This window comes from Haliotis rubra, unplaced genomic scaffold (assembly GCF_003918875.1).
Source record: "Haliotis rubra isolate DU_JTF1 unplaced genomic scaffold, ASM391887v1 Scf1276, whole genome shotgun sequence".
NCBI lineage: Eukaryota > Metazoa > Mollusca > Gastropoda > Lepetellida > Haliotidae > Haliotis > Haliotis rubra.
In genome coordinates this window covers 54,206-126,294 of record NW_025765199.1, presented here as the reverse complement: position 1 = coordinate 126,294, position 72,089 = coordinate 54,206, and the positions used below count along the sequence as shown (strand labels likewise).

Below are 72,089 nucleotides of genomic sequence, written 5' to 3'. Positions count from 1 at the left end.
GTCAATGTCATGTCCCATGTTCTGTCCATCTAATAGCATTTTACTAAACGTTTAATACTGATTCTGTTCTTTATTTGTGTGTCACAATACCATTTGCCTTTAAGTATAATTATAAAATAATTGTGTCAGAACCTTTCATCGCATCGTCTTCACTTTCCAACGCAATGGCTTCGTACACGTCGACCTCACATAAGACAAATTCGGTCTTCTGAACGAGTCGCAATATTCGTCCCGTTACAGGTAACCAACAGATTAGGGTCCGCGTCTCCGCCGGTCTCAATGTTCCCATGAAGTGTAAACAGAGTTGGGGATTTGACTGTGATGGCGTCCCAGCAAATAGTTGTAAGCAAAAATTTGATGGGCGCGCTGGAAATGTAAAATGACATTACTTCTTAACAACATTGTCAATGATTTAATGTGACAAATATGTTTGTTCTTTTGTACCTATATTCCGTCTACATGTAAATGATTGACACCAGTCATAGAAGCCTGGTTTGGGAAGTGACATAATTGATCGGAAGGTTCAACGACTTGCTTGATTGTGTCATCTTAATACGAGGAAGAGGGATTTTATCTCACCACACTATTGTTAGTTTCTCTGGTCCGGACCCGATTATATACTGAGCACCATGTATAGCATGAATATCGCTGGGTGGGAGTGAGTAAGTTGGCTCTACGTCGCCTTTTTCACTATTCCAACTACGTCTTGGCGGGGGGGGAATGGTTTCACACATTTTTCCAATGTGGGGAAAATAACCAAGGGTTTCTGCGACGAACGGCCGCTTAACCACTAATCTCACATATAAGGAAGAAAAGAAATATACTGAGTCAAAAAAAGAAACTTCACAAAATGTAATTTGAAAAATAATGAATATTTTTTCTCTGATGATACATCTATGTATCCGAAATGGGATCCCTATCTTTCGACTCTAGAAAAACGTTAGCAAAACCAACTCAAACCCATCCATTCGTCGTGCAAATGACGTTAGTGCCAAATCAAGTTTGCACGTGCAGTCGATCACGTGATCTTCACATCGAAGTTTTCTTCATATGCACGTGTTTGCATTGGCCTCAAGAATTGAAAACACACTCTTAAACCACAGTTCTAACGGTACTTGAAATGCCACGATTGTCAAATGTGCAACGTGAACGTGCCGTTGGCATGTTGCAAGCGGGAAGATGAGTTATTGACGTCGCAAGAGCAATGGGATGCAGCCGTCGTACTGTGTATGACTTGCGAGGTCGTCTACAACAAACTGGCACCACTTCGGGTTGTCCACGTGTGACGTCACGAGCAGAAGACGGTCAATCGTCCTACGTCACCTACGTGACAGATTTCTGCCGGCTACACGAACCAGGGCTGAAATGTTTAGAGGTCGACTGTCCTCACAGACCATTCGAAATCGGTTGGGGGCTGCCAATCTCCATTCTCGACGTCCATATCGTGGGCCAATATTGACGCCGTTTCATCAACGTCAACGTCTGCTGTGGGCCCAACGTCACCTCCGATGGACCCAGAGAAACTGGAATCGAGTTGTCTTTAGCGATGAATCCAGGTTTACCCTCAGATTCGCGGACGGCAGGCATAGAGTCTTGAGACGACGTCGTGAACGGTATGCCCAATGTTGTGTACCGGAAGTCGACAGATTCGGGGGCGGAAGTTACATGGTGTGGGGTGCTTTCTGTGGGAACAACCGTTCCCGACTTCTGGTCATCCGTGGAAACCTCACAGCTGCTGTTTACCGTGACCAGGTGCTCACCCCTGAACTCCTTACTTTCATGGTGGCTTATGGTCCAGGTCTACAGTTCCAGCATGATAATGCTCGGCCGTATACCGCGATGTTGACACGAAATTTCCTTCAAAACGCTGGAATCAACGTCATTGACTGGCCATCGAGGTCCCCTGACCTTAATCCAATAGAGCACGTTTGGGATGCACTTGGGGAAGGCTTCGTGGTCTTAGGAACCAACCTCAGAGTTTGCAGGAACTTGGCGCTGCCTTGCAAGAGCAATGGCGCAGAATCCCCAACCACGTGTTCACAAGCATCAGATAGTCGATGAGGAGACGGTGTTTGGCAGTGGTGAATGAGCGGGGCGGCCATACACGATATTGAACTGAGAAATTTCGCATTTTTATTCTTGTGACTTGACATTCTGTATACCCATGTTTTGGAACGGCGGTGTAGCCTAATGGAACTGATTATGATGCTGTCAGTGTATCGAGTACATCATACAGATCTCAGCAATGAAATAATAACAATTTAAATTTTCTTACCATCTCTTGTTATTTTATAGTGCCCTGAAGAAAGAATGTGAAGTTTCTTTTTTGACTCAGTATACATTAAAATGACGGCAATGGACTATTTCTTCATACCGCCGTTAGAGTTGAAGGTTGTTATTTTGACGCTTCCAACTGTAACTGTGGCTTGTAGATCCACTTGCCACCATCCAGATTCACCTTTATTGACGGGCACGTAACTACAATACAGGTTTTGGGTTATATAATTTTCTGTGTTATTGAAACCATTTACTGCATTCATTGGACCACGGTCTGAGATTCGTTGACTTTGATAGGCCGGTTTCCGCAGGGCAAGGTTGACGGAACCTGCAATATGCCGAATATGCGTTACACATCCGGTGCGCATTGTAGTCTGACTAAAATAGTTGGAGTGAGTGAGTTTAGTTTTACGCCACGGTCAGCAATATTCCACCTACATGGCGGCGGTCTGTAAATAATCCAGTGATCAACAAAATGAGCATCAATTTACGCAGTTGGAATACGATGACATGTGTCAACCAAGTCACCAAGTCAGCGAGTCTGACCACCCGATCCCATTAGTCTCCTCTTACGACAAGCATGGGTTACTGAAGACCAATTCTGACCCGGATCTTCACGGGTGTTGAATGATATAGCGTTGATATACGTGTAGTGGTGATAATAATTATGGAAAAGAGAAAAGTCTGGCACTTCTTAGCCTCAGGTAAAAGGAACCTTCATTGTCAGAAAGGATAAGACTATAAACAATGGCATATTCTATAGTCAGCATAAGGACACGGTAACCGTTCTAACGGTTTGATCATGAGCACGTTGTTTTAGAGAATATCAGAAAACGAAACGTAAAACAGGTAAAAATGAGCTGCGCAGTGTGTTGTAATGCAATTAATTATTCTTTTTTAGAGAAATCAAATGTATGACAACATATTCTCTCTAAGTGCCAAGGTACCATCCAGAATGCTCGGTTTTCTGTTTTGATAAATCTTACCTGTTGCGTTGTTTATTTCCTGTGGTATTTCAGTATCGTACACTTCCACTTCACACAGAACGAAACAGCTGACCTGGCTGAAGCGAAGGAAGCGCCCTGTAACTGGTTCCACACAGTTGATTGTTAGTGTTCCAGCTCTTATGAAAACGCCAAAGTAGTGGAAGCAAAGGTGCGGTTCTTTAGGGGAGTCGAAAAGTACACAAGCAATCGGAAATTTTGTGGCAGACACGCTGAAATATGAGGTAAAGTAATCAGCAAACTAATTGTTAAAGCATCTGATTGTCAAGCGCCAGTAAATATACATGACAAAATCCTGTCCTTGTCCATGGGAAATCTCTGCTAGAAGCCCAGCTGACAAAAATAAACAAATACGGGAACACATGACGGGTCGAGAAAGGAAATAGGATCGAACTAAAATTTTGTCACTGATGCATCAAATTTGGAAATTGCTTCCACGTTCCTAACAAAACCGAGAATGTTAAATGTCGTACATGTGATGAAACAACTTTCGCACCAGGGTCGTGTAACGATATTTGAGTGAGTGAGTTTAGTTTTACGCCGCACTCAGCAATAGTCCAGCTATATGACGACGGTCTGTAAATATTCGAATCTGGATCAGACAATCCAGTGATGAACAGCATGGGCATCGATCTACGGAATTGGGAGACGATGACATGCCAGGGAGCCTGACTACCCGATCCCGTTAGTTGCCCCTCACAAGCATGGATTTCTGAAGACAAGCATGCCTTAGGTCAAGACAGGGAATTGCACTGGACATATACGTTTTACGCCGTAAATAATCGAGTCTGGACCAGACAATCCAGTGATCAACAGCATGAGCATCGATCTGCGCAATTGGAAACCGATGACATGTGTCAACCAAGTCAGCGAAACTGACCACCCGATCCTGTTAGTCGCCTCTTACGACAAGCATAGTCGCCTTTTATGGCAAACACATGGGCTGCTGAAGACCTATTCTACCCCGGATCTTCACGGGTCCATGGACCGGAGGAAGGTGCTGAGGGAAGACTTAAGGTTATCGTTAGGTTGTTCATAAATCATGCAGCTCATATGTCTTTAATAACGCCAGTGCTAAAGAATTCCCAACTTTCTACGCGGATGTAACATAATGTGAACAAGTTGACTGATGTCTTGTTGTTTAACGGCGCACTCAAAGTAAGTATCTCAGCAATGTGAAGGCATCTGTAAATAAAGGTATAGACCAGTCAATGACCATTGATCTATGCAATTGGGGAACGATACTCGAACGAAGTCACTTTGCCTAACTGACCGATGCCGCTGGTCGCCTCTCTCGACCAGTAAGGGCTTCCTAGGAACCATTCTGACCCTGGTCCTTCCGGATCTTTCTGCAAACATAACTAGTGGTTGTGAAATGTCATTCCCATCGCATTCAAAATTTTTGCTCAGCGACCTGCCACGGAGGTGGGCTTGTCAACTCAGAGAAGACATTGCACCATTTTATTAATGAATGTACTTACATTTTGAGCTAAAAGATGTTATTTTGACACTTTTCACAGTGATCATGGCTTGAAGATCCACCTGCCACCAGATTAACTTTGGCCTCTCCTCGGGAACATAACTACAAAACAATTGTTTCGATTCATCATTGTCTGTGTTGTTGACACCATTCACTGCATTCTCTGGACCACGGTCATGGATTTGTGAACTCTGCGAGGCGGGTTTCCGTAGGGCATGGTTGACCAGACCTGGAAGAAATATGCATAAATAAGAAGAAATATGATTTCTTTGACCCATTATGGCATGGCCCAGCCTGTTTAGGAATAACTAATTCATTTAGCGAGTTTATGCGATTATTTCCTAGTTTCAGTGAGTGAGTTAAAATTTATAGTCACATCGGCAGTATTTCAGCGATATCGTGACTATAAAAGCTATATATTAATAAAGTCAACCTTAAATGATATACATACCTGTTAACAAAGGACAATTAAATAACAAGACTATCACATATTTACACATAAAACCAGCCTATTACCATAAAGCGATATTATAGATTATGAAAAGGTGTTTTAGATTGGGACTGTCATGAACCTTACTTTTGCTACCTCCGTGGATCCTAGCTTGATCTACATCGCCTATTCAGATGTTAGCGATTTTGTCAAACTCAGCCATGAATTAAAATGCACATATTCTACGATTAAAATACTCACAGATATAAAAATACTTTGAATGGTGTGGCTTACGTACCCTCTCACGGGGTACAATATTTTAGATTACTTCAACGGTAAGACACGAACAATCTGACCTATCGAATTTAAAATAACATTATCCTCGAAAACATATAACTCAAAACTTGTCAATCAACTCTGCTTCTTTTAGAAAATCAATAAGTAAATGAGAATTAACGTTATTAGAAATATTCTTCAGGCTGAGTGAGTTCACTTAAGTATGTGAGCTATGTCGTGACGAGACCAAGTTATATATTAATCGTTGACATTGTTATCCATTGTGATGGCAACGTCAAAACAATCAAGCAGGATACGCATAACTCTGCATATGGAACATTATAAATTAATTAAATATGACCCTTTTAAGTCACGATATGGCTGAAATATTGCCAAGGTTACTATAAATTCTACTCACTCGCTCACCTATGCATATGGTATTTGATGTAACATCTAATAATGTATAATAATCGGTGTATGTTAACACAGATTAGTTGACTGCCGCGTTAGCAGCAATATAATCAGCAATCGTGTTACTGGAGTCCGTGAGTTAAGATTTAACTGGTTTCTGGTTTCTTGAATGTGATCAGTGTTAGGTCTACTGGTGGACTCACCAACTGCCAAGAAGATATGTTTTCGAGTTCAGTATTAGCGGGATAAATGATATTGTTATTCCGAGAGGAAGAATAAGCGAATTCCCTTGTATTAATGATTAACAGGATTAAAAACACAGCTGTATTGCAAGGTTGGAATTATTAGAATACATCTGTGGGATGTATTGTAAAGATAATTTGATACGTCGCTGTTTTAGTGATGGCTCATCGGCCTCGACATAATGACTGTCAATGGGAGAGGCCCGAAAAGTTTGAGACCTAATGGTTGATAGAATATGAAGGATCTAGGTTACATACAGGCTGTACCATAGACGATGGGACCATAATCACGTTTAGAATGGATTAGAGCTCTATACAAATGAAGAAGGTAGACTGGTCCCTCCCTACTTCGAGTTTAAAGCATCTTTTTCTACTGGCATTCATTTTGGCCTATTTTACAGTTTTAAAGTGACGTCTAAAATCATTCACGGGTCCTTGTGAAGCTTTTCGACAAAAGAGGATGCAGTTAATTTGTGACTTCGAATATTAGAAATCCGGGTTGGATTGGTCTGTAGCAACCAATGCTTGTCGTAGGAGGCAACGAACAGGAACAGGTGATCAGGCTCGCTGACTTGTTGACTCTTATCATCGGATGTCAATTGCATAGATCGATGCTCATGCTGTTCACCAATAGATAGTCTGGTGCAAGCTCGATTATTTACATACCGCAGCCATAAAGTTGGAATATTGTTGAGTGCGGCGTCAAACTACAAACATCACTTAATGGTAGATTGACTGTCGTAGGACACCATTCGTTCGAGATCTTGTGTTCTAACTAAAATGTAGGCACGTAACGTCATGTTGCAGAAAGGTAATGCCCGCCACATGTTTCACGTGAAATAGATTTTTCGATGCAGCAGAACATTGCTGTACGGCCATGGCCGGCTTTATCTCTTTCGGATAAATCGGTCTATCGTTGCAATTTGTTGTCAAACCCAAAACTGAATTTGTTAAATGAGTTCTTACACCACCCTCCTTTTAGGACGGGTCGTCTTGTCTCCTCGTACCAAGGTAACAGTTTTGTTAATAAATTTGATAAAACATTGATCATGCTAAAAACAAAACATAACATTCACACCAAATAGACAGCCTCCGTGGTGTAGTGGTTAGAGCGTCTGCCCGGAGAGCGAAAGGTTGCGGGCTCGATCCCCGACCGCCTCATACCAAAAGACGTTAAAATATGGTACTTGTTGCTCCCTGCCTGGCGCTCGGCATTAATGGGTACAACAAGGACTGGTCGGATCGGAGTCAGTATAATGTGTCTGAGTGGGGTATTCATGCTTCACTGCAGCATGGTATCTCAGTGGGCTAGCACTATAAAACCAGCTTCAGTCTGGGCTAGTACAAGCAGCCGCACATACACACACGCATGCATGTCGTCATATAAGCGAAATATTCTCAAGCACGACGTTAAACCCAATTTCACCTCACCTCACACCAAATTACATGTACCACAACTTGAAACGCAATACTGCAATATTAACGGTATAGATTCGTCTATTTAAATTTCTTTGCTAATTTAAGCAACGTGCTAGCCTTCGAATCGTTACCTCCTACCCGCTAACCCTAATGCTACCATTCCCTGTAACAGTACTAGTGTTGGGAATTGGTTGAAATCTCACAATTGATGATTGGTTCAATACCAACCACCAATCATCGACAAAAAAATGGTTAGCGTCATTTTTTAGATTTTCCTTTTCAGGTTGTAGTTGCAGATAAGTACAAAGAAAAAACATCATTTTTAGAAACTGCACAAATTACATTTACAGATTTCTTATCCAGTGTAAAATGATTCAGTTCCAGTGTAACATTAACTTCCCAGATTCTTCAAGAAATATTCAGTCATGACTTTTCAGAAAGTGAAGTGAGTTTTCTTAGAAATAAACACGTTTTCAGACCCTGACAACGTCCTAGATATGTTCCATCATCAAGTATTTCAAACTCTATTACAGCTGTTCCAAAGCTGCTGGGTTTCCCTAACCCCTAACCCTAAGGATCGTAAGGGGTGCCTAACCCTAAGGATCGTAAAAAGGTGCCTAACCCTAAGGATAGTAAAGAGTGCCAAACCCTAACCCTAAGGATCGTAGAGGGAGCAGCGAGGGCTGCGCCCGGTAAAGTGCATCCTAGCCATCGTTTGTGTTCGATTATGAGAAAATGTGATCGATTGCTTGGTCGTTTAGCCACTGCGACCAATCTTCGAATATTTCAATTAATCGGACCACCACTAAACAGTACAGTGTCGGAATTAAGATATATAATGTTGCACGTAGCGGCTTTGCTCGTTTCCAGTTGCCGACGGCCTTCTTAGCCCAGCGGACACAACGGAAGGTCATGCACAGCGAAGTACAGATGCAAGAATCTGCGACGTGAAATCTCTCATTCAGCTAAATCCAGTATTAAGTTTTCGGACCAGCAGGGTTTCAAAACAGTCAATGAAGGAATCATGGCTCATGAATCATGGCTCAATCAATTGATACTACTAGAAACTCAGTAATTTTAACACTGATTTAAAACAATTCATCAGTTACATTTTGGGAGGAATGATGGGAAAACAATACATCAGTTACATTTTGGGAGGAATGATGGGAAAACAATACATCAGTTACATTTTGGGAGGAATGATGGGAAAACAATACATCAGTTACATTTTGGGAGGAATGATGGGAAAACAATACAATTACATCAGGAATTGGAAAAAACATTTTACATTTTGGGAGGAATGATGGGAAACAATACATCAGTTACATTTTGGGAGGAATGATGGGAAAACAATACATCAGTTACATTTTGGGAGGAACAATGATTTTACATTTTGGGAGGAATGGGAAAACAATACATCAGTTACATTTTGGGAGGAATGATGGGAAAACAATACATCAGTTACATTTTGGGAGGAATGATGGGAAAACAATACATCAGTTACATTTTGGGAGGAATGATGGGAAAACAATACATCAGTTACATTTTGGGAGGAATGATGGGAAAACAATACATCAGTTACATTTTGGGAGGAATGATGGGAAAACAATACATCAGTTACATTTTGGGAGCAATGATGGGAAAAAATACATGGTTTCGGTGAAACGCATGAACGCAGACAGAGGTCTGACAAACCAATACCTATTCGAAGCAAATTTCGGATTCGAACCAACAGTATCATTGCACTCTCAAAGGATTGCAACACTGTGAATTGTCCCACGTACAACACATTCTTACCTAGTACGAAGCGATCTGTCAGAACTTGTAATATTACAAGAGCTAAAAATGATAAAGTACGCATGCTTCGCGTGATTGAGACCAACTGATGGTTTGTATAATTCTTGGTATTTTGCCGTTTACAACATTAATCAATGACCTATGCATATTTAAACGAAACACCCGTATTTAATTACTCGGTGCTCGGATACATAAGTGTTAAGCATTACATTCAGAAGTCTCCGTACATATTGCAAACAAAACAAACACATATGTTTACAATACATTGTAGAACCTGAACGTTTTCTGTAAAATGGTTTGGGGATATGGGGTGAAGAATATTACGCTGGCATTATAAAAGGACATGATACATATTTCAAACGTGTTTATATCTACAGAATTTATCGGATTATTTAAGCAGGTGCTAAAATATATATTTGCTTGTTATTTAAGTAATTATAGTAATTAAAGGTCAAATCTTGAATCTAAAACATCGACCCGTGAGGTCCGGGTTAGAATGAGCCTTCAGTAACCCATGCTTGTCGTAAGAGGCGACTAACGGGATCGGTGGTCAGGCTCGCTGGCTTGGTTGACACATGTCATCGGTTCCCAATTGCGTAGATCGATGGTCATGCTTTTGATCACTGGATTGTCTGGTCCAGACTCGATTATTTACAGACCGCCGCCTTATAGCTGGAATATTGCTGAGTGCGGAGTAAAACCAAACTCACTCACTCACTCAACCTAAAACATCAGTAGTAATAATTATTGTTTTGTTAATTTAGATGGGATGAAAATGACCTTTTTTAAAGGAATATGTTTCTTCTCGAACTACCTTGTATTACGAAATTTTGTTTGTGGATGACAATTTCTTTTTATTCAAGTGTCTGAAGCATACCCGTAAGTTTAAGCCTAAATATATTTTCCTAAAGAACAACCTTGCATAACGTAAGTTGTTTTTATGGGGGACAATGTCTATATCTTCCTCAGATGCCATGAATGTATACAACCATCATGATTTTAAGTTTCCGACTACATGTCATACCATCTACTTTCATTTTAGATATCATCTTTTCTTGTCATGATACTGTTTCATAAATCTATGTATATTGGAGCGGTCTTCATATAAGTTCTTTCGAGCTTGTTGACCAATCCAGTTCATAAAAATTCTGTCTTTGCTTTTCATGAAATAAATATGTTTAGACCATCTTCCTCAGTCTGAAGTATAGCTGTACATTTAAGCGCTTTATAGGGACTTTTTTAACGATAAAATCCCAGGTCATCCATGAACCAAGAATATAAAACCTGTTGAACATGTGATTGGACGTTTATTATCAATACTGACTGACTGACTGAGTTTTGCTTTACGCCGCTTTTAGCAATATTCCAGCAACATCACAGCGGGGGACACCAGAAATGGGCTTCACACGTTGTACCCATGTGGGGATTCGAACCCGGGTTTTTCGGTGTGACGAGCCAACGCTTTAACCACTAGATTACCCCACCGCCCAATCAATACTACATTTCTATGAATGTCCATCATCGAGTATGCAGTGTCTCAACTCAAAACAACCAAATCAATGAAATATGTCTCACGAGTGAGCATATTTCTTTGTTAATTTAGAGACACTATGCTTAATTTTCCAATCTGAACGCTGTGTTTTTATGCATACACTAAAATAATAAATATATCGCTTGCTCGACCAAAATGCTCATTAGGGCGCAATGGCTCTCACACTTGCGTTTGATGGAATGCAGATGGGGTGTCACTGCCACAAGCAAACGATTAAAATGTAATCCTTAGTAATGATGATTATGATTTATTTTGGTAAATATCATATGTAAAAATATTTTTTAAACAATAAAAAAGCACGAAGTGCCAGAAAAGATATAACGGAAAAGCCTCTACACAAGCGGTCCTGACTATCTGCAGAAGCAGATTACATGTGGTGTTAATAGCAGAACAGGAGTGAAAATTATTTGAGTAGATCCCTAAAAAATCAGTGATGGTAATATGTGTTCTCTGACAGGATATGCACGTCCTGCTTACTGGAAGCGCACCGCATTATATCACTGTTAATATCGTCCGTGGCCACATGCTTAAACATGTTAAAACTGATAAATTCCCAATACAGAAAACAGTCTGAAAAAAGAAGTACAAACTTTGAATTCAGAGGATATGTTTAGAGATAGTGAAAACATGCTGAACAAACAAATAATTCATAGCCACGTGGTATTGAAACTAAAACTGTGGGTTAATTGAGGTGATGGCTTAAGCTTTATGTAAATGTTTTGTACCGTTTGCTCCATAAATACAAATGAAAAGAATACCAGAGGGCCTGTAAGCAATTAAATGAAGACACAAAGTTATTGATACCTAATTACTATGCAATTACAAAAGTGGGAATATTTAATAAAAAAGATGTTATAAGTATTGGTGTATCACTAATGAGACAAATAATTTACCAGTCCGACTGTGAATCTGACTTGGATTTGCATTAGTTGTCGAATATCAGACAACTATCGATTTGGCTCGATCCTGAACTACTCAGCGATAACATAAGACAACATCTGTTTGACATGTGTTTACCGGTCATCATCGTACAATTGCGCAGCTTCCGCTACCAGACTTCCGGGATTAACATACGGATAAAGCCAACTTAACGGCGTGAAAATACCATTGCACATTAGAGACCAATATCCTGCACCACCCCCTCTAGGTTTTTAATTATTTCCTCTGTGAGGAACAAAAGAAAAAAACACTCAAACTTGTGCTCTTAAGACTCATAAGTTCTCTGTCAAGCCTCCTCCAATAATTTAATGTCCATGACATCAAAAGGAAATGTGCATCCTGCACTTGAGAAATTAAAGTTCAATCTGTAGCATTTGGGCTGTTCAATGGCACAATATCTTGAACATTACAATGAATGAACACATTCACACTTTTTAAAGTTCGATACACGTTTCCGTTAAAAGTCATTGAATCGAGCTGGTCTTCTCCGATCTATAGGAGGGTTGCGACGGGGTTCGACTGCAGTCGTTGGTGTCGCAGCTGGTTTCGTTTTTACCGTTAAACTGTTGGGGATTATTTTTCTTATCTGCCGTCGTTATTGTTAGAATTTTCGTAACATATATTCTACAAAAAAACACTAATGGCGTAACGGGCAGATTTAAATTTATGTCCCCTGTTCCTTCACTCCGTTGAACCGGAAGCTGACAGGGGTAATGGAGGCGAAGAACGATTTGACATGTCACGAGTGGCGCTTAAAATGTTAAATTAAATATATGGTACGTGAGTAATTATTAAATATGAGGGTGGAACTCTGAGAGCACAACTCTGTGAGGAATTACCTAGTCTACCTTTGATGATGGCGATATTTTATTTTGATACTAAACATATGTTTCGAACCGAAGCGAGGTAAGCACGTTTCCAACCTTTGCTCGCTTCGCTCGCATATAGAAAGACTGGCCATTTTTCTCTTTGTTGCGCAACCCTATTTGCGTTACAATTTGCCTGTGAACTGTTGGAGGTGGAGCTATGTTGCTCTCTGCCTGCTTTGGCTGGTTGCCAGATAACATGCTCTCTGACCTTCCTCATTGGGAAATATCTTGGTCCAGAATGTGCAGAATGAATGGATCAAGAGGCAGTTTACTTCCTGTAGTTATGTCTCTTGACCTGATTTGATCTACATGTCTTTTCCAAACTTGACATCCTACAGAAACCTGATAGTTTCTGTCCCATAGTCGTTCGAATATATTGCCAATTAGCCGTCTAGCACCGTAAACACCATAGTTACGGACAAATACAGCTTGTCCTACTTCAAAGTATCTGGGTGCATTGTCGTGAGGGTCTTCCTTCACTGACATATCATTCTCTAGTGCTGGCCTGAGTGCGGAGAGTCGAGTTCTCAGGGTACGTTTCATGAGTAACTCTGCAGGTGTTGTTCCTGTTGAGGAGTGATGCGATAAGAGAATAAAAACCTCAGTAATTTATCGTCAACGTCAACGTCACCATCCTGTTTCATCATTTTCTTCATGGATTGTTTGAAAGATGCTACTGCTCTTTCTGCCTGTCCTTTAGTAGCCGGATGGACAGGTGCTGTTGTGGTGTGTCGTATTTTGTTGCGACGCAAGAATGTTTGGAACTCCTGACATGTGAATTGGCTTCCGTTGTCAGAAGCAATATGGAGCGGCAGTCAAAATGTAGCAAACAATACGACCGAATGTGAATCTGATAGTCCGGGAAGAGACATAAAATTCTCCCGTAATGGTAGCTGGTTACATAGCCATTACTAAACGAGTGTCTGTCAGATACCATTTATCTTACAACGAGTTGTTTCAAAACTCATCTATCGAGCGAAAGCGATTTAAATACGTTTTGAAACAACGAGTTGTGAGTCAAATGTCATCTGACAGACATGAGTACAGTAATCTGTTTCTGACACATTTTGTGGTCGAACAGATTTAATGTTCTTATTTTCTCGTCGTAGTTGCGCATTAATACAACCTGTATGAATATGTGACGTCACTTGGCTTCCTAATCACTACTCATCCCCAAGGTGACCCTCACAAAAATGGTTTCTGCCACATCTTCGCGTCATTAAGGCAATAATGATAATGCAAACTAGATAACATCACAGAAAACTAATTAAACACTCTAAAACGATGATAATACCATGTAAATGTGGATGATTTTAATTCTTGCAAAGCATAAAATATTTGAGCGTGTGACGTCGTCGTTATCGTTTGGTGGTTGTCGTCATCGTAAGATTGTTTGGGTATCTCTGCACATTGGGAATCTGTACTTATGTACCAGTTAACGTTCAATGTTCTCCCATCTTGTGGAGCAAAACTATTTAGTGTGTGGAATAACGTGTAACCCGTGTGCTTGAATGTGACATTGCTGAGTTTACGTTCACTATCAGTGGGGGACTACTCTTCTTCGCCACAGCCTTCCCGTTTTCCCGAGCCAGAAACTGTCACTTGGAACGTTACTGATGTTACGGTGTTACGGGTATATAATGTGAGTTGATTACATCCTGCATGTTAAGAGGGCATGAACCTTTTTGCATTATTCTGCGTCGGAGGAATATCTTAAGCAATGACTTATGCTGTAGATCAACCGTTCACTGTACATGTTCGATTGAATCGAAAAGACGTGTGTCGCCACTTGCACTCATGAACCCTTGCAAACGTTATATGTTATACATTGTTTCAACGACTTTGATTGTCATGAATTAATTTGATAACATTGGAATCACATAGTAGCTCGGAGCAGGAAGTGGATTTTTATCGAAAGAAGCTTGATGTTTATCAGTGAAAAATGTCATCTTCGTCAATTCATCAAAGAAACTCACAATGGACAGGCACTAAAGCTATCGTGTCAGATATTGTAAGAAGACATGACACTTGTCGCATCTCTCCAGTAGAATTACCAATGTTGTACATTTTGAATATTCGAAGGGTATTCCGGCCTTTATCTCTAACGGCGATTTTCACATAATTGTTTATACGGGTATCACTGATTGTTCACAAATAGACATTAGTACATGAATTTTTGCATAAGTTTAGAAGAATGAAATATTTATACAACCAAGTGGATAATTTTAGATAACGGAGACGTTGAGCGCCAAGGTGAAGACGTAGCACGGGCCCGACGTCGAATCTCCTGGCTGTCAGTCCAATCTCTCTCAACCTGTTCCGTACAGTTTGACCGGATATCCTCCGAAGTCCAGGCACCCTGGCTGTTGTGCTCTCACCCGTGGCAGTACGATCACGCAAATGTAGTACCCGGATGTACTGATTTGGGCTACAGTGGTAACTTTAGGTCTGCCTGTACGGGGACGGTCATTTGTTATGCCTGTTTGGTTGTAACGAGCTGTAAGCCGTGATATCGTGCTCAGACTAACATTCAGACGCCTGGCAACTGAAAATTGGTAATCTCCAGCGTGCATTCTTTCAATGGCGATGTTCAGTGTCGCAGCGTCAAGACGTGGCGTAGTGATTTGACATTGAAACTCCTTCAAAACGAATGCCGATTTCCGAAAGTAATCTGGATTTTTATAGCCAGACAGTGCAGGTACTTTGCTACACAATTTCTACTGGAAGGTGATTTTTGTTGCGTTGTGATGATGCCTTTTTAATCCTTGTAAGAAATCTCATCAAAATCAGCATTTTCCGGTAAAGTCGATTTTTTACTTGTGCAATTGTGTAAAAGCATGTTATCAACACTTTTGTTACATATTTTGACGATTGTTTGAACACAATAGGTAATTGATGGATTTGTTAAAAATACAAAATGCCTATGCGTTTCTTTTTTGGGATAGTATATACATAATAATATAATTTTGAAATACAACATTCAATATCAACATTAAATAAATGTACATTAATATAAATTTGAATGTTTCCATGCGCAGGGCACGGCGTGACCAGCCGATTGATAGAATCGGGCCAAGTCTACCACCCGTATAGGTGAAGTAAGGGCCAAAGTGGTGTGTTGGGCAAAAAGAACACGGTTCCAGGATCCTATTGCCCTCAACCACCAGAATCCCGTCCTCCACCGACACAGGGGCGCATCCCACGGCAAACAGGTTGCCCAATTCGGTCGAAAGACCAGCAATGGGGTGCTGTGGTCCACTATGCCCCCGGGTCCACACGGGGGTTGCAGAGCGCTTAGCGTTACCCAGCTCCCACCATAAGTAGGTAGCTCTTCACGGTGCCGAGTGAGTGAGTGAGTGTTTTGTTTACTCCAGAGTTGAATCCGAAGATCATACAAAGGCAAATACATTATTTACACTACATCACATGCATTAAACAAAATGAAACAACATTTGTAGCAAAACCAAGGTATTTAATATGATGTACTGCTCTTTAATACATAGTGCCAACAGGCTGAAACTCAATGAGAATATAACGGAATTGTTCGGGGTTTTGTTTCAGACCCAAAACCTGCAAATCTGAGTGTCCTAGACAAGAGTTCCATCTTGGATCCAGCAACATTGAGGCTGCTGGCTGTCTGAGAAATCGTACAGTTTGACAAGTGTCTTACGATGAAGAATCCCGTAAACGTTGTTTAGAGGTCTTGCTACCACCAGATCAGTAACATCGGTGCCATTAGACAGTACATCACGGAGGAATGCTGTAAGACTCTGGTTCACTCGTTGGTCACATCCAGACAGGATTATGCCAATTCCCTTCTCTGTGGAGTCCTCCAACCGCTGCAGAGTCGACTACAAAGAGTCCAAAACAGCGCCTCCCGATTGATAACTCGCACTAGACACCGACTCTGGGATCCTTGCACTGGTTGCCGGTGCATCTCAGATGCCAATATAAGATCCTAATGTACACATCTAAGGCAATACAGCAAACAGCACCGTCATATTTGCAGGAACCTTCTAACCCGGACCTTCGTACGCAATAACTACCAATGATAAGGCATCTGGAGGCACGAGTATACTAGTTAAACTAGTCATAACCCTATTGCACTAAAAACTAACTTAAAAGCTGTTGCAGTAAGGTAAACTCCGCATATTGTAGAAACGCTGTGTTCTTTATATATACCCCGTCACCTGCCTGAAAAATAAGGGATCTGGATACTCTCATTGACCAGCTTCTCAAACCATTTTTGGTTATTGGAGATTGATATCGCCACAATCCCTTGTGGGGTTCAGCTGACCACAATCATAAAGGAAAAGTCCTCGAAGACCTGTTTTAATAAATGATGGAAGTACATGCATCCAGCTACATGTACATACTCTGCTTTGGACTTGACTATTTCTGACCCATGACTTGAAGGAATTTTCGTGGTCAGTTCATGACGATTTGTGCGGCAGTGATCACTTTCCTGCTACACCTAAAGCGATTTGGAACTAGCTCTTTTTTCTAAAGCTGGTCTTTAGTACATTATGCAATAATAAACTGACACCTAATCATTTCTTAAATGAACCTGACCAAATCAATTTGTTTACTAGTACATTAATGAACATTGCCACTCAAACCGTCTCTAAGTCCTCGACAACTCCCTGTCTCAGTAAACCATGGTACAATGCAGATTACAAAAATGCTAGAAGAATCAGGAACACCCAGGCATGTTGGAATTTCTGGTAACACAATGGCCGATTTAGCTGCTAAGGCAGAACTCAACAAATGTGTGACACACCACTTCCTATCCCATTTTCAGATAATAAACCTACCATTTGATCTTACATACATGATCTGATGCAGAAGAAGTGGGACACCCAAGTAGGTATCAATAACTTACATCAATTAAAGCGTATTATCGTTTACACCTACATAGGTTGTCAGTCCAGATTTGAAGAGGTCATTATGCGACGGTGTCAATTAACGTTCTCGCAATTACAGATACTGCGATAAAATTAAATGTTTTCAGTAAACATTCGCCAAAACACATTCTGTGGTCGAGTAGCAAGGCATATGTCCGTGATAAAGTGAATTTCGTGCTGGCATGAATCAAAATCCAAAGCAGCATACATGGTATTGGATGAAAATACCCGTGCACAATTGTTGCACAACTGTGCAACCATGCAGTATAAAAAAGAACATCATAGAAATGTCGAGACTTTCACAAGCCGAACGTGACAGAGCCTTTGGTATGGCAGAAATGAGGACCTCACAACGTCATATTGCAAGAGTCTTCAATTGTAGCCAGCTAACCATCAGCAACTTGTTGAGCCGTTACCAACAGACAGGCCAGACACAAAACCGTCCAAGAACGGGTAGACCAAGGGTTACCGCGCCAGCAGACAAACCGTACTACGACGACTCCGTATGGCTGGTATCACAGCTAACCGTCCCTTTCGTGGAATGGCCTTGACCCGTCAACACTGCCAACGCAGGTTACAGTGGACACGAACTGCACGTCGGTGGGAGAGAGTTCTGTTTACAGACGAGAGTCGCTTAAACATATTCCGAATTATGGGCGAGTTCGTGTTTATAGACGTAGGGATGAGCAACCGGCGCCAAACAGTGTCCAAGAGGTGCAGCCTTTTGCTGGAGGTGGTGTCATGGTAGAGAACACGACTTGTCATCCTTCATGGAAATTTGAATGCTCAAAGGTACAGAGACGAAGTCTTGAGACCAGTTGCGTTACCATTTGTGCGTCAACAGCTTAGGGGTTTGATCTTGCAACAGGACAATGTACGTCCGCATACTGCCAGGCTCGTAAAAGACTACCTCAACAACGTGAACATCAACGTATTGCCCTGGCCAGCACGATCTCCGGATATGAATCCGATAGAGCATCTCTGGGATCATCTTTATAGACAGTTGATACAACGGCAACCTCCACCAGCAAATCGACAGCAGCTCGAAGAAGTTCTCATGGACCTGTGGCACAGAATTCCTGCTGACGTCATCCGGTGACTAACGTCATCCATGAGGAGACGTGTTTTGGCATGTATCAAGGGGAAGTCACATACGCTACTGAAGGCTTGAACAGTGCCATAATGTGACTTGAAACACATCTTGTGAATGATCAGTGATTGGGTAACATTTCATTTTGACCCCACGTCTCTTGTGCGTGATTCCGTGAGCAGATTACTATCGGTTGGACATTGTTGATTCTGTTTAATGCTTGGTAAATGGTTACATTTTGTATACTCCCCATCAAAACTTTAGCCACACTAGTGTAAATGTATCCACTTACTTCAGTTAACTGTTCTGAACTAGATTTGGTAAAATAATCCATACAGTTTAAAGATACTGTTTATACATGAGCTTATGTATTGTTAAACAAATTCGTGACGTTGAAAAGTTAATTGTCATGTGTTCAATAAATGATGAAACTCGGTGAAAATTGGCGATTGTTAATCAAACTTTTACACCAAAACTCAGCTGTTCATATGCACGATATTTGCACATGCTCTTCAGGAATCTGATGCATGATCCTCGTGCAATTAATCTGCATACGGTTTGCAGATGTTTCCCCCAACTAAGTGGAGAAAATCATCTTCGTTGTAACCATATGTACATACATAACATATAGTGATAGATTTAAGCGAGTCTTTGATGGGTAGTATATAATAAACAATATTTCTATCATATATGTATTGGTATCTTTTTTATGAGCCACAACATCAGGTTATATGTTTCTTTTGCCCATGAGTTTACTTAATATTTATTACAATGTGACTCTTTTCTTTTCTCTGTACTTGAATAGCACTATGAATGTACCATGTAACAGTATTATTGTATTAACCTTTGATAGTGAGTGAGTGAGTTAAAATTTATCGTCACATCGGCAATATTTCAGCCATATCGTGACGAGAACAATTAATTTTATACATAGTAATTAATTGTAAAAACCTGTCAACGAAGGACAGTAAAATAACTAAATTATCACAGGTTAGAAGTTAAAGCTAGCAATTAAATCTAAAACAGTTTAACTATAGATGACAATACAAGGTAAAAGCAGGCTATATATTGCCAACAACTGAAGGTAGATCACCATACTAGGGACCATGGGGACTTACAATACATTTGTTTCCTGCATGGACCCTTGGTGGATTTACACCATCCCCTCAGCTATTAGCAATTTTAGATGATCTAGCCACAAATTAAACGAACATATATTCTACGATTAAAAAAAGGGAAGAGCTTAAATTTACTTTGCATGTTTTGGGACTTACGTACCCTCTCAGGAGGACAATCATTTTACAGTACTTTAACCCCCCTTGAGGACACAGCCACTAACAATCTGAATTATTAATTCAAACTTTCAATAATAAAATATGTATCTATTTACAAATCAGTTAACAAATCTATTTCTTTTAAAAATGTAATAATTAAATGAGAACTTATGTTACTAAAAAGATCCTTCATAGTTACCATTACCGTGATTTGAAATAGATATCCCTTCTGATGGAATATGCAACACAGTCAAGGAGGACATGCTTGACTGTGATTCTTTAATCACAAGGGATACAAAACGGAGGATCTTCGCCTTTCAATAAATATTCATGAGTATATCTTGTGTGTCCAATACGACATTGTCGCATGATGACCTCTTCAAATCTGGACTGACAACCAAAGTAGGTGTAACCAATAAAGGGTTGTATTTCATGTAATTTATTTATACCTACTTGGGTGTCACACTTCTTTTGCATCAGATCACGGATATAAGATCTAATAGCAGCTTTGTAATCAGAGTATGGGATCAGAAGTGGTGTCACAGATTTGTTGAGTGCTGCCTTGGCAGCAACATCGGCCATTGTGTTCCCAGAAATGCCAACGTGGCTGGGTAACCAACAGAAGACGATGTCGCATTGGCCAGTAGCAAGTTCATTATACAATTCAATAATTTCTATTAAAAGTGGATGTTTATAAGAAAGATTTTGAATGGCCTGAAAGAGCATCGGAAAAAAAATATGTATTGTTTATGTTTAGTGTGTCTTTGAATATCATTAAGACCCCACGTCGACCTTGAACTAGTGCAGCAGTCCTAGCAGTCGGCAGTATTCGATCACTTATATGGTCAAGGTCATGAAATAGAACTCTATATTGGTTACACCTACTTGGTTTGTCAGTCCAGATTTGAGGAGGTCATATTACGACGATGTCGTATTGGGCATACTAGATATACCCATGAATACCTGTTAAAAGGTGAGGATCCTCCGTTTTGTATCCCTTCTGATGAAAGAATCACAGCCAACTGTACTGATTTTTCCATCACAATGGATAACTATTCAATGACGAAAAACGATGAATGATTTTTTTAGTAATGTACTTGTTCATTTGATTATTGTTTTATTAAGGAAAATGATTTAATTGATAAATTTTGATTGATATGTTTTGTAGATAGATGTATTTTAATGATTGGTAGTTTAGATTAGTAATTTAGATTGTTAGTGGCTGTATCCTCAAAGGGAGTTAACGTATCGTACAATTATCTCCTGAGAGGGTACCTAAGTCCCAAAACATTTAAAGTAAATTCTTATCACCTTTTTAATCGTGCTTTTAATGCTTGGCTTGATTTGTCTAAACTGCTGACAGCTGAAGGGATGGTGTAAATCCAGCTAGGTTAAATGTAGGTAGCAAAAGTAATGTAAGTCCCCAGGGTCCCTAGTATGGTCATCTACCTTAAGGTGTTGGCAGTCTATAGCCCGTTTTGTATTGTACTGCTATACTTAGAATAGTGTTTCATGGTTATATGCTTGTTTTAAGTATAAATCTGTGATATACTAGTTATGTTACTGCCCTTCGACAGTAACATAACTGGTAAGTATATAAGTTCGTTTTCATTTCATAGTCACGATATGGGTGAAATATTGCCGATATGACTTTGAATAACTCACTCACTCACTCTTTATTAGACTGACTGAGTTTGGTTATACGCCGCTTCTAGCAATATTCCAGCAACATCACGGCGAGGGACACCAGAAATGGGCTTCACACATTGTACCCATGTGGGGATTCGAACGCGGGTCTTCGGTGTGTCTTTATTAGACGATGGAATTAAGTTATTACCAAAGTATTGTTGTAGAAGACCTAATTATTTTAAATTCCATAGTCTAGTTAGGAAAGAAATTACACAACTATTGATAAGCTAATCAAATATATTAAAAATATTTCAAAACATCAATGATATTGCCTCGTATCAATATAACAGTATTCATGTATACATGTACCATGTACCACTGGTTTTGGTGAATAAATTAAATGAACTGAACTGAACAGCAGAGTGAACATGAACGATGTGACTTTAATATGATCTGTCATGACAGTGTGATATCGTGATAAATGACACAGATGTGTTCCATCTATATGGGACATTTTTGAAAATTAATAAATATTTGCGCTTTGTTATTTCTTTTGATTCACCCACATTGTGAGGTTAGGGCAGTAGATTTGGTTACCGTGTTCTTTCACAGGTGCTCTGGGTAACGCTTTAGATTTCGTTTTTGGAAAATATTATTTAATTGAAATAATATTATCCTAAAAAATGTTCCAAAAGTGGCAAAGTAAATACAAGTAATTAAAATCATAACGAAACAATCTATTAAATAAAAAAACATTTAGAAAACTAAAACGACTCTAAAAATATTCACATGATAAAAGCTAAATTACAAACAGGCCAGACAAATAGAAATTCCAAACAGACACATTCACACACTACAACAAAACAGAAACGCCCGAGCATGTCCTACAACAATGCATACACTACCAACAACACAGAATGGTGCCCCAGAGTTCACTGGACACAAACACACACCTAACACTACAAACACGTCTAAGCTCACTAAATACCTCCCAATCCGTCAAAGCCTTAGGTATAATTCTTATCAAAACTGGCCTTAAAGTTCGCAAATAATCCCATATAACCAGAGAGTCGTAACTTACAAAATACAAAAACAAAACATAAAAATAAACAAAACAAAATTTTAGCTAGTACTAAGGTAAAAATATAAAAGAAAACATAAAAATAAACGAAGCAAGTACCTAAACCACCCCGTTGTTCATCCCTGACAACTTCTTACAAATTTCCGAATTCAAAATCCATAGTTTACAATTACTCTTTTCGTCAAATTCAACTTAAACTTGGTCCCCTTGTTACACGCGTGTGTGTCTTGTTGCGCACCCGTGTCACACCCGTGGCACATGCGTGTTGCATGCGTTCTGAACGCGATCAATACCAACAGCTCTTTAATATATTAATATACATACTAAATATAAACGATACATAATCTTTTCCGGTTCTCTTTCTTGCATTCAGGCTATTAAAAATCTTTCTTGAAAACATCAACTTTTCATAGAAATTGTTGAATTACATAAGGACCTTGCCACTGGCCAGTACGACATCGTCTTTTGTTGGTTAACCAGCCACGTTGGAATTTCTGGTAACACAATGGCCAATTTTGCTACTAAGACAGCACTCAACAATCTGTGACACAACTTCATATCCCATACTCTGATTAAAAAGCTAGCATTAGAACCTACATCCGTGATCTCATGCAGAAGAAGTGGGACACCCAAGTAGGTATAAATAAATTACATGAAATATAACCCTATATTGGTTACACCTACTTGGGTTGTCAGTCCAGATTTGAAGAGGTCATTATGCGACGATGTCGCATTGGCCATGCAAGATATACCCATGAATACTTATTAAAAGGTGAGGATCCTCCGTATCCCTTGTGATGAAAGAATCACATTCAAGCATGTCCTGCTTGGCTGTATTGATTTTGCCATCACAAGGGATAATTGTTTCAATGTGAAAACTGTTACGGATCTTTTTACTTCTGTTAATTTTCATTTAATTATGGTTTTTTAAAAGAAATGGAATTATTGCGAAAGCGAAAGCAAATGTCACATGTGCACCATGTGTTTTCTGTGAAAATCACGTTGTTGTGGCAACATTCACAACAATACTTGCATTTGATGAATTGACTAAAACTGTTCAGGCAAACTAGAACTCTAAGTTTTAGTCATTTGACCAAATGACTGAAACTTTTAGTCTGATCGTTTTAGTCATTTGACCAAATGACTGGTTGACAGATTGACTGTAATATATTATATGTTTTGCTGCATCATGTTCGTTTATTTTCATTTGGCATTTTCTGTACTTTCACATTTCCCTGACATTATTCATTCTATTCAAATTGTTTCAAGTTGTCAAATTATCAACGTTTAGATTATACTCTGCAAATAATTAATGCAAAATTGATTTTGAGATCAAAACAGTATGTATAAATGTTAAAACAATTTAGCAATAGATCATAATAAATTGTTCAAAGTTGGCACGGGTTGTGGTCTCCGGCCGAGAATTATCATGTCACACATGAAACACTCAAATGCCAAGGTGAAGGTCATTTGTTCTCAGTATCTTGTATGGCGCCATGACAGTCTAGAACTGTCTGTCCTCGACGCCCCTTGGAACCAACGAGATTATTATTGCTGGAATGGGAATGCTCGCCCATTCTTTCTAAAATGCTTGTGCCAACTGTTGGAGGTTCTATGGATGTTCCTGATGTGACCATGGACGTTGATCAAGAGCATCCCATCAATGTTCGATGGAGCTTATATCTTGAGACCTTAAGGGCTATGTAAGTACTTGAATGTTGTGGTTTCTTCAAAAGTGGTTGTTAGAATTGCTGTGTTGTATTGAATCATTATGTCTGTTTGTTTTATGTGGCCGAAGAATTATCATAACGTGGCGACGTTAAATTGACAGGGATTTGTTAAAAGTCTGCTTTACCGGTATGGGAGATGGTCGACCACATCCTTACATCATCGCCACCAAACTTCTCCGCCTCCTATATGAAGTTATGAGCATTACCTTCCCCACGACGCCTTCCTACTAATCCAAACGTAAACCTAACTGGTATTTGGTATAAATTTTGTATATCATCAAAACTCCGCCAAATATTTTACAATCTGTGCACTTTTGCACAGAACTAACTAAATTTAACACATTAAAAAAAACCTTGAACACATTTACATGAAGAGCTGCTTTATGTCAAGTTCAGTGCTCGAAAAAAATATTATCTGAAAATCAATTCAATTAAACCAAAGATTGCACAAAACAACAGTGGTATATTTGACACTATGTACATAAATATAAGTAACATGCACGAAGATGAAAATATCATGTACATAGATGAAAAAGTCTTCAACGTAAAGCATCATCCTTGCAGATGATAATTTATCTTTAGGGCCACGAATTAGTTTTACGATTATACTTAAAATATGTGAAACTAACATCTAAATGCAACAGGATGAAAGGTTTCTGTGTCAGTATAGACTATAGACTTATCACCTTTACCTTTACTTGACCAAATGGGACATATTGGCACCAAGCATACTGAAGAAATTGAAGTGTTCTATGAGATTTCCTCTACCAAATGTCCACAAAAACAGAAAATAATCTATCTGAAGGTATCCAACAGTAGGATGTCAATCCTGGCATTTTTATCAGTGGTATGTTTCGTATGACCATCGGAAACAGAAATATTAATACTTTAAATTAACAGACGTTCTGTTCAAAGACACTCCAGCCAGGCGCATCCACTGTGATGTCACTGCTGCTGCTCACGTTGTAAGAGATCTCGCAGATTCCACCGAGTTTACTGTAGTTGAAAAATGGACAGGAGCCATATTCCAAGCAGGATCTCGCACATTGGAGGACAGATGTGGTTTGTACCTCGTGAGGGTTCGGCAGGACTACCTTTTTGCCAGGTTGCTTTACAAACTGGGCATCTGAAAATAGGTATCATTTCATTCATATGTTCGTTTCAGAATGGCGAATGCTAACAGCAGAGAAGTACACGCTTAACCCTTCCGTACCCGTATTTTCATTACTTAATTTCACAGTTAGTTTACAATTCTACACCAAACCCCATCTGGGGACTCTCAGTGATAAACTGAACATTAACCAAACACATGTGACGAGAATGACTACGACATGCAAATGAACAGACTCAATGCAAAGCGTTACCCCTGACTGTCTCTTCCTGTTCTCGTGATTCATACACCTCGACCTCGCACAAAAAGATGGGACTGTCTTGGGTAAAGCGCACAAATCGTCCTCTTACTGGCGTGGAGCAGTACACTGTCTCCGCCACAGCTTCGGTGAATCTCCCGTTGTACTCAGCGCAAAGGTTAGGACACTGCGGATCTTGGAATACGTCCAAACGGAATTTGTTGGGTATGCCATCTGAACAAAAAGAAATTTCGTGAAATTATGACACCGGTCAATATTAGAATCAATAGTTGTTAAATTTTAGCACATGAACACGTTAATACCTTCAGTCATACCTTGAAGAAGTATGGGTGACTTAATAACAGGATGGAAACAGGTGGCAGAAGGTTATAGTAGCCACCAAAAGAAACTGCTCATAGGAAATCAACATATAATTTGGAACTATATGTGTACATAAATCCAGACATAAACACATTAATTAGTGAACGGAATTGAACATACATGCACCCGCTGTTTTTCAGCATGGACACGTAGACATGCACATCTCCGTACACTTCGGAATAATTAACGGTTAATGTAATACAACGCCACGACTGATGACTACAGGACGTCTTGTGGCTCCCCTATTTCCATTGCCACCATAACACCATTTCAGCACCATTGCCACGTTATCAGAATAATGGCACCCGTGAAGAGCCACCTCCTCGTGGTGGGTAACGCTAAGAGCTCTTCAACCCCCGTGTTGATCCGGGGGCATATTGGTCCACAACACCCCATTGCTGGTCTTTTAGGCCGAATTGGGCAACCCGTTCGCCGTGGGTTGCGCCCCTGTGTCGGTAGAGGACGGGAGTCTGGTGGTTGAGATCACTGGTTCCAGGGCCCGATTTAAGTAATCGACAGGGCACGCCAAGCCCCGTGTATGTATATTTTGATACACAAGTTTCAGACACTTAGTAAAACTTTAATGTTTTGTGAGATGACTTGGCTTATGATTATGTATTTGAATTTGAAAATATTTCACTTTTGGAATTTGCCTAGAGTCCTATACCCAGAAGGCGGTGGCTCTTGGGCCAATCTTGTGGTGTAATTACTTATAATTATTCTGCTGGAGTATATCATCCATGAATGTATCGTTGGTGCTGCAAGTCGTAAATCCACTTGTTATTAGCATTGTCTATATGATACTCCGTGGTGGGTGGGGAGCTTGGATGACGAACCAATATACCGCGAATCATGGAATACCAAACCCCTAACAAAAACAACAAAAGCAAACGTCAAATGGAAAATGATTATCAACAACCCTCTATACACACTGATTACTGGCCACGTCTTTTGGTTATCGAGACTCATGACAAGACTCTTTTAAAATTAAATCCATTTGCAATTTCTAAAGGTGTCCCTGGCATAGCAGGCGAAGTAAAAAACATCAAACACTTGCGCTCAGGATCGCTGTTAATTGAATGTAAAAGAAAACAAGCTACCAACCTGTTATCAACTGATATGTTTATTGGAGTCCCTGTGTTAGTTTCTGCTTACAGAACGCTGAATACCAGAAAAGTTATTGTTCGAGACCGAGATCATCTTCTCGCAGACATGACAGAGCTCGATATAGTATCAGAGATGAAAGATCAAGGAGTTTCTTACGTCAAACGGTTTACAACCCGGAAAAACAATGCTCAATTTTCTGCTTCAAATCCTCCAAAGTCAATCAAGGCAGGTTACTGCAATCTGAACGTTGACTTGTATATTCCAAATCTGCGCTTCTTTAAGTGTCAAAAGGCACCCGTGAAGAGCCACCTCCTCGTGGTGGGTGCTGGGTAACGCCAAGAGCTCTTCGACCCCCCGTTGTGGACCCGGGGGATATTTGGTCCACCAACCTGTTTGCCGTGGGTTGCGCCCCTGTGTCGGTGGAGGACGGGATTCTGGTGGTTGAGGGCACTGGTTCCAGGAACAGTGTTCCTCTGCCCAACACACCACTTCGGCCCTTACTTCACCTAGACGGGTGGTTGAACTTGCCCGGTTCAATCAATCGGCTGGTCACGCCAAGCCCTGTGCATTGATTATATGTAATTGCACAAAATTTGATTTGGAATTGTTGCAATTTCGGTCTTGGCACCCTTTGTTCATTTACACTAAATTTGTAATATGTTTATCATGAACTTTGCCTAGAGTCTTAATGCCCAGAAGGCGGTGGCTCATGGGCCAATCTGGTGGGATTTATCTTTTCAAGATTTTTTCTGCTTGAGTATACCCTCCTAGTATCCTTGGTGCCGTCTGCTGGAGATCCACAGACATGAGGCATCGTCCTTGTTGACACTCCATGGTGGGTGGGGAGCTAGGAGGATGAATCATATATATTTCTATCATGGCACCCCCACTCAAAAAACGCTCACACGAATCTGATAATTCGTTGTCTTCAGAAGATGAAGGTCAAGCAATCTTTAACAATCCGGATAATTGGCCTCGATTTCTAGTTATGTGTGCTCCTGACGGTGGCTCTTTAAAATTGAATCCCTTTGCTGTATCAAAGGGCATTGAAGGTTTGGCCGGAGATGTGAAGGACATCAAAAAGTTGCGATCTGGTTCCCTGCTAATCGAGTGCAGGAAACAAATACAGTCAAATATTCTGCTCAAAACAAAGTCTTTAGCAAATGTTCCTGTGGAGGTGTCCCCTCACAGGACGCTAAATAGCAGCAAGGGCATCGTCCGGGATACTGGACGTTGCCTTTCAGACATGAGCGAAATTGATATCATGACTGAACTGCACTCCCAATGAGTAAGTCAGGTCAAACGCTTTACAGTCAAAAAGAATAACGAAGTTATCAAAACTAACAAATATCTATTCTCGTTTTGTTTACCAGTACACCCACAATCTTTGAAAGCAGGGTATTGCAACTTGAGGGGGGAGACTTTTATCCCCAATCCCTTAAGGTGTTACACTTGTCAGTAGTATGGTCACGGAGCCAAGTCCTGCCACAATCCAGCTGCATGTCATCGATGTGCTGGACCATGCGAAGACAGTAGCCTTTGCGACAAAACACGTGTTTGTGTCAACTGCGCGGGTTGCCATCCTTCTTCATCCAAGGAATGTCCTTCCTGGAAGTTGCAGTCCAGAATTTCGCGAGTAAAGCATGAGCGAAACGTGTCATTCTTTGAAGCAAAACAGATTGTTCTTACACAAGAACAATCAGGTCCGAGTTATGCTGCCACTGTTTCTGCTTCTGTTAAGGCCTCTACATCAAAACATGTCTCATGTACTTCAGTTGGTTGCCAAACCGACTATACGTGGGCTAGGACTTCTGCCCCTACCTTGATAACTCCTGAAATTCAAGCGAGACCTCCAAAGGTGACTTCCAGTGTTCAAACCATGCCTTCACAAACCATCATTCAGTCCAAGGCATCTTCTGAGAAAGACAAATCGTCATCTCAGAACCAACCATCTAAATCATCTGACACAAGTGCGAAAGTGACTGTGAAAAATCCATCCAAACCTAACTATCAAAACAGAAAGAATCAAAGCAACAGACCCCCAAAGGGGTCGAATAACCAGGTCCAAATTTATAATAAGTTTGGATCCCTTGAGGACATGGATGTGTCCGACCATAGCCATGGTAGGACTCATAGCTTGTCACCCTCAAGGAAGGTGAGGGGAAGATCTCCTGTTCATCCGCCAAAGAAGTAATGTCTTCAACTATAATTCAATGGAATTGTAGAGGACTCCGGAATAATTTAAACGATTTACATCTATTAAACCAAGATTTTACACCTTCAGCGTTCTGCATCCAAGAAACTTATCTGAAACAAACATAACTTTGACTTCCGTCAGTTCAATGCATATCACTGTTTTTCTCCTCCGGGTGATAGAGCTTCTGGTGGATCATCCATCCTGGTGAGGAACACTGTCATCCATAGCTCAGTTCCACTCAAAACAAATCTTCAAGTCGTTGCTGTTCGACTTACATTACAGGTTGCTTTTACTTTATGCTCTTTGTACATTCCGCCTTCATCGGCTGTTCAACTAACCGATCTGCAAGCTCTTTATGATCAACTACCTAAACCCTGTATAATCATGGGTGATTTAAATGGCCACAACCCGCCTGGGGTGGCACTAATACAAACACCAAAGGTAAATTACTGGAGGAATTTATTTCCAATAATGATTTATGCATTTATAATGACGGCTCAAATACGTATTTACATCCTGGCACAGGAACATATTCAGCTCTTGATTTGTCTATTACTGACTCCAAACTATTGAGTGAATTCGAATGGTCGGTCAGTCCAAGTGACCATTTCCCAACAATACTGAAACCTGTGAATCCATCTGATGTTCCTCCATCATCAAGATGGAATTTTAATAAGGCTAAATGGCCTTTATATGAAGCTCTCTGTGCTGACAAACTCAAGCCTCAACTTTTTCATGATATTCCTGATGCCATACAATGTTTTTCAGATGAATTAAATAACATAGCTGACGAGTGTATCCCAAAGTCCTCTGCAATTCCACACGTACGAAAACCATGGTTTAACAACGAATGCAAACAGGCAAGGAAGGCATGGAAGAAAGCTGAGCATTATTTCCGTCGCCATCCTATGGTCCACAATTTAGATAAATTTAGAATTTTAAACGCTAAAGCACGACGTACTTTCAAGCAAAATAAACGCCACTCTTGGCGAAACTATGTCTCAAAAATCAATTCGCGCACACCGATATCAAAGGTGTGGAATATGATCCAGAAAATCAAGGGTAAGGGCTCTAAATCTAGCATTCACCATCTCAAAGATGGGAATCAGCTATTGACTGATAAATCAGATATTGCAAATAAACTTGGTGAGACGTTGGCCAAACATTCCTCCTCATCTAACTATGTACCTGAATTCCAAAAATATCAAAAACAGCAAGAAAAGAAAAGAAAGCTATTAATTTCAATTCAGATAATGGGGAAGATTATAACGAAACCTTTTCAATCCACGAGCTTCGTACTGCTCTTGATCAGGCTCATGATACTGCTTCCGGAGCTGATAACATACATTATCAACTCCTGAAGCACTTACCAGAATCTTGTTTAGAGACGCTCTTATCTATTTTTGATGACATTTGGACATCTGGAAATTTTCCTTCGTCGTGGCGGGACGCTATTATTGTTCCCATACCTAAACCTGGACGTGATCATACTGATCCCTCTAATTATAGACCAATTTCACTGACTAGCTGTGTTTGCAAAACCATGGAACGTATGATCAACAATCGACTTGTTTGGTACTTGGAAACCAATAACCTTATAACTAATATACAATGTGGTTTCCGTAAAAACCGTAGTACCATCGATCATTTAGTACGTTTAGAGTCTTTTGTGAAAAATGCCATAATCGATTTAGAAAAAGCATACGACACGACATGGAAACATGGGATTTTACAAGATTTACATGACTTTGGATTACGAGGCCGTTTGCCTCAATTTATATCCAACACTACTTTGGATCTCGTGTGTCAATGTGACAATATCACTTTCAGTATCTAAACACTGCAAGCCACACGCAAGTAATTCATATACCTTCCATAAGTGTTTAGTAGTCCAATCACTGTGACTGAACACTCCAGCAGTGAAGAGCGGCATTCTGTCAGAACACCTGATATGTTTGTCATGGTATTTGACATTAATCTGAATCCAACTCGTTGATAAGACAACGTCACTTTCTGGGGCAAGTGACAAAAGAACATTGCATTTTCGTTGGTTTCCTTTACAGAAATTATCCCTTTTCTTGGGACAGGTAGATTGTCTAGTTGTGCTCGTGATCTGCCATGACTTTCTAATTTATGCACCTAGACATTGCATAGGTAATGCACAATTATTCCATTTTATTTTGTAAGCCTTTAGTAATCTAATCACTGACAAGACATCTTAACAGTGACAAGTCACATTTTATCAGACGTGTTATGATTGATATTTGACACTAATCTTGACCCCGTGTAACAAGATAGCACTAACAAGGGAACATTGTGCCTTCGTTTCATTTACACCAGCTACACCTCCTTGTTTTTTAAGTAGTAATGGTTTGTGCATTGGTTATCTCTTTATCTGCCATTTATACGTTGTGTTGGTCTAATAATCAATTTCAGTATCCCCGTTGAAGCAATGTTATATAAGAGTTCACAAGCACCCCGTGCAAACCATGGTTATCAGTGCTTGCACACGGGGGCCGAAGCTACTACATGAAACTTGTTAGATTTGTTTTCTAAAGAGTCACTTTCAGTCTAAATTAACCTGATTTATGCGCTCAAGTACTGTAATGTAAAATGCACGGCTCCTTTTCTATTTTTTATAACATCATAGTAATCGCTAATTATACTTTGGAATTTGTTGCGGGTACGGGTTGACCACCCAAACGACAGCTTCCGATGAAGCATGTTTTACTATTTGTTGGTTTCTTATTAATTATAATTCCACTACGTTTTGTTACTTGTGAAAAATACACAAATTCTCGAAGTCATCAAAATGTCAGCATCTCAACCTATACCATCTTATTTATATCATATCAATTGCGAATCATGAATAATAAATAATGGGTTTCCAAAGAGTCAAAATTATTTCCATGAATTGTAGAGGCATTGGCGATAGTCTTAAGAGAAAACAAGTATTTAGATTCCTCAAAAAGAAATAAGCGTCGATATATTGTTTACAAGATGTTCATTTTACAAAACAACAAGAGCAGTTTATCAAACAACAATGGGGTTACTCGGAATGTTATTTTAACTCATTCAAATCAAACGCGAGGGGAACGGCAATTCTTTTCAACAATAATTTTGAATTTTATGTTAGTAAAGAATATCCTGATGCAGAACGTGGAAATTTTAAAGCCATTGATATTGAAATTGAAAATAAGACATATCTGCTTATAAATGTATACGGCCCAAACGAAGAGTCGCCTGAATTTTATGAACAAATAATCAACATTCTAAATGAATCTGACTCGGAATTCTTTATTCTTTGTGGAGATTGGAACTGTGCTTTAAATCCTATACTTGATCAATTTAATTATAAAAATGTAAATAACCCTAAAAATAGAGCCAAAATAAAGGATATTATAGAGTTATATGATTTGAAAGACCCTTGGAGACTACATAACCCAACTGAAAGGAGGTATACCTGGCGTCAGCCTACTCCTTTAAAACAATCACGTCTTGATTATTTCCTTGTTTCTCACAATCTCCTCTCTTCAGTAGAATATACCAGCATAGATCCAGGTTTTAGAACTGATCATTCTCTCGTAGAGATAAGTTTGCACTCAAATGAGGTCAAACGAGGTAAGAGTTATTGGAAGTTTAATAACTCTTTATTAAATGATCCTGAATATGTAAAACTAGTAAAAAATACAATACACGAAACTTGTGAGGAATACGAAAACCCCGAAGGTTTTGGAATTTCAGATCAACTTTTATGGGAAATGATATTATGTATGGTCAGGGGTAAAACCATACTATATTCGTGTAGTAAAAAAAAGGACAGAGAAAAAAATGAAAAGAAATTATCTGAAAAACTCGCAATTATGACAATAGAGTTAGATGAATCGACAAATACTGAAGAAAAAGAAGAATTACTGCATTATATAAATGAAATAAACTCCGAATTAGAAGAAATTAGCGAAATAAAAGCAAAAGGTAGTTTTATAAGGGCAAAGTCTAAATGGATAGAAAAAGGTGAAAAGCCAACAAATTTTTTCTTAAAGTTGGATTCGAGGAATTTTTTAAATAAATCTATTGCTGAACTTGAAACAAAATCCGGAGAAATAATCTCTAATATTTCAGACATTTTAAATGAGACTAAAACGTTTTATCAAAATCTCTACTGTGAAAAGGAAACTTCTCAAATAGATCTCGAAGATTTATTTCCGAATAGCCACAAGGTTAGTGATGAAGTGGCAGAAACACTAGAAGGCGAATTAACATACGGTGAAGTTCTTAGTGCTTTGAAGCGTATGAAAAATGAAAAAAGCCCGGGCCCTGATGGTTTCACTGCAGAATTCTTCAAATTCTTTTGGCGGGATTTAAATGTGTATCTTATAAAATCGCTAAATTATGCTTACAGAAACGGAGCTCTATCAGATACACAAGTTCAGGGTATCATCACTTGTATTCCGAAAGAAGGCAAACCTAAAAAGTTTCTAAAGAACTGGAGACCCATTTCATTACTCAATATTGTGTACAAACCTGCCTCTGCAGCTATAGCAGAGAGAATAAAACCAACTTTAACCACATTTATCAGTGAGGAACAAAAAGGCTTCATAAAGGGTAGATATATGGGAGAGGTTACAAGACAAGTGTATGACGTTATGGAATATGTAGATACCTATCAGATTCCAGGCTTGTTAATGCTTATTGATTTCGAAAAGGCTTTCGAATCTTTAGACTGGCGATTTATTCAAAACGTTTTCGCTTTTTTTAATTTCGGCCCTTCCATTCGAAAATGGATAAAATTGCTCTATAAAAATTCTGAATCTTGTGTATTAGTAAATGGTTTTGCTAGTCCCTTTTTCAAACTAAGTCGAGGTTGTCGCCAAGGAGACCCAATCTATCCATATATTTTCATAGTATGCACTGAAATATTAACCAGATTACTTAAAAGAAATAAATCTATCAGAGGATTAAAGATTGGATCTATTGAACAATTATTAGCGCAGTTCGCAGATGATACTTCCTTAATGTTAGATGGTACTGAAAGGTGCTTGCAAGCAGTCGTGAATACATTAACCTTTTTTGCACGTTTTTCTGGTTTAAAAATTAACATTGATAAAACAAAGTTGATTTGGATCGGTTCCAAAAAACGTAGTCCAGCCGCCATAAGTGGTATGTTTGAACCACTCTATTTAATTACTCTTTTTGCTGAAACTTTGTTTCTCGATGTATAGTATTGGTCCAGTTACCATAAGCAGGTTGTTTGAACCATTTTATCCAATTAGTCCTTTGATGAAACGGCTTCTCGATAGATGAAAATGCTCGTGCTGCCATAAACAGTTTGTTTTCATTGAAGTATGTGTTAAATGACATATTATGTATGACATGTATGATTTGCTGTACAACAAAAAAAGTGGAATAAAAAAAAAAAAAAAAATATATCCAACCTTTTAAATGACAGGCAATTTCAAGTCCGAGTGGGTTCAACCCTGTCTGACCATTACAATCAGGATCAGGGTGTCCCACAAGGCAGTATTTTGTCTGTCACATTGTTTAGTATCAAGATAAACAGTATATCAAAGGTTTTAAACGATTCAATTGATGGATCACTTTTTGTGGATGATTTTAATATTTCTTGTCGTGGTAAAAATATGCATACTATTGAACGGCAATTGCAGTTGTGTTTAAATAAAATAAATAAATGGTGTCTGGAAAACGGCTTTAAATTTTCCAAGGCCAAAACTAATTGTCTACACTTTTGTAGAAAATATAAACCGCATAAAGATCCAGAACTATCTTTAAATGGCACTCCCATCAAAGTTGTTAAGGAGGCCAAGTTCTTGGGTCTAATTTTCGACTCCCATTTAACTTTTTTGCCACATATTAAATCACTTAAAGCCAAATGCCTGAAGGCACTCGATTTGTTGAAAGTTGTTTCCCTAGCTACCCTCCTACACCTATATCGATCATTGGTCCGCTCGATACTTGATTATGGCTCCATAGTATATGGTGGAGCCTGCAAAAGCAACCTAAAACTACTTGATTCTGTCCACCACCAAAGCCTAAGACTTTGTCTTGGGTCCTTTAGAACCTCTCCTATTGATAGTCTATATGTTGAAGCAGATGAGCCTTCTCTTACACAACGTCGTATCAAATTATCTTTACAGTACATTACTAAACTATATTCTAGCGAGTCTAACCCTGCATTTAACTGTGTCTTTAATCCCCTCTATGAGGATTTATACAACAAAAAGCCTTCTCTTGTTCCGCCTCTTGGGCACAGAATTAAACCATTCCTTTCTGCTGCCGGAATTGAGCTGGAGAATATATCTCCTTCTCGTCTTCTTTCTTCTCCTCCTTGGCAATTGGTGAGGCCAGACGTTGACTTAACATTAACCACATTTAAAAAATCCGAAACTAATGATTTACAGTATAAACAAGAATTTAGTCAATTAAGAAATAAATATTATACATATAAATCCTTATTTACAGATGGATCCAAGGATGGTGGCGCGGTGGCTTGTGCCACTGTCATTGGGTCCAAAACAATATCTTCCAGATTACCCAATGACAGTTCAATTTTCACAGCAGAAGCAAACGCAATACTAACAGCTCTTAAATATATTAATAAACACCGTAAATATAAACAATATATCATCTTTTCCGATTCTCTTTCGTGTCTTCAGGCTATAAAAAATCTTTCTTGCAAACATCCAATTTTATTGGAAATTATTGAATTGTACAATGAACTTGCTACTGGCCAATGCGACATCGTCTTTTGTTGGTTACCCAGCCACGTTGGCATTTCTGGGAACACGATGGCTGATATTGCTGCTAAGGCAGCCCTCAACAAATCTGTGACACCACTTCTTATCCCATACTCTGATTATAAAGCCAGCATTAGAACATACATCCGCGATCTAATGCAAAAGAAGTGGGACACCCAAGTAGGTATTAATAAATTACATGCAATAAAACTCCACATTGGTTACACCTACTTGGGTTGTCAGTCCAGATTTGAAGAGGTCATTATGCGACGATGTCGCATTGGCCATACCAGATATACTCATGAATATTTATTGAAAGGCGAAGATCCTCCGTTTTGTATCCCTTGTGATGAAAGGATCACGGTAAGGCATGTCTTGCTTGACTGCATTGAATATTCCATCACAAGGGATATCTATTTCAAATCCAAAACTCTGAAGGATCTTTTTAATAATGTCAGTTCTCATTTAATTATTGCATTTTAAAAAAAAATTAGATTTGTTGAGTGATTTGTAAATAGATATATATTTTATTATTGGTAGTTTAGATTAGTAACTGAGATTGTTAGTGGCTGTATCCTCAAAGGGGTTTGAAGTATTGTAAAATTATTGTCCTCCTGAGAGGGTACGAAAGTCCCAAAACATTTAGTCAATCTAAGTGTACCTGCTTTTTAATCGTAGAATAAGTGTGTTTTTAATTTATGGCTAGATTTCTCTTCTGTCGCCAATGGCTGAAGGGATGGTGTAAATCCAACTAGGGTCCATGCAGGTAGCAAAAGTAATGTAAGTCCCCATGGTTCCTAGTATGGTGATCTACCTTCAGTTGTTGGCGATCTATAGCCCGTTTTTATATTGTATTGTCTTCGTAAATAAAATAGTTTTACATGTTCATGCTAGTTTTAGACTCCATCTGTGATACTCTAGTTATTTTACAGTCCTTCGCTGACTGATTCTTTAGCAACTTTAATTTATTATTTATATAAAACATTTCTCGTCACTATATGGCTGAAATATTGCCGAGGTGACGTTAAATTCTAACTCACTCACTTAAGTGTCAAAAGTACTGACATGGTGTTAATACTTGCACATTGTCTGTTACATGTTCTCACTGTGCTGAGGATACACATGTAACAGAATATAACAGAAGATTATGACAGTACTTACAAAAAAATGTGCAAACTGTTCTGCATGTAATTCGTCCTTTTCTAAAGAATGTCCAATTTGGAAAAGGCAAATGGAAATTAATCAAATACAATTTTTCAGGAACGTCAGTTTTGCTGACGCAAAAAGAATGTACAATCTACTGAACACACTGAAACTTAGGCCCCCGTCACCAAAACATCTGAAACGTCCTCAAATGACCCTCGCTCTTAATTACTTCGTCAAACTGATGTCAGACTGACCTGACATGGGTAAATACAGATGTTCCCTAGTCTGTCTCTCCTGAACAGTCTACTCAATTGTATTTCAAACAATTAACACTCGTTTTCAGTCCGATAGACATGAAAAACAAGCTGCAAAATCGAAATTCAAGACAAGAACAGAAAATTCCAAATCAAATCGAACACCTAAAGGGTCAGATAATAAAAAAAAAATCTGTTTAACAAGTTTGGATCACTGGAGGAAATGGATGTATCTGATCACATCCATACAAGGGCACATAGCTTGTGACCCTCAAAGTGCGGGTAGATCCTCAATTAACCTACCTAAAAGATAGTACATTCCAAAATACAGTACAGTGGAATTGTAGAGGATTAAGGACCAATTTTAATGGGTTACAGCTATTAGTCCACGATTTTGCACCATCAGTTTTCTGTCTGCAGGCAACCTAACTTGTGCAGACAGATACTTTATATTTAAGTCAGTTAGTTGCATATAATTAGTTTCACCTCCGGAGGGTCTTCAAACCTTGTAAAGCAGGATGTTATTCATAGTCCTGTAACACTCACAACTAATCTCCAAGCTGTTGCAGTGAGACTTACTCTTCACGTTACCTTTACATAGTTACCTTTACAGAGCATAAGCTCTCTGTATATTCCGCCTTCGTCAACACTCCAGCAGTCTGATCTTCAAGTTCTCTATGACCAACATACTAAACCTTGTATCATAATGGGTGATCCCAATGGCCACAACCCGATCAGGGGTGGTACAAACACTAACTCTAAAGGTAAACTATCGGAAGATTTTATCTCCAATAATGTCGTGTATATACAATGACGATTCAAGCACTTATACAAGATGGAGTTTTATCAAGGCAGACTGGTCCTTATTTCAAACTTTCTGCACATCTAAACTAAGACCCGAATGTTTCAGTGATATAACTGATCCAATTCAGGTTTCTTCTGACGCTTTTAGCTGATGAGTTTATACCAAAGTCCTCTACTCCACATGTACGGAAACAATGGTTTAATACAGATTGTAGGCAAGCCAGAAAAGCGACGGAAAAGGCAGAGAATTATTTCCGCCATCACCCAACCGTCCACAACTTAAATAAATTTAAAATACTCAGTGCGAAGGCACTTCGAACCTTCAAACAAAACAAACGGCACTCTTAGAGGAACTATGTCTCCAAAATTAATTCACGTACACTAATGTCCTTTGCCAAGCGCTTTGAGCATGCAACCTGGATGGACTATAGCGCTATACAAATACCCATATATAATGTCCAAGGTATGGAACATGGTTCAAATAACTAAAGGCAAAGGTTCAAAATCTGCTGTTCATCATCTTAGAAATGGTGATAATTTAATTACTGACAACTCTAAAATTGCAAATGAAATTGGGGAAACTCTTGCTAAAAGCTCTTCATCGGCAAATTATGTCCCTGAGTTGCATAGATATCAGAAACAACAGGAACAGATGAAACGTAATTTTGAACTAAATAATGGTGAATATTATAATGAAGGGTTTTCATTACATGAGCTATATACAGCTCTTAAGCAAGCTCATGACACTTCAGCGGGTGATGACAATATCAATTATCAGCTACTGAAAGACTTGCCTGAACCATGTCTGGTCACACACTTCTAGGTATATTTGACACAATATGGACGTCTGGAAATATTCCTCCTTCGTGGCATAATGCTACTGCAGTCCCTATGCCGAACCTGGCCGGGATCATACTGATCCTTTCAATTACAGACCGATATCTTTAACTAGCTGCGTCTGTAAAAACCATGGAACGAATGGTAAATAACAGATTAATTTGGTATCTGGAAACCAATAACCTCATTACAAATATTCAATGTGGTTTTCGGAAGAATAGAAGTACTATTGATCCTTTAGTACGCTTAGAATCCTTTGTCAACAATGCTATTATAACTAAACAACATGCCGTATCAATATTTTTTCTTATCTTGAGAAAGCACATGATACTACTTGGAAGCATGGCATTTTAAAGGATTTACATGATTTGGGTTTGCGAGGTCGTGTACCTCTTTTTATATCACAGTTTTTAAGAGACAGGCAAATTTCAAGTCCGAGTGGGTTCAACCCTGTCTGATCATTACAATCAGGATCAGGGTGTCCCACAAGGCACTATTTTGTCTGTCACGCTATTTAGTATTAAAATAAAAAGTCTTTCAAAGGTTTTAAGTGATTTAATCGATGGATCCCTTTTCGAGGATGATTGTAATATTTCTTGCCGTGGCAAGAACATGCAAACTATTTAGAGACAATTACAAATATGTCTCAACAAAATTCATAGATGGTGTCTGGAAAACGTGTTTAAATTTTCGAACTCCAAAACCAGTTGTATACATTTTTGTAGGAAATACAAACCCCATAAAGACCCTGAATTATCATTAAAGGGCACACCCAACAAAGTTGTCAAAGAGGGTAAATGCCTTGGTCTCATCTTGGACTCGCATTTAACCTTTCTGCCTCATATCAAACCTCTAAAAGCCAAATGCCTGAAGGCACTCGACTTGTTGAAAGTCGTTTCCAATTCAAAGTAGGGAGGGGACCAAACTAGCCTCCTTCATTTTTATAGATCACTGGTCCGATCGAAATTTGATTTCGACTCCATCGTATATGGTAGGGACTGTCCAACACCAGGGTCTAAGACTTTGTCTTGGGTCTTTCAGAACCTCTCCCATTGACAGTCTCTGCGTCGAGGCCGATGAGTCATCTTTAAAAACTTCGCCGTATCAATTTGTCTTTACAATATATCACAAATTCTAATGAATCCAATCCTGCTCACAACTGCGTGTTTAATCCTCCTTACGAGGATCTGTATGATACAAAAGTCTTCACTTGTTCCACCTCTTCGGATAAGAATCAAGCCATTCATTTCTGTTGTTGGCATTGAGCTGGAAAATATATCTCCTTCCCGTCTTCTTTCTTCTCCTCCTTGGCAAATGGTTAGGCCACAAGTTGACTTAACATTGAGAACATTTAAAAAATCAGACATACACATCCTTATTTATAGATGGATCCGAAGATGGTGGCGCAGAGACTTGTGCAACTGTCGTTCGATCCAAAACAATATCTTCTAGAATACCGGATAACAGCTCTATTTTTACAGCAGAAGCAAACGCAATATTAACAGCTTTTAAATATATTAGAAAACACCGTAAATATAAAAAAATACATAATATTTTCAGACTCTCTTTCGTTCCTACAGAGTATACAATAACTTTACCTGTAAACATGCACTTTTAATTGAAATTATTGATTAATATAATGATCTTTCTACTGGCCAATACGACATCGTCCGCTGTTGGATACCAAGCCACGTTGGAATTTCTGGTAACACAATGGCCGATTTCGCTGCCAAAGCAGCCCTCAACAAATCTGTTACACCACTCCTTATTTCATACTCTGATCACAAAGCTAGAATTAGAACTTACATCCTTGATCTGATGTAGTAGAAGTGGGACACCCAAGTAGTTATCAATAAATTACATGCAATAAAACCCTTTATAGCTAAAATACATGGAATTATCATGAAACGGCCCTCCCATTATCAGAAATTTGCGGGCCGCTGCAAATGATATTGGACCGCTCAACCTTAACGACGGGCCACTATCAGTTCTGTTGTCAAGTGACGTCATAGAGGGTGCATGGACTTACGGTTCATTCGACATTAATTGGCTTTCGACTGGAAGATATTCTGGGTCAAACAAGCCAAAGCAACCCGGATTCCCGCTTTAAATAGCGGTAATATTGGCTTTCTTGTTGTTGCTAACCTTAACAATTGCATTATTAGGGCTGTTGATGGACCAAAACCGAACACTGACATAGTTTGACATGTTGCAGGCTATGGTCTTGACAAATGCCAAGGTTGAATATCGTCACTTTGTGTTGTGACGTCACTTGAATTGTTCGATGACGTAATTGCATTCGGGCAGTCAACCCCGTCAGAAGTTGATTTGGGTAAACTTACAGTCAAATTTCTTTATTGTTTCCTTTTTCTTTTCAACACAAGTTCCATGTATTTTAGCAATAATAACGGTAATGCTATTTTTGAGGGCATTATCATTTGCAGAAGCCTTCGGTCTTTTCAACTGCCCTCCTTCAGTTAATGGAAGACCTCGGGCTTCTGCAAATGATAATGCCCTCAAAAATAGCATTACCCTTATAATATTGGTTACACCTACTTGGGTTGTCAGTCCAGATTTGAGGAGGTCATCATGCGTCAATGTCGCAATGGCCATACCCGTTATACTCACAAATACCTGTGAGTTAAAAGGTGAAGATCCTCCGTTTCCTTGTGGTGAGAGATTCACGGTCTAGCATGTCCTGCTTGACTGTGTTGAATTCTTCATCATAAGGGATAAATATTTCAATGTGAAAACAGTTTAGGATCTTCAATACCACTGTTAATTTTCATTAAATTATTATTTTTTTAAAGAAATTGATTTAATTGATGAAATTGGATTACAATGTTTTGTAGATGGCTGTATTTTAATGATTGTTAGTTGAGATTCGTAACTTAGATTTTAGTGGCTTTACCCTCAAAGGGGTTTAAAGTATTGTAAAATTATTGTCCTCCTGAAACATTTGGTAAATTTCAACTTACAGATTCTTTAAACGTAGTAATTTTGTATTTTAATTTATGGCTAAATACGACTACCATCGCCAGCTGCTGAAGGAATGATATAAATCCAGCTAGGGTCCATGCAGGTAGCAAAAGTACTGTAAGTTCCCATTGTCCTCAGTATAATGATCTTACCTTCAGTTGTTGACGATGAATAGCCCATTGTTACCTTGTATTGTCCCAAAATAGTTTTTGTACTTTTGAAGATATATGCTAGCTAGTTTCTACCTCCTTTTGTGCTAATCTAGTAATTTTACTGTCCTTCGTTGACAGGGTTTAATAATATGTTATATGTGTGTATTATGAATTCAGAACTAGTTTTAGTCACGATATGGCTGAAATATTGCCTGTGTGACTTTAAATTTAACTCACTTACTCACTATAAGAGTAATAATGAAGTTGCCGATTGCTCGGGTGCAGGACGTCATCGCGTCACATCGCCAAGACAGTACTGATGGAAACGGGTTGACCGATCGCCAGCAGAGGTGACCACTGCTCAGACCATTCCAGGACTTTGGCATGTCACACAGCGATTATGCATACTTCGTCACGGGACATGACCACGTCGTCTTACCATACCACCTATCCTTACGTAACGTCATCGAGAAACCGTCAAAGGTGGTGCTGAAATTACGTCCGTCAACATCGGTTGTGATGGAAGACTGTTATGTTTTACAGACAAATCCAAACTTAACAGCTTCCATAGTGAAGGGCGTCAACGTGTAACAGACATCTTGGGGATGTTATGATCAACTTGTGTCATCGAGAGACGTCGCTTTAGTGGTATTTTTGTAATGATTTGTGGTGGGATAGATTCACGCCAGAGATAAGTGTGAGCTACAGTGATCACACTCCCGGATCAGTGGCAATTCCGTTCCATCAAGATCATGTCCCAGTATTGACATTCCAACATGACCCGTCCCACCTTCTCACGGTTAAGGTTGATGCTGCTATTCCTTACCAGTAGAGTGTTAATAATCAATTACCGCTTTGACAGCAGATTCACCATATCCCAACCCAATTAAGCACGTACGGGATGAAATGGAACGACCTCCGCCATATTCGCTTTCGCGATTTGACAGTAAAGTTACTTAGAATAAGGCAAGCAATTCCACAAGCCTTCGATGTCCATTTGATACTCCCTGATACTCGTCGATGCACTGCTGTTCTCGGTGCTCACCGTGGACATACGAGTTGCTGCGTTTATATATATACATACTATACACGTGTCGTAATCAAAATTGCCAAGTTCTGGGCTGAGACTTTCTCGCCCTTGCTCCTGAATCCGTGGGCTCTCAGAAGAACATTAACTTTCAACATAGACAACATAGTCTACCACGTTCCCGTCACAATACACATACCATTCATTTGTCACGTAAACAGATACATCAGAGACGCAAAAGTGAGATGCCACACTCAACACTCGGAAGGTAATGGAGGACAATAGCCATCTTGCTCGAGAAAATGCATTTTACGCACGGTAAAGGCCATGAGCAAGTTCCACAAGCGATGTTAGGACTACTACTATCGTAAGTGTAGGTGAAAGTATGGCAGTTATTATCACGTTCATGCTACGATCGCTTTGTGTAACCGCACAAAAACAACAACATATAACAAAACCAAACAAACGTAAACCCTCCCAAAACAAACCCACAAAACCAAACAAAGAAAACAACAACAAAAATAAACAAACCCAAAACCAAATGTAACAAACTCCAAACAAACCAAAAACATACAGCAAGTTGCGCCACTAAAGCTGAACATTCAAAGCCCTCGAGTGTCCACAACAAATATGGCTTCAACAGAAAAATGTTGTTTCAGTGTCTAAATGTACCTAAACTTTTCCCGGATTGTTATACGTACGTGGGTACTCCGCAGGGGTGATCCTGACACGGCCCACTCTGACAGTCACCTGCAGATCCACCTGCCACCATCCAGGTTGAGCATACGATCCTCCGACTTCAACGTAGGTGCATTGGGGACCAGTAATATTGAAGCCGTCCACTGCCCGCTCTGGGCCTTGACCAGTGTAGTCGATATTCATACTATGGTTGGCGGGACGCAGAAGAGCGAGGTTGTTGTCCCCTGAATAGTCGTGAAAGCACAACATATTATGCCTTTGAGCTAGTTTTAAATAAAAGCAGTGAGAGCCTAGTTATTGTACTAACCTCGCTTACAGGATTTTGGATATGTCTGAAACATTGCTGAGGTGACGTTAAATTTCAACTTGGTCACGTTTACCGTTTCTGATTAACAATATGATCGAATTGCGTTACAGCCCAAAAACTGAGTCAGTGACGTCAAAGGTTGAATCAAAGTGACAAAGTTATGACAAATCTCCACTTACGATTCCGTCAATTTCACAAACGTTTAGCAAGTGTCCTTGAAAGACATTCTCATCAATGAAGCTATTGAGCTTGACGAGTTTCTGTTATTTCAAGAAACCAATGACACCTAGCTAGTGAAGCTGATACACTGGGTCTGCAACTGTGGCGGTGTGGAAGGACACAGACTTGAAAGTGCCAAAATATAGACAACCCTGTAAAACAGACACTTCTCACAATACTTTGGGTCTAACACGTTGCCATCGTGATTCACAGACCATTCAGCTGTCACATAGTGACGCCGAAATAGCACAGATTCATCAGAATAGTTGGATGTCACAGTCAACACTCGGTGAGGTGGCAGTAGCCATCTCTCTCGCGAAAGTGCAATACGCGCCATGTGTACTGGACTGGGGGAACCTACAGAGGCCAGAAGTGCTAAAATCTTGACGGAGAACCAACAACATCCATCACCAAAGGTTGATCCCGAGGTACAAGGTGACACCTCTGTCAGGTATCGAAATTGAATACTGTGCGTTACAGAATAGAAAGATTTTGCTATAAAACGAGATATCATGGACATACTAAATGGGATAGAAGTCTCCACATTATGAGAATGTGCATTTCTTCATATATGTTCACGTTTTTAAACTTTAAGAGACACTGATGTTTTTTATAATCGTTTTTATAATGTTCAAATCGCGTTCAATGATTTTTGCGTATTTATTACATTCCGATTGCAACACACTTATCATGTAACCAATGCTACTCCTTTTTATTGACGTTAATCACATGTACGAGTACCTCAACGTGACCCAATTTATCTAATGGCTCATGCGGATTTACCTTCTATGAAATGTTTGTATGTCTTTTTATATGAAAGTTTCATTAATTACCACAAATCACCACCCTTGACAGAATTATTGGGTAAGAGTGTAAGGAAAATTGTTTCGGCGCCTCCCATCACAGAAACTAATTACGTTTTGCAGCGCTGGCCGGCAATATTCTGCCTCTAACGTCAGTCACATCATTGGACCACACTGTGATATATAAATCATGAATTATTAACACATCATTCACGTCTTGGGTGTGTTAATTGAGACCACTAATCTAGAAGTCTCACACCTGTATCCCTAACATGCTTCTCCATGTTCAACTGTTATTGCGTCGTTAACATCTTAATTCTCGCTCATGGTTAATAGAGTCAACTGTCGATGAATAATTGCATACATGAGTTTTTCAGCTATTTTTACATTGCGCCTTATTAAACCATTTATACGGCGTTTTTCTCTCCTAATATCACAACCTGAATTTGAATCTGTATTGATGTTTGTGTGTACACGTATATGTAAGACGACTTTTGAATTTAACCCAAACTTCTGAATCGAGTATTAAATTGATATCCAATCTAATCATCAAATTATAAATAAAGTGTAACACCCAATATGTATCTATCATACAGTCTGAATTCTGCTAGGTGCAACAGTTGACTCCAAGATCGATAATTCACCGTTTGCAGGTCAACAAAGAATTAATATTAAGAAGCCATTTGAAGACCCAATGTAGCAGCTGTTCGATCATAATTGAAATAGCATTCTGAATATTTGAATTTCAAACAAAAACAAAGACACTACAGAGAGCAAGCAAACAAACCAACAAACCAACCAACCAACAAACAAAATACTTCTGTGGTTTCCGATGAAATTTTCTGGGTTCTTCAATGATAAATAATAGAAGAAACTATGATCATTTATAGCTTGTTGGGATTAACGAACGATATATGCTTACCTGCAACGCTCCCCACCGTAAGGACGATTAAACAAACGGCAGACTGCATTTTTTCTGATATATGTTGATACGAACAGCTCTGTTTGAATGAAACAGACAGGTCTTTCCAGATTGGATTTCACACAAGCACTAATTTCAAAATGACAAGAAGACATCTATGGAGTTGAGTAAACCGTATCAAAACACCTTTCAGACCTTCGTCAATACATTCATTATTCATGGATCAGAATACCGTGAGGGAAAACGTTTGAATCACGCTTAGGAACATTTCAATAAATGAACATGTTTTGTCGGTAACATTAACATTCAGTATGGTTACTGACAAGAGTCTTGGTGGACATACTGGCCGCAGTGCATGAATAAATTCGTATGTAAATCTAAAGACGTCCCCTTGACGCCTTGTCTGTGAAAGAAGTGTGCTGATTACGGTTTGATATCTTTGTCGTACTTTCTGAATCAGTGGGTAATAAGGACAAATATTGACATCATGTACTTGGAAGCGTTAACAATATGGAGGATATCTCGTGTGTCTTATGAAATCTGATGTATCTGTCCTCGTGTGAGTTGACAATGTGAAAATATCACATTTGACGTCACTCGATGACAGATACATAATATTTCACTATTCAAAATAATAGTTCATTAAACAATACTGGTCCATGTGTTGACATTATCAACAAGAATGCACGCATTGTTAATTCATGATTCATAGTCATCCTCATCAAAAAGTCTGCTTACATAGCAATTTCTCAGTGACACATGACATATGATTCTCTGGACCCTACCCACAATCAGAACGAGTGAGTGAACGAGCTTAATTTTAAAACGCTCTTAGCAATATTCCAGCAATATCACGGCGGATGACACCAGAAATGGGTTTCAGACATTGTACCCATGTGGGAAATCGAACCAGGGTCTTTGACGTGACGAACAAATGCTTTAACCGCTGGGCTACCCCATCCCCCCTAATCAGAATGAACACAAGATCTTACTCAAGACACTCCGTGACAATCACGAAATCAGCATGAAGAATAAACAGAAAGCTCTTCAACAATGGGCACCTTTTGTCACCTGGCTCCCCTACTATGGAACCGTCAGCCACACAAGACTTGTAAAGAAACAACCCAACAAGATGTAGTGTAACAGTTCAGGAGAGGATCAGTATTCCAAATACCATTGAAGCCACAGTCAAACCACCATCCACCCTCAAACAAGATAGGAACAGTAGACCATATCTCGTGTAATTTTGGACACGCTTATATGAGTGAAACATCCAGATCCATTACAATCCGAATTATAGAACATCACGGTTCAGTATTTAAACTTAACTCAATGACACAATCAACACTATCTGACCATACCCATGACCACACTGACTGACTGACTGACTGGGTTTGGTTTTACGCCGCTTTTTAGCAATATTCCAGCAACATCACGGCGGTGGCCCATGACCACAGCATCCAGTGCAACAAAATTAAAGTCCTTAGTAACAGCATCAGAAAACTCCAAGAAGCCACTCACATGAAAAGACTTCAGTCATCAATCAACCTTGACCAAGGCTAACGCATACTCCCAGCTTACCGGCAACGTATCAAAAAGTCAGACATAATCCTTCTGTAACATATGTTATACTGCTACACTTTCTCAGTGTACAGGTTCAGATTTCAACTCCACACTCGAGCACCTAAGCCACCACACACAGTCACGCATTCACCTCGGCTTCCACAAAAAACTGAAGTCCTACAACTGGTAGTCTGGATCACCTACTTTGTGTAGCCCTCTGACGAGTGCAAGTTGACACCTATGGCCGAAAGATAAACATTCTGTGTTTTTACACGACTGGCTTCATTTGGAAGGACCTGATTTACCTTAGGCTTCTGCAGTGTATACCCATCATGCTTCTCGGCTCTGTTATAAAACACTGCTACATATCTGCGTATATGTCTCCTTATGCTACCCTGTACATCACTTGCACAATAACGGTGTTAGAATCTACGTAACATCGCTCCGCATTGTTCATCCATATATTTTATCCTTACTTAGTTAAATACGTCCAAAAATATGTAAAGTCTGCACCACAGACAGGGGTAATAGCTGGGTATAATTGTACAAGTCCAACTTGAATACATTTATAATGAGAACAATGAGTGAGGATACTCCTTTGTTACAGTTCTGTTCACAATGTCGTCTAACAGCCTCATAGATTTATAGATGTTCAGCTGTTGCATATTGTTGCCCATTCATTATCACAGTATTATCCCAAGACAAACACTAAGTTACACTGTTGATAAATTAGTAAGTGTCAGTGTTAGGGTGAATGTTGGAAGTGCAGTGTTCTCAGTTAAACACACGTGCAGAGACAAACCATGTGTTATTTGACAGGCATAGATAGTACTGCTTCCGGGTCAGAATTGGTCTCCGAATTATTGCTTAAGCAGCACAAATGTGTGACACCGCTTCTGAATCCCTACAGTGATTATAATCCTGTAATTATAGGTTTCATCAAAGATCTAATGCTAAAAATGTGGAAGAGCCAAGCAGGTATAAGTGAACTCTATGAAATTAAACCACCTACTTGTTACGCCTACTTTGGCTGGTAGTCCAGATTTGTAGTGGTCATTTTGAGACGATGCTGTATTGCCCACAGCAGATACATTCACGAATATGTATTGGAATGTAGTGTATCTCTTGTGATGAAAGAATAAGGGTCAAGTATGTCCTGGTTGACTATTTACAATATTTACTATTAAAGTTACAATATTTACTATTAAAGTTACAATATTTCAAATCTTTTAGCAATATTCCAGCAATATCACAGCAGGGTACACCAGAAATGGGCTTCACACATTGTACCAGTGAGGAGAATCGAACCCGTGTCTTCAGCGTGACGAGCGAACGCTTTAACCACTAGGATACCCAACCGCTCCTCATCTATGAAATATATGTGTATTGGATTCATTCAATCATGAAAATGAATTAACTGGTTGCATATTTTAATGTATAGACTTAATTGTGCTATAAATCGGTATTATATGGTTATTGGCAGTGCCCTCAGCTGGGTTTGAAGTACTGTAAAATTATTACCCCCTGAGGGGGACAATCGTTTTAGAGTACCTCCAACCCTATCAAGGGTATACAGACAAACAGTCCAAGTTCATAGCCATATTCCAAATAAAACATATCGTCAACAGGTATCGAATAATTCAATTTCCGTTAAATAGTCAATTAGTAAATGAGAAGTAATTTTGTGAAAAAAACATCCTTCAAAGGGATGATTTGAAATATTTGTCCCAGTCGCAATAAAATCAAAGCAACAAATATGTGTTGAGAGAGATTCTGAAACTGTCTGCAGGGGGTCAGTATCTCTCTCACTTGGCATCATGGGAAAACCAGAGACACCTTCAACAAGACAGAGACCTTCAACAAGCGGGCCACCATCTCTATCACAATCCGGAAACAAAGCAGGTCACCATCTCTATCACCAAGACAGACATCTTCAACAAAACGGGCCACCATCTCTGTCACCATCCGTGGCCCTAAGACAGACAACTTCAACAAAGTGGCTCACCATCTCTGTCACCATCCGTGAGCCCAAAACAGACACATTTAACAAAGCGGGTCACCATCTCTATCACCATCCGTGAGCCCAAAACAGACACATTTAACAAAGCGGGTCACCATTCCTCTCACCATCCGTGGGTTCACGACAGACACATTCAACACAATAAGTCACCATTTCTCTCAAAAGCCATAGGCTCAGAAGCTACACACATCAATTTCCACTTCTCACTAGTTATATGTCCTTGCGTCTTCTAACAGGTGAACAACTGACTGGCCTTTTCGCTGACACCACGTACTATCCCTTCTTTAATGTGATTTAGGGGCACATGTTCGGAATTGCACAATCGACTATGTTTTAAGGGACGGTTTCTCGTGGCTATGGAAAGAGGTTTGCCACTTTTATTTGTAAAATGTGCTCATAACATATTAGGAAACCTAAGTACGTTGTGTAGTTATACCACAGACAACTAAATGCATCTTCTGCTTGTTGTCTTTCTTCTGAGTCTTTCTTTTCCTTTTTTATATTTCCATTTTTTCCCCACTCTGCAACATACATATTATATTCATATATGTGAAGATGTACATATTTTTCCTTTCAACCAATTGGTAAATATAAAATTCCGGCAGTTATTTTGAGTCCACATAGATATGCACATACATAACATTGTCATATATATGTGAAGCTGTCATGTTTTTTCCTTTCAATTAATTGGTAAATGTAAAATACCCGCAGGTATTTTACGTTCACATAGATATACACACACATAATATTGTCTTATATGCGAAGATGTACAAGTTTTTCCAGTGAGTCTTTCGTCATATATCATTGCGTAACAAGTGTCTGTGTTCATGAATTTAAGGTTTTGTGACGTCCCATTGTCCCTTTACTAAACTGATTTTCGAAGCAGTATAAAGCCTGTCTTGCTCACCAACATTTGTGTATGGCCACTTCCGTTCACATCTTGATGATGATTACATGTACGAAAGGTATCACTGAAAGACCATCTCGTTTGGCTTGTCATATCCAACTCACTCAATCAATTCAAATCAATAATTAATTCTCACCTCTTTGAAATAACTTTTTTTAATTGTTTGTACATTTTTCAGCTTGCGACCAACTCCAACTAAAGATACTATAAATCAGAAAAATCGACAAATTTGCTAAGAGCAAAATGCCATCTTGAGATAGAGTGCGTATATTTGCTTTGAGGTTCCACAAACTTCTCAATACGGTAGTCACTTAGGCTTATTCAAGGTCGACCTGCGTCTAATGGAATTCCTTGGACGTGCCAGCAATGCCACGTATAGACTGTTAATACGGAATATGGAATAACACAGTCATCTCTCATTGCTACAAAAGCCCTTCCTGTCCAGTCACGATCCTGGAGGTTGACTCTCACTGTAATAGTGTTAATGGTCTCTTTTGTAGTCTGTGGTCAACAAATTGACTTATTTCTGGATAATTGAGAAATCATTAGCGGTCTATTTGCAAATTGTTCTCTGATAGATCCTGGGTGGAAATGGTAATTCTGGCACTTACCCCTTTCACGCTGGTGTACTGCCATTGCCATGTATGCTTTGTTATTGTATTAGCTTCTTCTGGAATAATTGTAGGAGATTGCTTATGTTGCAAGGAACAAAAAAGTGTTCAAGGAAAACATCGGCACACGCTACGCTCATTAAAGTGTATATGTGTGTTCGTTTACTTATGTGTCCGGTTATGTAAGGTACTTTTACAATATCCTAAACGTATGCCAAAGCTTATCGCATAAAATATTGAAAATGTTCGCTCAGACTAAGTAAACTACCGCAAACCATAGTTAGTTTCACTCTCTCACTCACTCACCCACCCACCCACTCAAAACCCACTCACTCACTCACAATTGCATGCTAATATATGTTAAAGAAAGTCATGCCTCCTCTGAATGCCACATCGAACACGATCACGGGCTCACACGCCATATATACATATTTCCAAACCACCCAATTTCCGGTAATAAACTAAGTTTAAAGACATAACATTGCATGGGAATAGAATCTATTTGCAACTTTATCCTGTTGTATCGGAGTTAGGTAAGTAAATGGAAGTCCTAAGCTTGCGAAGGTGATGTCAATATTGATTACAGATTCCATACGTTATTCCGACCTGCTTGCATCGAATGCCAATTTCCCGGACAATAGAACAACATAAATATTAACTTAAGAAAGAAGAAACACAATAGCAACGTACATTGCATAGTTACACTTCAGTTAATCAGCGGATACACACAGGAATACTATTTTGTTTCAGCTCTGTGGACATATGAACTGGATCACCATGGACAGTTTTGTTTGTTGTCCCATGCTACACTAGGCAATGTCCCAGCACAATAAATAATAGCCGCCCAGTAAATAATACAGTCTGAATCCCACTAAGCAGTGACTGGTGAAAGGATGAACGACATGCATCAACGGGGAAATTGACAACGAAACACTGTGATGACTGTAGTAACACAGATGAATTTCTTGGGAGCAGCTTTACCGACGAAGAATGATTTGCGCAATATTATCACTTTCCTTTTTCTTTTTATAAAAAGCGGTAAATCCAGGCTAATGGTGAAATACCCGTGAATGTATTGAAGTAGACACACTGAAACGTACTTTATTAATAGTTTCTTTTAATAGAATAATTTATTGGCCTTCACCAACCCATGTTGTGGTAAGAGGCGATTATTGGGATCTTGTGTCCACCCTCGCTGACTTGGTTGGCACATGTCATCGTATCCCAGTTGTGTAGATTCATGTTCATGCTGTCGATCACTGGATTGTCTGCTCCATGCAGACCGCTGTGATGTAGATTGAATAATGTTGATACGGCGTTAAATAGCTAACAAACAAACAGAAACATTGTCAGAGCGTTGTGTCCTTTTGGGTTTCTCTAAATCTAGCCTCTGTAAAAACTCACACAAACAGCCACATACACGCCAATTTCCAACGCTTCCCTGTAACCCAATATCACTTGTATTAAATTCGTTGTTGCGTGAAAGGAAGTGATGATTTTGAAAAGCAATGATTACATTGCATGCCTGGTCTTGTGTACATGAATAGTAGTTGAGGTCATGTAAAATCTATAAAAAATATGCTGTTATTCCCTCTTTGTCAGCCACACATCGAGCTGTGTAAGGCAATCCATTTTTGAGAGGACATGAAAAATGAACAGTTCTATTAAAGGTTTCTAATAACAAGCAAATACCGTACAAAGACAAACGTTCAGTCATTCTGTATACATTACCAAGCATTCATTTTTAATTAATAAGAAATGAACTGGTCTTATGACTGGAGCAGAAAAGGCAAACTATAGAGCATTGTCAACAGTATCCCAATATTTGCAGGTCGATTTAAAAACCAAAATGTAAATAGAATGCCCCAGCGTCTCCGGTTAGTTATTTACTAACTAAAAACGTACTTGAAATATCGTGTTTGATCATATATATTAGCACAAGTGCACCTTAAAGAGTATAAATGTTGTCAGTTGTCATAGCACTTCATTCTTTAGGGCACCCGTGAAGAGCCACCTCCTCGTGGAGGGGGCTGGGTAACGCTAAGCGCTCTTCGACCCCCCGTTGTGGACCCGGGGGTATATTTGGTCCACCAACCCGTTTGCCGTGGGCTGCGCCCTTGTGTCTTAGGAGGAAGGGAGTCTGGTGGTTGAGGGCACTGGTTCCAGGAACAGTGTTCCTTTGCCTAACACACCACTTCGCCCCTGACTTCACCTAAACGGGTGGTTGAATGGGCCCGGTTCAACCAATCGGCTGGTCATGCTGAGCCCTGTGCATTCAACTTGTTTTTGCACAAATCTGATTCTTTCAAGTGTTTGCCATGGGGTCGTGTTCAAATAGCTTGTAGACCTGCAATATTAATTGATTTTAGATAGATCAAAATATACTTACCTAGAGTCTTAATGCCCAGAAGGCGATGGCTCATGGGTCAATCTGGTGGATTTATTGATCTTGAATTGATACTTCTGCTGGAGTATATCATCCCAGTATCCTTGGTGCTGCTAGTTGGAAATCCACTGGCTTATAGCATTGTCCTCGTGATACTCCGTGGTGGGTGGGGAGCTGGGATGATGAACCATTATAAAAACAACCATGGTATACCAAACCCCTTAAAAAAACCAAACGTCCACTAGACAGTGATGATGAACAACCATCAAACTCTATCGATTACTGGCCACGATTCTTGGTATTGGAGACTCCTGATAAAACGCCTCTGAAATTGAATCCATTTGCAATATCAAAGGGCATACATGGCATTGCAGGAGATGTCAAAAATATTAAACGCTTACGTTCAGGTGCACTACTAATTGGAAATCCACTGGCTTATAGCATTGTCTTCGTGATACTCCGTGGTGGGTGGGGAGCTGGGATGATGAACCATTATAAAAACAACCATGGTATACCAAACCCCTTAAAAAAAACCAAACGTCTACTAGACAGTGATGATGAACATCCATCAAACTCTATCGATTACTGGCCACGATTCTTGGTATTGGAGACTCCTGATAAAACGCCTCTGAAATTGAATCCATTTGCAATATCAAAGGGCATACATGGCATTGCAGGAGATGTCAAAAATATTAAACGCTTACGTTCAGGTGCACTACTAATTGAATGTTACAGAAGGCAACAAGCGTCAAACCTCATATCCATTGACTCATTTGTGGGCATCCCTGTTTCAGTTACTGCTCACAGAACCCTTAATACTAGCAAAGGCATCGTCAGAGACAGGGAACGCCTTTTGACTGATATGACAGAACTAGACATTGTGTCTGAAAAGAAAGATCTAGACATTGTATCTCAAAAGGTTCACCACCCGGAAAAACAATGGGATCATTCAAACAAACACTTATTTCATTCTCCTCTCCGAATCCCCCACGGTCAATCAAGGCAGGATATTGTAATATTGCAGTTGACATCAATATTCCGAATCCGTTAAGGTGTTATAGATGTCAGAAATATGGTCATGGTGTAAACACTTGCACAAAACCAATCACGTGTGGTCATTGTAGTGAGACATCTCATGTCACCGAGGACTGTGACAGTGGCATTAAAAAGTGTACTAACTGTTCGGATAACCATTTTTCCTTTTCAAAGGACTGTAAAGTGTGAAAAGAACAAATGGAAATTAACAGAATTAAATTCACACAAAACAGTAGCTTTGCTGATGCAAAAAAACTGGTTGAATCTGCAGTGCCCAATGAGACATATGCATCTGTAATCAGGACATCCTCTGAAATCACTTCAAAGGTACATACTGGCCCAGTATCCACATTGTCAGTAAACTGCCAAACAGACTTAACTTGGGTGAAAACTACAAAGCCTCAAATTGTCACACCCGAACGCTCTACTCAGACTCCAGAATCATGTTTAAACAGACAGATACTCCCTAAAGCACCGACACGACCAAACAGGCAGAATTCATCGTCATCTGAATCCAATACTGAAACTAGATCTGAAACAATTCCGAAAGAATTTGGAAACAAAATGTCAAACAGAGAAAAGACATATTGAAAAGTGGAAGACTTTCCAAAGGTTCAGAAAATCGAATTCAGTTGTTTAATCGATATGGTTCACTTGGGGATATGGATGTGTCAGAAAACATCCATCCACGGGCACATAGCTTGTCGCCCTCGAAGACAGTGAGGGGTAGATCCCCTATTAATCCACCTAAAAGATAGGTTATTCTACTAATATCGTACAGTGGAACTGTAGAGGACTAAAATTTAATTTTAATGAAATACTGCTATTGGTCCAAGATTTAAGACATATCTGAAACAGACAGACAGTTTTGACTCACGTCAGTTTACAGCCTATCATTGTTTTTCTCCTCCGGGCGATAGGGCCACTGGAGGATCTACTATCCTTATACGACAGGATGTTATTCCTAGCCCTGTTACACTCAACACTAATCTCCAGGCTGTTGCAGCGCGACTTACTCTGGGTGTAGCATTCACATTGTGCTCTCTATATGTTCCGCCTTCTTCGGCACGTCAGCAGACAGACCAATGTGCTTGACATCATTCAATTTGAATGATTGATTTTTCCAGGCCACTGTACTTTTAAGGTCTCCCCAGATAAGTTCGACTGGGTTAAGATCACAGTGGTACGGTGGTTATCTCAAGACCTTATGGCGGTGTTGGCGTAGCATGTTGTCAATGTTATATGTGGGTGGAGGTCTGTTAGGTTTAATCAAAGAGTACAACTGTGGTTTAGTGGCCTTAATTGAAAATTGTATATTGTAATTTGTTAGCCATTGCTGCATATCTGACTTCTTTGTATTGGAAGTTGGGCACCTATTGTTTGGATCTCGAACACTGTGATAGGGAGCATTGTCCATGACAATTAGACTTTTGTAAGGCAGAGCTGGCAACAATTGTTCCTCAACATACTGTGTGAAAACCGTTGAGATCATTTCTGTATGATAGTCCCTACCATCTGTGCTCTTTGACCGAAATACCAGATCACACCCAGGTAGGAATCTACGGTGGGAACCAGCATGAAGAACGATTAAACGTTCACCTTTGCCTGTTGGTATTTTCCTACCATCACTGGGATCAGTGGGTAGCCACTGTCTGGCAGCAGTATCGTTTGCATTGACCCAGGTCTCATCCAGATATATAGGTTCGAACCCATCCTCTCTTGCCTGCTTAATTTCTCTCAGATAGTTACACCTTATTTTCACAATATCAGATCTATCACACATTACAAGTTTCTGGTTTGCTACCTTCTTGTACTTGTATCCAAATTTGAGCAGTAGTTTGCTTAGCATAAACCTAGAAACATTAATGTCGTGATCCTCTGCAAGGATGTGTTTTAACTTTCTTGTGGACTGGTGTTCATTTCTAGCAAAAAGCCGGCGAATGACATCTCTGATGACCCTGATGTCAAAAGAATCTAACTTTGGATGCCTACCTTTTTGTACAAGGTTTTGTTTATTGGTTGTTGGTTTATTTTTCACAATTTTTAGCACGATGTTCTTTTTCATGCCAAGAGCAAAAGTTGTACGTTTCATGTAATCCGACACCTTATAAATCGGTTTGCTACGTTTGCTCTCTTTTAAACAAAAATTCAACACATTTCTAATTAAACTGAATAAGCTTTCATGATGACAGCTAGAAGTAGTCAATGTGAATGATCCAAACGGTCGATCACTGTGCAGTGCACAGGTAACTATCATGAACTGCACGTGCATTTACCTTTATGACCCAACACTGCCGCTGTTACAGGTCACTGGCTCCCTCCCTCTGCCAGCAGTCTGCGTTCTGCTGCTTATTTTGTTGACAGTTACATAGACAGATTCTTTAATTCAAATGCATAAAATCGGTGATTTACAATGTGATTAGGTTGTCTGACAAAACATCCACTTGCACAGTTTGAGATCGATTGGATCATTGGATGAAGAGATATTTACAAAAAACGGGTCCACATGCATTTCATGCCAAACTATAGTAAACATCTTAACTCACTCGGTAACAAGCTACTCGACATATATGCATCTGTGTAGTCAAATACTTCATAAGATCGTTCTAGATACATACAACAATCAATCCGAGGTCGATTTGTAATGAGTGGATGTACATACGCATCATATACTCACACGCAAAAGAAACGCAAGTTTCTTACTCAAAGGAGGAATTAAACTCAGACCCCTATAATTATAACAACGTTGGTAAATAATGATGGTTGATGGCGTTGTTAACATTTTCTGTTGCGTTTTGCAAAGCCAGTGTGAGAAAAGAAGAAAAAAACCGAATCGCCAGAACGCACCGCTTCAATGGCGATGTGGGCATCATGCACACTTTCCTCATGCAATCAAACATGCACGAGTTGTCACCATCCTCAGTGGGTATAAAACTGAGCCAAAATCTTTGGCCAGTCACGTTTAAATCAACTTGAGAGGAACCAGGCTATCGGACGGTTGGAAGCTGAAGAGTCTGTCCAAGATGTTGCCCGCCACCTTAATGTCCACATAACCACGATCTACCGTCTCCAGCATCGATACAACACAACGCATACTACAGATGACCTTCCCCGAAGCGGCCGACCTAGGTCACCACCCCTCGACAAGATCGACACATTACACGTCAACACCAGCGAGATCCTTTCCTGACAGCAAGCCAGACTGCTCGAGACACCATAGGAACGCATAATCGACGCATCAGCCGTGACACTGTCATCCGACGTCTGCGTTCCAACAACCTACGATGTCGCCGACCAGCACGTCGTCCTGTCCTCCAACCACGGCATCGACAAGCACGACTTCAGTGGGCACAGGGTCATCAAAACTGGCGTCAACGTGAATGGAGACGTGTCATATTCTCTGATGAGAGTCGGTTTTGTGTGTCACATGCAGATGGGAGGGTCAGAGTTTGGCGACGTCTTTTTGCTGACAGAAATGTTTTGGAAAGGGATGCATGGGGTGGACCTAGTGTCATGATTTGGGCCGGAATTGGACTTAATGCGAGACTTGGACCAATGTGCTTCCAGAATGTGGGTCAAGGTCGAGGACATGGGGTCACAGCTCAGCGTTACTTTGACCAAGTCATCAGACCCCATGTTGTTCAATTTTTTCGCCCAACATCGTAACCACCTTTTCCAGCAGGATAACGCTCGTCCACATGTTGTAAGAGCTACCATGGACTGTCTTCAACAACACAACATCCGTGTCCTACCGTGGCCAGCACTCAGCCCTGACCTGAACCCAATCGAGCACTTGTGGGATGAGGTTCAAAGGCGCCTGAATGAAGTGCGACCAGTGCCTACAACTGCTGAGGAACTTCGTACAGCTGTTCTGGATGTGTGCAGGAGGATCCCCAGGGCCTTTACGAATCGTCTGATCCACTCCATGTACAGGAGATGTGTTGCAGTGACCAATGCTAATGGTGGCCACACCAGGTATTGAATGACGTCATGGCAATTGACTAGAATCTGCGCAACTCTTCTGCTGTCACAAAATGTAATGACGTCATCTGTTTTTGTTGCCAATGAACTGTTCTTGCTCAAATTTCTGTATATCTGACGCTGTTGGTATTTGTATTCTATACTGTTAAAAAATAAGTACATATATTCTTTATACTAGACTTGCGTTTCTTTTGCGTGTGAGTTTATATAAATAATGCATATCAAGTACATATCATATCAGATAGTTAATATCTCAAATTGTTATATTCTAGTTGTTTAAATGTCCTTTGTCGACAGATTTATATTCAGATATTATATAGTGCGAATGCATTACCTGTTATAGTCACGATTTGGCTGAAATAGTGCCGATGTGACTATAAATTTTAACTCACTCATTCATATCAGATAGACTACGTGACCTGTCACGAGAAGAGTTTAACTTTTTACAGACACAACACCCTCGATAATGTTTTGATTGATAACGACATAAAGGATTGCTGTCTTCTTGCACACACCAGCAGACGAGTAAGGTTCTTCACTTCTCACTCCACATTTCCACAATGAGTGAGTGAGTGAGTTAAAATTTAACGTCCTCGGCAATATTTCAGCCATATAGTGACGAGAAATGTTGTACATACACAATAAATACAAGTAGGTAAATAAATAGTCATCGGCGGACTGTAAAATAACTAGAGTACACACAAAGAGTTAAAACTAGCTAGCATATCTGTAAAAGTAGAAAACTATTTTAGACAACTCAATGTAAAAATGGGCTATTGATCTCCAACAACTGAAGATAGATCACCATACTAGGAACCATGGGGACTTACATTTGCTTCCTGCATGGACCCTAGCTGGATTTACACAACCTCTCCAACTGCTGGCGATTGTAGGCAAATTTAGCCACAAATTAAAATGACGATCTCCTTAATGACTTTCGAAAGGGGTTCAATTTGATGGGTAGATAATCGGTAGTTTACTAACTAAGATACTAGCCTACGAATCAATGTTTTTAGAACCGGTGCTGTTGGGTGATCTAGTTCATTACTTCGTTTTGTTTCGAGGTGAAAGCTTGTTGTGAGGTGAGGTGAAATTGGGTCTAACGTCGTGCTGGAGAATATTTCGCTCACATGACGACGTTCATGCGTGTGTATGTGTATGTGCGGCTGCTTGTACTAGCCCAGACTGAGGCTGGTTTTATAGTGCTAGCCCACTGAGATACCATGCCGCAGTGAAGCATGAATACCCCACTCAGACACATTATACTGACTCCGAGCCGACCAGTCCTTGTTGTACCCATTAATGCCAAGCGCCAGGCAGGGACCAACAAGTACCATATTTTAACGTCTTTTGGTATGACGCGGTCGGGATCGAACCCGCGACCTTCCGCTCTCCGGGCGGACGCTCTAACCACTACACCACGGAGGCGGTCGAAAGCTTGTTGTAGTGACATTATGAAAAGGAAATGATTAGGCATCTCTGACACCACGTGTCAACAAGGACGCCCGATTTGTTGCACCGGATTTCCAAGATGCTAACACGTGGGATACAGGGGTGAATGCTCCAGAGAATGTGACACGAATAGCTCTACGTATCTACCAATTCACTGCCAGGCTACACAACGGCCCAGCCGGATGGGAAAGCGCAACCTCCGGCCCTGACTTGCAGCCATACGCCATATTGCAGCTAGCCGTGTATGCGGTTCAAAAGCTGAGACATGGACAATATATCCTTCACAAATGCATGACATGTCCCGGAGCAACTGCATATAATTGATGTGCCAAGCAACTACCTGTGTGAAAAGAAAAACGCCATTACTCAGTCAAGTTGTTTTATTCGACCATATATAATTTTCAGACGGTATCATCAAGATTTTTCAGACAGAAAACGAACAACAATTTCTGTAACTGATCCCTCAAATTTTGAAATGTCCTCAACAATGTCTTACATTAAACATTTGTATAAAGATTTACCGAGGCCTTGAAGGTTTAAACCCTGATCACACAACGTTTGGGCAAGAGTCGGATGAAAACATCTATCACATTTACAGGACAGCAACAGAATAACAAGAAACTTCGTGCTTTCGATTGCTGAACAAATGTGGTCATGACTCATATACATGTATGGTGGCAAAAAAGCGAAATAAGACGTTTTTACTATCGTTCGATCGAGGCGTCTCTGTTCGAAATACTATCTCAGGTGGGATAGCCTAGTGGTTAAAGCGCACGCTCATCACCAAGACATCCATTTGAATAAATACGAACTATTTTGTACATAGGCTCATGTCCGATGATAAAAAGATGACAGGCGTCCGTGTAGGATGTGTCAGTGTCAAGATGGTCACTTGTATGAAAACCTGACTGACTGAGTATCGGTTTACGCCTCTTTTAGCAATATTCCAACAATATCACGGCGGGAGATACCAGAGATGAGCTTCACACATGGCACCCGTATGGGGAATGGAGCCCTGTCTCCGTTGACGAGCGAACACTTTAACCACTGTAACGGACCAGAGTGAATGCATTATGCCTTTAAATTTGACTAATTCACGGACTTTGTATCACATATGTATCACATTCTTAGTCTGCGGGAACCAGTTCTACACGTGCTTTCGAATCTGTGCATGAGTAACCCCTCCCCCCTCTTATTACCATAGCGAAATGTTTATTATACATGTGAGGTTAAAAAAGTCTTAGAAAATACATGTTCTACTAAATCCACTCCTGCATATGACTGTGTTTTAATCACCTTTATAAAGTGCTCCATAATAACAAATCATCAATTATCCGGAAACTTGGAATATTGCAATCAGAATGAAAGGGTTGGTCTAAATCCATCTGGCTAGTGTTCTTACAGGGGTCAGACACGTTGGGTGCCGTCGTTTAAACGTCGACTATACACAATCCATGCACATGTTGCAAATCGGCGTTTGGTTCCCTGGGCTAACTGGTGGTATCATCAGAAGTCTGTAGTAGGGTCGAAGCCGGGGCGCTTGGTAGCCAGAGTTAGCCCGTTTTATGGCAGGTTTTCATGTTGCATATAGTTCTAATGCTTCGTACGTCCACCACAGGGTTCTGTGGTTACTATGGACTGAAAGCCCTGTCTCCTAGCTTTCAGGTCATGTGTGACATGTGCGGATGTCGTCACGTCCCATGCGTGTCACGGGCGCCAAGACAGCTCACATTTGATCAGTGCATCCCGTTTGCCCCAATTGAAAAAGAGACATATGCACCATAATCATATATGAAAGCGTTGCCATGTGCACGAAGTTCCCGGGATTATCACGGGGTCGAAGTGGGGCACCTGGTTGGACGTCCAGGCCCATGTTGCCATATGTTATAGGCCTGCTCTTTTTAACAAGAAAAGAGCATTGCTCAACGAGCATCGTTTCCATAAAAAACGAGTGGGTGGGTGGGTGAGTGAGTGAGCCATGGGTGAGACCTGGTGCCAGATTAGGGAGGAGTGTATAGTTGTGTTATGGTGAAGAAACCAGTGGGTGAGTGAGTGAAACACGACGCTAGAATAGAGACGAGTGAAATGTATGTTATGGCGTGAGTGAGAGTGAATATTTAGCGTCACATCAGCGCTATTTCGTTCATATCATGCAGAGAACAATTAATGTATATTTAAGTTCAATAATTAAGCACGTAAGAACATGTCGTTGGTGGACAGTACAACTACATCATAGTATCATAGATATTAAGTTAATATTCGTATGTTATAAAAACTTATATTATTAGATAGAACAATGCAATATGAAAACGGGCTGTAGATGACCAGCAACTAAAGCGAGTGAGTGAGTTTAGTTTCACGACGCACTCAGCAATATTCCAGCTATATGGCGGCGGTCTGTCAGTAATCGAGTCTGGACCAGACAATCCAGTGATCAACAGCATGAGAATCGATCTGCGCAATTGGTAACCGATGACATGTGTCAACCAAGCCAGCGAGCCTGACCACCCGATCCCGTTAGTTGCCTCTTACGACAAGCATGGGTTACTGAAGGTTCATTCTAACACGGACCTTCACGGGTAACCAGCAACTGAAAGCAGATCCCCACACTGGGGTCGATCGGTACACATTTGCTGTTCGCTTTTGTGTCAAACGGAAACTATTTAGAAGGACCACACATCTGCGATTAGAAACAAGATTTAAACTGCTTAAGCTTCACTAAATTTGAATTTTGAATGTTCATTCTTAAACAGCCAAAAGGCATCACATAGTTGGTTTCAAACCAGTGCAATCATTGGAAATAATCGTTTTCTCAAAGCGGCAGCCATTAATGCGACAACATCCTTTTCATAATCATCGTGATGATACCATGCATTCCTGAATATGCAAACAAATTGAAACTGTGCATTTTAAGTTCTGTAGGACTTTTCTCATAGTCAGGAAGTATACCAACAATGACATGGTGCTTGGAGAGTGTGGCTCTCACTGCAGTATCACTATACCTCCAGATCAATAATGTACTGGTGCAGGCTGACGCAGCTACAACACCATAGACTTACTTATGAAGCCTACAAAATGCTAAATTTCTCTTGATGATAATAATGAACCTACCTGTGCATCACGCATAAGACTAATGCTTTTTTCAGAATGGTTTTGGGTTTGTATGGATCTCGCACGAAAGTGGCTGCATTAGAACATTCACATCTATCTTCAAGCAGCAATTTTATGACTGCTTCTTTCAATCTGGCGCTCCTCACTTGACTTTTCATCTTAATGTAAATATTATTCACAATTTTAATCTTTACTTAATGTTGAACACTACATGTCCTGTGGCCTCCTACCATATCAACATAAAGTTATAACCATGTTCCCCCCTAACAACTTTAGACCAGCAGTGGAAACCGGTCGTCAGACCAATACACCCTATGATCAAGGTCTCTGCCTCTACTGCCACTCTGTTGGACTAAACTATGTTGAAGACGAGCTCCATGACCTACGTAACTGTGGTAAATACTCTGGCATGAGAAAGAAGTGTTTCACAACCCACCAGAACCACCATCCAACAAATGAAAACTTTGTGTGTTTAATCAGCTGTAACAACATGACTTGTATAAAAACATTAAGTACATTCCTCTCCGCTGTATTAAAACTAAGACGTAAACCCACCATTACAATAAATGGATCTTGTATTTCAATCGTTATCCTCCATCCAGCATGTATGTTTTATTTATATATGCATTGTATTTGCATCATGGGCCAGTGACCTATATTACTGAAGCAAATGTATGTATGTTTGTCTATTCCCGAATAAGCGTTCCAAGGTACCTACTCTACCACGTTATGCAAAAAAGACCTCCTATTTGACTTGATTACCCCCTTTTAAACTAAAGTTGGTAGAAAAACGAGGCATGGTACTGCCCATTAACATTCAAATATATTCACTTTCAGAAAACAAGTTTCCTATAAATCACAGTTTCTTGCATTTATTCATTTGTTCTCGTCTTGGAACTGACTATTTTAGTTCCTGCTATCAGTCTGTAACTTAGTGTCTTCTATGAACCTGAAAACTAACTGATTTACACACTTTGGGTGCTGGAAATAAGATTCTAGAGGGTAAAGTACAAGGGACACAAATGATACTGATATGTACAGTGGTCTTGATGCCTATATGTGTGAAGACTATTTCTGGTGTCCCCAGCCGTGATATTGCTGGAATATTGCTAAAAGCGGCGTAAAGCCATACTCACTCACTCACTCACTCACTTGATGCCTATTATAACTGTGGTGAGCGGTAATCTTAAAGGTCACATGCAACCAAAAAATCAAACATAATTAAAACACAATTATCACTTATTCATGACATATAATATAAACTGCTGGTTATGAAAAAACATAAAAAAACAAAATTATAAGCGTACAATCGCAAATCAAAAGTGCAATATTTTGTACTTGGGTTTACTTCCCAAGAAACGAAGCAGCCGGGATACCGAACCCAGTCAGAGCGGGTGGGTGTGCACTCAAGTGAAACGGCTGGTTCATTTGCAGATGCCCTCACGGCTCATTGTGTGTGTATATATAGAGATGTTGGGTTTTGTAAATACATGCTCATTTTTTTGTGTTTAACATTTTGCAATCAACAGACAACATAACATATCATGTGTACAAGTATCACACCTGCCTGTCTGTGTAATTACATAATGTGACAGAGACGGAACTCGGGCCATAAATCAATGCGATTTGTTTATGGTGTATAGCCTGATAGGTGTTAAGTTCAAATTGTATGTGGTCAGTGATTGAAATATTGTCATTAGCAGACAGGCAGGCAGACACATAGGTGCCAATAAAACAGACATTGAGTTTTGTCTATATCACAGTTAGAAATTCATTCGACGCTAAATAATGACAGTGCTTTTAAGTATCGAACTGAGAAAGTGACTCGGTAAGAAGAACGTGTGGTGAAATAGACAAATGAAATTATATAAACAGTTAAATCGGTAATCTACTGTAGTAACATATAAAAAGCTCGCGCCTGTTAAATATCAACAAAACATTAGAAAAAAAGCTCACACCAAAGCCTTCACCGAATATTCACCGGACAACCCGCTTCCAAGTTCCTCGAACCTATTTCACTGCGCATGTGCTATGAGCGCAGCCCAGCTGTTGAAACCACTTCAATTCCCCCAAGCGCTGGGGGAAAGTTAGTGAATCGTTTGAACTACGATTTCGCGCGGGTTTTTTCATCGCGTTATTTTTCAACTTTATAAGTTGAATTTGCATTTTTGATGATTTGTTTCGGTAAGTCCATACCGAAAGGTATCAGAATCTGCAAAGTTGTGTTTTACGTTGCATGTGACCTTTAACTAAATGGAGTATATTGGCATCAAACATATTGGCCCATTATATTCTAGAAGTATAACAAAAATTGCCTTCGGTGATTCAAGACACAATTACAAAACATATATTTTCTTTGATTTAAGTTGGGTTACCAGGACCTTCACGGGTCTTCACAAAACAGAACATAATTAATCTGATTGTAGGGAATTAAACCACAGAAGTATATCAATCCTAGCCATTGCTCTCAGTGGTTTGTTTCGTATGACCATCGGAAACAGAAATATTAATACTTTAAATTAACAGACGTTCTGTTCAAAGACACTCCAGTCAGGCGCATCCACTGTGATGTCACTGCTGCTGCTCACGTTGTAAGAGATCTCGCAGATTCCACCGAGTTTTCTGTAGTTGAAAAATGGACAGGAGCCATATTCCAAGCAGGATCTCGCACATTGGAGGACAGATGTGGTTGGTACCTCGTGAGGGTTCGGCATGACTGCCTTCTTGCCAGGTTGCTTTACAAACTTGGCATCTGAAATATTTATCTCTTCATTCATACGTTGCTAACAGCAGAGAAGTACATGCTTACCCCTACATGACCCGTATTGTCATCACCGAGTTTCAGTGATCATTTCGTAGACTTTACACACTTAGTTTACAATTCTACACCAAACCCCATTTGGGAACTCTCAGTGATAAACTGAACATTAGCCAACAGATTTGACGAGAATGATTACGACATGCAAATGTACAGACTCAATGCAAAACGTTACCCCTGACTGTCTCTTCCGGTTCTCGTGATTCATACACCTCGACCTCGCACAAATAGATGGGACTGTCTTGGGTAAAGCGCACAAATCGTCCTCTTACTGGCGTCGGGCAGTACACTGTCTCCGCCACGGCTTCGGTGAATCTCCCGTTGTACTGAGCGCAAAGTTTAGGACACTGCGGATCTTGGAATACGTCCAAACGGAATTTGTTGGGTATGCCATCTGAAAAAAAGACATTAAGTGAACTTATGACACCGGCTAGTATTAGAATCAATTTTAGCACATGCACAGGTTAATACTTTCAGTCATACTTTGAAGAAGTATGGATGATTTAACAACTGGCGGAATATAGAAACTTGTGTTTCTGTCAGCAAGGTGAGTGAGTGAGTGAGTGAGTTTAGTTTTACTCCGCACTCAGCAATATTCCAGCTATATGGCGGCGGTCTGTAAATAATCGAGTCTGGAACAGACAATACAGTGATCAACAGCATGAGCATCGACCTGCGCAATTGGGAACCGATGACATGTGTCAACCAAGTCAGCGAACCTGACCACCCGATCCCGTTAGTCGCCTCTTACGACAAGCATGGGTTACTGAAGATCAATATTCTAACCCGGATCTTCACGAGTCTGCCAGGAAGGTAACCAGGCGGCAGAAAGTATAGTAGCCACAAAAAGAAACTGCATATATAAAATCAAAATATATTTTGAACTATATGTGTACATAAATACAGACACACAGTAATTAGTGAACTGAATTGAACATATGCGCTATTTTTCGGCATGGACACGTAGACATGCGCATCTCAGTAAACTGTGGTGGCCCAAGCGTATCGGAATAATTAACGGATAATGTGGCTTCCTATTTCCATTGCCACCATAACACCAATTCAACACTATTGCGACGTTATCAAAACAATAATGAAGTTGCCGATTGCTCGCGTCACATCGCCAAGACAGGACTGTATTATTATTATAATAGGATTATGGGGTATGTATATAGCGCACATATCCCCGCGACTAGTGCATGCTCAAGGCGCTGGTATTTATCCCTCGATCACTGGATGTCAATCTCAACGGCACTTCGTATTATCAATATCAACTCCCCTGGGGAGTATACAACTCTTGCTGCCACTAGGCGCACGGAGTTATTGTGGCTTTCTCACCCTAACTCCTAGCTCCTCAATCCGAGGGCTCTCAGAACAGTATTAAGTTTTAACATACACACCGTGGTCTACCACGTCCCCGTCATAATACACAGACCATTCAAATGTCACGTAAACAGATTCAGCAGAGGTGAGGTGAAATTGGGCTTAACGTCGTGCTTGAGAATATTTCGCTCATATGACGACGTGCATGCGTGTGTATGTGTTTGTGCGGCTGCTTGTACTAGCCCAGACTGAAGCTGGTTTTATAGTGCTAGCCCACTGAGATACCATGCCGCAGTGAAGCATGAATACCCCACTCAGACACATTATACTGACTCCGAGCCGACCAGTCCTTGTTGTACCCATTAATGCCGAGCGCCAGGCAGGGACCAACAAGTACCATATTTTAACGTCTTTTGGTATGACGCGGTCGGTGATAGAACCCGCGACCTTCCGCTCTCCGTGCGGACGCTCTGACCACTACACCACGGAGGCGGTCGAGACGCAAAAGTGGGATGCCACAGTCAACACTCGGAAACCATCTTGCTCGGGAAAATGTATTTGACGCATGGCACAGGCGGCCCACAAAGCGACATTAAGGCTGCGACTATCGTAAGTGTACATTACAGTATCGTACTTATTATCTGTGTAACGGACCCCAAAAGCAAAAACATACAGCAAGTTTCGCCAGTAAAATTAAGGATCCCAAGCTCTCGAGTTTTCCCTACAAATATGGAAACAAAATAACAGAAAAAAAATATGCTGTTCCAGTGTCTAAATGTCACTGAACCTTTCCGGCATTGCTATACGTACGTGGGTACTCCGCTGGGGTTATCCTGACACGGCCCACTCTGACAGTCACCTGCAGATCCACCTGCCACCATCCAGGTCGAGCATACGATCCTCCGACTTCAACGTAGGTGCATTTCAGATTTTGTCGTTTTTGGTAATATTGAAGCCGTCCACTGCCCGCTCTGGACCTTCAGTGGCGTAGTCATTATTAATACTATGGGTGGCGGGACGCAGAAGGGCGAGGTTGTTGTCACCTGAACAGTTGTAAAAGCACAACATATTATGAGAATTGAACGTTCTGTGCAAACAATTCAGACTGTTATTGAGGAGGAATGCTCCTTAAAAGAGGCCCTAATACTGTGGTATTACCTTTGCTCTTGCCTGTTTTTTTAGATTGTGTTGTATTTGTACATGCTTATAAACACGTTTTAAATAAAATTCGTTAATCTATTTATTGTACTAACCTTCGAATACGTCTTTTTGGTTATGTCTGGAAAATTGTCAGTGTGATGTTAAATTTCAACTCGGTGCACCGTTCTTAATTAACATTAGGATCGAACTGTGTTACTGCCAAAACAGTGAAGTTTGTCGTCACAGGTTAAATAAAAGTGACAAAGTTATGACAAATCTCCATTTCCTATTCCGTCAATTTCACAAACATGTGTCCACGAAACACTATCACTGAATGTCTATATAAAGACGATATAAAGGAGGGTCTCCATAGTTTCCCAGTCATGCATAATTCTTGTGTTTTTGGATCGCATTCAGTAGCATCCTATTATAGGAAGGTGGTCTAGATCTGTAATTATTCCACTCTGGACCAGACTCTCAATTCGGTTACTTTCTATATAAGATACAATGAAGTGAAATGAAAATGCATGATGGAATAACACCTCATATTGCATTAACATGTGCACAAATCAGATGTATGGTTTGACTAAAACTAAGTTCTTTCACATTACTTCTGCACAAGGTTTTACTGGAGAAACACTACTTTGGCAGATATACTAATGGGGAACAATGTAACTGTGCATAACATAAAATTGCATATTTCAAACAGGCACGTCTTGCCTTGTGCAGACACCATCTACGGTACAGGAGACAAGATTGGGATGGCGTTTTGTTCACTGACGAGTCGAGACTTCATCTGGACAGCTCAGATGGAGGTGAAAGGGTGTACAAACAGCGAGGTGAACGGTATGCTGATGCATTTTTTGTTCAACTTGGACAGTTTGACGGCGTTATGGTATGGGGAATCATCACCATGAGGGTCGGACACAAATTGTTATTGTCAATGGCAGTCTGGCAGATCTGCGATACAGGGATGAGATCACTGAAAAATGAAAGCAGGGAGACACTTCAAATCAGATGGAGGTGACAGCGAAACGGTATGCTGATGCTATTTGACGGCGTTATGGTATGGGGAATCATCACCATGAGGGTCGGACACAAATTGTTATTGTCAATGGCAGTCTGGCAGATCTGCGATACAGGGATTTTGAAAATCAAATAAGAGATAACATAACAACCGTTAACCTTGACAGCAAAAAAAGTAGCTATTACAAGCTTAGTTGTTGTGCTGGACAGGTTTTGAGTAAGTTCATGATAGCAAGCATACGTGCCCATGGATGACAGACATGCCGCATCTTTGTTGATTGGAATATTATTCTCAGAAAGAAATGCAGAGGACACCTCACACGATTCAGGAACATGCTGACGAAATGACCAGCTTCTGAGAATTTTTTATCAGAGTAGCAGGTGTCCTTGAGAGACATTCTCATCAATGAAGTTATTGAGCTTGATGAGTTTCTGTTATTTCATGAGACCAATGAGACACCTAGTACAGCTGACACGGTGTGTCTGCAACTGTACAGGTGTGGGAGGACAAAGACCTGAAAGTGCCGAAATCGACAACAATGTAAATTCTACCATGACATTTAAGTATGTTCGTCTTTGATTAGCTGTTACTAATAAAATAGAAGTGAAAAATTTTCAATAACCACTTCTGAGAGCCGGTTCACTGCGCGTAGGAATATTTTGCACTCATTAACTCTTACAAAGGTCGTCTGAAACTGTTACGTTTGACCTCGGCGATTTCTTTGATATGTTTGGATCGGATATGGAGGAAAATATTGACCCAGCCTGGTTCCAACATGAAATGACTGAACAATCACACAAAGTAACGAAGTACCGAAGGTATGAATATGTAAACGTCATAATGTCCAGTTTCTAAGAGTCGTAGTCTAGGCCTGTCATAACACTACGCAAGGGTAATGAGTGCACATTTAAAACGCGTTTTATTCATGGTGCATATGTCATGGTGGAATGGAGATAATCCTATGTTTCATTTAGCAGCGTTCATCCAACTATGATCACTTCAAAAATGTAAACACAATAGGATTATCTCCTAAACAGACACTTCTCACAATACCTTGGGGTAATCACTGGAGCCAGGTATGTGTGCTATGGGTAATGTTCAATGAATTCCATGTATTCTTGACCGTGTCGTAATCACAATTGCCAAGTCCCGGTTAGAGACTTACTCTTACTAGTTCCTCAAACCTGGAGCTCTCAGAAGAAGATCATTAACCTTTAACATACACAGCATGGTCTACCGCCATCCCGTCATGATACAAGAACCATTCAGCTGTCACGTTCATCAGGGTTCGAAATTACAGCAAGTAAAGACTTCTGCTGCACTTTGTTTATCAATTTAATAATCACTGGCCGAATGAGACATTGCCAGTTTCCATTGTATTACTTCTGCATTCAGCAAACAAGGTGTTTTAGATTGGACTTATTTTATGATAGTTTCAGGGAAATTTCGTTTCACAATCAGACTGATGCAACGACTAAGACAAACAGGCCTAGGAGTGGTGGACCGCGCGTGACAACGCCCGGTGATGATCGCCATATCCGGACAATTGGATCTGAGAAATCGTTTGGTAACGGCGACGTCAGCAGCAGCGACGGCACTGGGATAACATATCAGTCGACATACGTTGTACCGGCGAACTTATAGAACATGGTATTCGAGCACGTCGACCCTACCGTGGAGTGCATCTGGCTCTTCAAAACCGTCGTCTTCGATTGACATGGACCGGGAGAGTTCCATGTTGGCAGTGAGTGAGTGAATTTAGTTTTACGACGCACTCGGCAATATTCCAGCTATATGGCGGCGGTTTGTGAATAATCGAGTCTGGACCAGAAAATCCAGTGATCAACAGCATGATCATCGATCTGGGAAGCGATGACGTGTCAACCAAGTCAGCGAACTTGAACACCCGATGCCGATAGTCGCCTCGTACGACAAGGGTATATTAGCACCGACGGGAGTAGGTTTTGCCTGTGTTTACAGACGAGTAGGTGAACATTTAGCGCCGAATTGCCTTATGACCTTTATTACCAGGGCACGTGATGGTGTGGCAACCTGAATGCTCGAAGATACAGGGATGAAGTTTTGCCACCAGTTGTGTTGCCATTTATCCAGCAACAACCACGTGGTATTGTCTACCAACATGATAACGCAAGGCCTCATACAGCAAAACTGTCAAACGACTTTCTGCATAACGCTTACATGTTCTCCCGACATGAATACGATAGAACACGTATGGGACAACCTGGATCGACAAATCAGAAGACTACCAGCGCCACCTGTAACCGCTTATGCAACTGGAACAATGTCTCCGTCAGGAATGGCAACGGATCTCGCCTAACGTCATTCGTCATCAATGCGTCGACGTTGTTTGGC

The 72,089-nt window shown here is 40.1% G+C and overlaps 1 protein-coding gene across 1 annotated transcript; it reads right to left on the bottom strand.

The window, feature by feature from the left end:
• Window positions 1–25,142: 25,142 nt before the first annotated feature.
• LOC124266723 lies at window positions 25,143–46,469 on the bottom strand. The gene is made up of 4 exons (XM_046701516.1): window positions 46,343–46,469; window positions 44,094–44,315; window positions 25,769–25,987; window positions 25,143–25,530 (listed from the first exon to the last, which is right to left on the bottom strand). Exons 1-4 carry the CDS (start codon window positions 46,389–46,391, stop codon window positions 25,298–25,300), a joined length of 723 nt encoding a protein of 240 aa, XP_046557472.1. The 5' UTR covers window positions 46,392–46,469; the 3' UTR covers window positions 25,143–25,297.
• Between the last annotated feature and the right edge of the window lie 25,620 nt (window positions 46,470–72,089).

What these genes read in the sequence shown, in the direction of transcription:
- LOC124266723 (XM_046701516.1), bottom strand. Translation starts at nt 46,391, where the DNA reads ATGCAGTCTGCCGTTTGTTTAATCGTCCTTACGGTGGGGAGCGTTGCA. An exon ending in TACGGTGGGGAGCGTTGCAG is followed by an intron (nt 44,316 to 46,342) that starts GTAAGCATATAT and finishes ACGACTATTCAG; the next exon opens with GGGACAACAACCTCGCTCTT. An exon ending in ACAGGAAGAGACAGTCAGGG is followed by an intron (nt 25,531 to 25,768) that starts GTAACGCTTTGC and finishes ACCTATTTTCAG; the next exon opens with ATGCCCAGTTTGTAAAGCAA.